The sequence below is a fragment of the Anguilla rostrata genome, chromosome 16 (assembly GCF_018555375.3).
Source record: "Anguilla rostrata isolate EN2019 chromosome 16, ASM1855537v3, whole genome shotgun sequence".
Lineage (NCBI taxonomy): Eukaryota > Metazoa > Chordata > Actinopteri > Anguilliformes > Anguillidae > Anguilla > Anguilla rostrata.
The window spans coordinates 8,169,684-8,233,926 of NC_057948.1; the positions used below are offsets into that span (position 1 = coordinate 8,169,684).

At 44.4% G+C, this 64,243-nt stretch overlaps 1 long non-coding RNA gene across 1 annotated transcript; it reads left to right on the forward strand.

The window, feature by feature from the left end:
- Positions 1 to 21,153: 21,153 nt before the first annotated feature.
- LOC135242023 (uncharacterized) lies at positions 21,154 to 53,659 on the forward strand. The gene is made up of 3 exons (XR_010326202.1): positions 21,154 to 21,326; positions 21,855 to 21,980; positions 52,170 to 53,659. It is a non-coding gene; the product is annotated as an uncharacterized LOC135242023 (long non-coding RNA).
- The last annotated feature ends 10,584 nt before the right edge of the window (positions 53,660 to 64,243 follow it).

Genomic DNA, 64,243 nt, shown 5'->3' on the forward strand with positions numbered 1-64,243 from the left:
CAGAACATATTCTGTATATGGAATAGGCCATGTAAATAGGGGACAAAAATAATAATTAGGGAGTGTGGTAAAATGACTTGTTACGTGCATTATCACAGCAAGGTAGCCTAAATACTTGTTTATACCGTGTTGTTGTGTATCCTTGTACATAAGTACAATGCACGCTATACAATCTGTTCATAAAAGTATTCTTCTTTTGACAGTTTACTTGAAGATCATATATAGTTAATGTATGAGCACTATATACTAGGACTGTGGGACTGGTGGTTAGAAACTGGAACTATGACGAATGCATGGCAAAAATCAATAATTATTTTCAAAAATTGTGACTCTGCCCATTGAAACTAGTCAAACATGCTTTGATGTGTACAGACGTAGGAGAATAACATATCACTTGAGAGATTTTGGCTTGGGTGTGCCTCTTTTTCCATGGGTACAGACAGATCACAGATTTTGTGAGCTGTTACATGCCAGCTTATTGATGGTGACCCCTTGCCAGCCTGTTGACACCAGTCAAACATGCTTTGCTGTGTCCAAGCATACGATGATGACATCTCACCTCAGAGATTTCTTATGCCTAGATAATTGTGTTCATAATGGAGATAAGATGCTCTTAAGTGATATTCCTAAACAACAATTTCTGCCTCATTTGTGCTTGAGGGAAGCTGAGAAGGAGAAGATTATGAAGGCCATGAACTTGGGAACACTATGGCTGGAAGTGGACAGCAAATCTCGACCAAATGCAAAGGTCAGTCTATCAGAATTTATGTTTCACTGCACATTTCACAGTGTGGAAGAGGCATCATGCACTGAATAACCAACATACAGCCTTATTCAAATAAATTCTTCTCTGTTGTTCAGGTTTCTTTGTGGTCATTTTAGCCAAAATCCATGGCAGAAGTCTTTGACGAGATCCTCCGGGACCATGCTGGAACTCGTTTCAAAAATCAAGATCTTTGTAAGGAGCCTAAAATGCATTCCGGAAGATACTGATACAATCAGACAGGGAGTTTGGAGTGTGAAGTTTGCGTGTTCATCCCTGTGTCAGCGTGGGTTTCCCCCGGGTACTCTGGTTTTCTTCTGTGGTGCACAGACATGCAGGTCTGGCTAATTGGAGACTCTAAATTGCCCATAGGCATGAGTGTGTGAGTGAATGGTGTGCGTGCCCTGCTATAGATTGGCGACCCGTCCAGAGTAATTCTCTGCCAATGCATGCTCCAGCTCCCCCGTGATCCTGACCAGGAGTAAGTGGGTTAGATAATGGATGGATGGATAGTGAAGGTCATTTCTAGTTAGATTAAGTGAAGTCTTTGGAGAGTTTCTTTTAAAACATCGCTCAGAAATTTCAGACTGGATTTCTATTGTGGTCCATAGAGGATTCAATTTATTCATTTTTTTTACATAATCCCTGTAAGGTACAAATCACGGTTGTGTTTGATCACGTGATTTGGTCCATGGTGCGTGGTGTGTGTGCATTTTTGCCCACACTCAAAGAAAATCAGTAATCATTAGGAATTCTGTACCCTCCTCCTTCATACAAAGCACAATGAAGGGCTCACAGTAGGAAAATTACTGTAATCACAAATGCTTGATCATATTGCCTGCATAATACTAGATTCTTCTTGTCTGTCTACTTAATTACTTCCAGGGCTCCATTTTAACAATCTTAGTGCATGGCACATGTGCATTTAGGCTGTGTCCAAATCTAATTTTGCTTGTTTAACAGGATAGTTTGAGCACAAAGTAAGGTTCAAGGTTGAAATGGGCAGAATTAGTCACTTAATAATAGGTGTGTCTTAGGCATAATGTGCAATAAACCAATCAGCGTGTGATCTCTCATTCCCTTTAAAGCCACCTACGTTTGCACCTTGGTGAATTGCTTATATAACAGCGGATTTAGCCAGAGTTCGAAAAGACCGATTTACCTCTGACAAAACAGACCTACTTGTGTGCACGGTTAAAGCGCGCTAGCTGAGAATGTACGGCAACAGCAGCGTTCCCCCGAAGCTCCTGGAGGTGAATCGCGCGTGGGAGGAGGCAGCGGCGAGCATATCCATTGGGCCTCAATCACAAAACATATGTACGGTCACATTTGATCGTAAACTGTGTGTAAGAACGTTTCCAAGAACATGTTGGCATTCATCATTTTTTTCTTGTCTGTATTTCTTCATGGCCATTTCATTATGCATATCACATAAACAGGATTGCACATAACATTTACAAATAGGCAGCATTCATCACCTTATACACCTGGGATACGCGCAAAAACAAAGGTCTGCACAGTCATGTGTCATGAATCCCATATTTTTTTTTTTTTTTGTAGGAACCCTTTTAAAAACGAAAGTAAGAATAATTTAAGAAAAGTTTTGTGAATGAGGCCCATTGTGTGCATACATTCATTGATGTCATTGCATTTCCTTGGACGCCCACTTCTAGCCCCCTCAAATCCCTCAATGTTTTTTAGCACTGAAGGTAGAGCCCCATGGCCAGCCCCATTGTGGTGCCACCCACCTGTGAACCTGAGGAGGGAGAAGACCAGTCCATTAAAATTCTCAGAATTGTGTAATGTGGTGCAAATTTTGTTTTCATTTCTAGTTTTTGAAAAGGTAATTAAAAAAAAAAAATTAGACTTTTAATTCTCTTTAAAGTCATTTTGTTCATTTATGTAATAGCAGGTGGACTCAGTGGGGCTTTTATTTCTCAAAGTATTGAAAACTAGTCAGTGTGATTTAACATGTGAAGAATGAAGAACGGGGATAAAATGATATCTAAAATTGGTGAAATCTGAATTAATCTTTGTTTCTTAAAATTATATCGAGATATTAAAAAAAAACGGACAATCCTGGAACCGTATGTGAAAAACATTTGTTAAAATGCATTGACGTGATTTAAAATTTCCAAATAAAATCAATGTTTGCTGGAGAAACTTTCGGACTTTCAGTCGAATAAACCATTCCATTTGGTTACCAGGCTGCAGAAGTAGCCCTTCAGCCAGCGGGTCCCTGTTCACCCATGCTGCCGCTGGTGCGTTCAGTGGCATCAGCACATGCATCCCAGCACCAGGCCTTCTAAAGTCCCTTCACATGTCCTCATTTACAGCGAGCTCTATAATGTTTGGGACAAGAATATATCTTTGCCCCAAATGTCATGGAGCTTGTATGGGAAATAATGAAAGCTGTTTTATTATTGCACTGCATTATACTATTTTTAATGTCTTGATGTTCTGGACACACTTTATTACTCACAGAACCATGAGACATTGACAGTATACAACTGATGAGTAAGCTTTCTATTTATCTGTCAAACTCAGAAATGGCAAAAATTGAGATACAATGAATTTTTTTATGATCTAACATTCTTGGCAGTTTTTATTAAGTGTGCCTTCTAAAGTAATATATTATTGTTTGTGAACTTAATACATCATATTTTACCTCCCGTATTTATTATATAACATACAATTATCTGTAATGTTTCATTCAAACTAGGAGGGGCTATTACAGTAGATCTCTACACACTTTAGAATCATGAAACATAATGCAATATTAATTGCTGGTACAGTATGTGAACAGTAGTGCTACATGACTAGCCTTTCTTTGACATTTATTTCATTTTTTTTTCTGTTTACCATTGGCCATTTTGATAAACAAATTGCTACAAAATACAGTTAAATCAAGTTGTGTCACATTGCTGTGTTCTCATAAATAAATAAAACAAAAATGTAACGTTACAGTGAATGAAATAACATTGCATTGCTGTGTTCTCATAAATTACTAAAACAGAAAAAACAGTTAAATGAAGTAACGTCATATTGCTGAGTTCTCTCCTTTATATTTCATAAAGCTCCATTTATTGCTTTTAGATATTTCTCTTTTCTTTTTAGTATTTCTTTTTCCATATGTATTTTCAGTTTCATGAACTTCCATAACCTCTGTAAAAACCAAGCTTTTACTAACCTCAGTAAAGGCTTACCATTCCTATATCTTTTAATCTAAGTGGTTGCAGTCGTTGCAACTCATGATTAGCTAAGCAATGTGTCTTGTCTCTTCACAGATGCTTGCATGGAAAATATGGTCTACCCTTTGTTTAAAAATCCTGATGAAGGATCTGGTGCTGGTCAAATTGTTGATTACATTAGTGTAAAGAGTAGTGAACCTCAGAGCTCAACTATTGGGTGGCTTATCCTGTTAAGGCACTACTTTGAAGTATAGATGGGGGCAATGGACTGGTATTGAAACCAGACTGTGCCAGTGCTGGCAACGCATAACTGGCTCTCGAGTTATCCAGGAAGGGAGGGTATCAGTCATCCAGGATCAGAGATCTTTTGACCCCCACCGGTCAGTCAGGTGGCTTTTGTCCCACCTGTTGAGCTGCAGGTGAAGTGCCTTCCTCAGACTCCCGGCCTGGCTTGTAGGCTGCGGTGTGGCTAGAAGCAGTGACGGACATTTTGTGCTTTGGAGGAGAGTATATGCTTGTCTGTGTAGGTTGATGGTGTAGGTTGCACCTATGGGAGCTGAAGAAAAAAAAAAAACAATTGAGCATTCCGAAGTGAGGAGAAAAAAGTATATTAAAAAGAGCTTTTAATTATGGGTGTTTTAAATCACATCTGCATATTCTGCATCCCTCTCTGCTTTCTTCTTCTTCTTCTTCTATGTTTTATTTTGGCCAGCACCTGTGGTTACATGCAGTAGGCTATCTTTCGCCTCACTTCAACCCTGCATCACACAATCGTAGTAATCGCAGGTTATTTCTGGTCGTTTGTCCAACAGTCAGTATTTTTCTGCAGCTTATCTCTTCGGTTCTATTTCTGACTGTGTAAACCAGGGCCCATCACCTTAAGATATCCCTCACTCACATGTTCAGCGCATTATTATACTATTAGAAGCCGACTTTGCAGCTAACAAAGCTAACCGCGCTCAAATTTTTTGCTGCTTACACAACAGTTTTGTTCCTCCCCGCTGCCAGGGACCACGAACGTGGTCTGATTCTTTAAAAAGTGACTCTTCTTCCCCGCAAATGTGGTCAGTTTAAGGACAGACCACGAAGAGGGTTGATTTGAGGATCCCGCTCGCGGTGAGAGCAACTTGATAATGTGCTGTGAAGTCTGTGATCATCCTCTCCGCAAACCAAGAAATGAAAGTCGAAAGGAGCAATACTGTGCGGAAAAAGACCTGAAGGAACGTAACGCGAGGAGAATGAACAGAAGAGACACGGAGGACGCGCAGCGGCGATGTTTTAGCACAGCCTTGCCTCTTCCTGCTACGCAGAGTCCCTCGTCTATTAGAAATTCCAAGTAGGGCCCCTGTCCCTGGGGAACGGCTATATTAAGCCGCAGAGCTGTGGCAGTCATCTACTTCTGGTTCTGAGCCGTCTGGTCCATACATCAAGCACCGCGGGCTAATTGAATATGCGACGCTTCCTCCGTACGCGCGTCCGTACGGGGTGATGAATGACCGTGGGAACCCGCCGAGAGCAATCCCCTAATATTTTACTCCCTCCACGTGTTTATGAATTCATAATTCGACACACATTGTTCATTAATTCCTTCGGTTATCAGTGCATCCGATTCCGAAAGTTAATTATGCAGATCTCGCGTCCTGATCTCGCGAAGGAGAGATGTGTTTTTCGATTCTCGTTGTCAGGGGTGTCACAGAGGGGGGAGAATGGTGGAGCTGACTACACAGGGATGTGGGTTTAGGAGGAGTGGGGGGGTGGGGTTGGGGGGTGGGGGGGGGGTGGAGGTGCGCGCTGGGAGTGCTCAAAAGGCCTGGTCTAAAAAGTTTGCTTTGGTCTACAATTTTAAGGGGGCCCACAGAGACTGCATAGGAACAGCGCCCCGCTCAGATCCGTATCTCGGATGCGCTGTAATGCCACACGCCTCCATTAAGCCTAGAGAGGCTTGCTCTCCCCAGGCATTTCTGCTCCGGAACCTCTGGCGATGTGAAAAGGCCCAATTTCGGAGCTTCCAGAATCTCACACCCCCGAGAAATTAAGCTTGTTCTCAGAGAATTTGTCAGCCATGACCTGGGTGTTGGCTCACTGTGTGCTCTCAGTTGCAAGGCGTCTGGGACGTCTCAATTAACCAGGCCGTGAGTCGCATTAGCATAAATATAGCGTGTGTCATCTAGCACCACGCACTGTGCAATTTCAGATCAAAAAGAGGCCCTTCCAAAAAGACTGGCATATCCCTACAAGCCTCCCGGCTGCAGAGTCAGTCTTTCAGCTCATTGAAGTGGTTTTCGGTTAGTTTTTAAATACTTGAATTTCTGATGTGTAGCTACTCTCTAATAACGTATGTCTGTGGTAAAGCCATAGATTTAGGTATGTAAGACATCACCACAAAATGTGGTTTCACTTATGAAGGTAATATGCCAAAGCATTTCAACATTTCACCCTCATCTCAACTAAAAACTTTGATCTTTCCTGAACATAATTGGTGTAGTTTAACCATAGACCAGTCACAACCTGTTATGTTACAGCTTGTGTTTTCATCTTATTGCTGAACAGTATCTAAAGGGTGACTAAGGAACATGTTTGCATGCCAAAGGTCAGATACTGTGCATGGAGAGAGTTTAGGGGTCTTTCCTGATGTATGGGAATAATAGCATGAGACAGGGGGGCACAGTTCTGTTTTTGGGAGATCGGGGTGTGTTTTTATTTCCACCTGTTACCTCAGCAAAGGTCGCTAAATAGCTGAATAAATCACAGCTGTTTGTAGATTGGACCGCAATCAACCAGTTCACACAGGGACACAGGAGCTTTCAGCTGTCATTTTATCGAGAAATATTAGGTCAGCTTATCAAGGGACTTAGCAAAAATGTCAATGAATAATTTATCGGGCCGGTTAAATAATTAAGAGCGGAAGCTGGAATGAGATCCAATCCCCCGCCGTAAGATCTGGCGTCTGGGAACGTGATTCAGAAACGACCACGTTTCATTTTAACATCGAACTGTCCGTGTCAGCGTCGCCAGGTTTGCCCTCAAGCGTGGTTTACAGGAAGCGCTGATACATATCGATCATTTGGGTCCGCGTTTAGCGTGGCGATAAAACCGCACGAGTCCCGCGTGAGGTTTGTGTCAGGTGGGGCGGGGTCACTTCTGCCACGATGTTGTTGTATTGCTTCTCTTCAAGTGTTTATTTACAGCCACCAACGCCTCTGTCGGCAGTAATACGCTCCCAAATAACTGCTTCAGGTTTATGCAGATTTGTTTTCCGTTTTGTCATTGAGTTTCCTGTAGATTAAAAAAAATTGTTCACATCAGATTGAGAGCAACACTAAACTAAACTGTGTGATTATTTAACTATACAGGTAAATGAGACGCCCAAAATAGTGGTCCAACCACTTAATGGTGACGCAAAACAGGGAAGAGCCTTTATCAAAGCACTCTTTAATATATTGCATTTTCAATTTTCCACCGTCCTTTCAGTTTCATCATTTTCGATGACGCGACAAGATTATGAAGATGGAAACTCATTTCCTTTGGGAAAAATTGTCCTCCTGGAGATGAATATGTATTTCGGGAGCTGAACCCCCCCCCCCCCACACACACACACACACACACACATCTTATGAAACACGATTACAGAACTCATTTGGGAAAACTCTTTGTGTCAGTTTTACTATCTTGCCAAAATGTCAAAGGGAAGACCTTTGATGGCTCTGCAAATAAAATGCCGGGCTGCGCATTTATAATCAGCTATGGGGGAGGGAAAAAAGATATAAACGGCATCGGCTCTAAAATGGCCGACCCTGAATCTCTGCCTCGTATTTTCTGCCTTGTGAAGTGCAGGTACTGTGAGAGAGCCGGGTTTACAATACGTGACGGACAATATCTCAGGCCTGCGGAAGAGGCAGAGACGGTCCTCGCTTGTAAAACGGGTGCAAAAATATTTATGGGTAAATAGTTAAATGGAAGCAAAGGAGTGTAGTTGTTAGAGTTACGAAAATAAAGTTGATTTAAATTATGAATAAGGCAATGTTGGAGGAGCTCATGAAGGGTTGGTTTAAGTGAAACTTTTTTGAACCCGAGGAACTGACAAAAAACGTATACTTAAAGCTGTACGGCTAATTTAAAAGCCTCAGGGTTGTGTGGATTTTTGCTGACCCAGCATAGTGCCAAAAGCACATAGCTTACTCGCTATTTAGTACAAACGTGTAATGCTTAAGTGCGAATTCTCCTTTCCCGCATGAACACATGCCATTTGCGCATGTCTTTTGCTGCTTGCCCTCATTCTAAGTGTGCTGGACAGTATTCCCCTCAAGCCATATGGATATGTTTCTTGCTGATTAAAAGTCCCTAATACGTGTTTTCAGTCTCTTCAACCAAGGGAGTCATTCCAAGCTCCCCGCTGATTCTGGCTGACCCTGGCTTTCCCACCTCCACTGGGACTGGAACAGCGCCCTCTACCACACTGGAGGACCATGACGACTCTTGCAGCTGATAACAAGAGGAGAAAGCAAAAAAAAAAAAAACAACAGTGAGTGCCAGTACACGGTATTTAAATAGATTATTGATTAGAGTCGTGCAGTATACAGCATCCAGCATTACAGTATGCCATGAACGCACTGAAAATACGTGTGAAATTGAGGCGGGACATTTCCTTTTGTTCCAGGTCAGAGGTCATCCACCTGCATGCAAGTCAGGAGCGGGATGTGCAATTAGCCCTGAGGTATAAAAAATAAAAAATAAAAAATAAAAAAATGGTGCTGGTGCCAAAGCTGGCTGTGACCGGTGCCAGCATCATCCACCATGCCGGTCCCCAACTGCAGCGCGAAAGCCTTACCAGATGCGTCCCCTTTATTGTGCCAGGCCAGCAGCTTCTAAATGCAAACTGTTTGCAAAAGCTGTTTACGGCGACTTATAACTGCAATCAATTCAAAAGGCTTCGGCGAGAGAATGCCAAATTGGGCGATGCCCTTTGCTCAATTTAGTGTCCGTGTTACATTTTTTCTTTTTAATGAGCGGAGTAATTTACTTAATTACGGCTAATGGACACATGGAGGGTGCAAAAGAATTCCAAAGCAAAGAATTTTATGCTGGGGTGTTGTCGTTATCGTTATCTTGTAGCTCGCCGTCACATCTCCTAGTTTGACTTACCGTGACTTTCTGACTTACCCTGTGCTTACTGTGTGAACTGTGTGACCTGACGTGTTCATGGCTGTGGATAACAGTTACAAAATGAGTACTGTACCTTATCGGACCTGCGTGCTGTAGTTGTTCCAGTTACCTTCGGTATGCGCTTACTGTACGTAGCTTCGGATAAAAAGCGTCTGCCAACTAAATGTAATGTAAATGGTAAATGGACTGCATTTATATAGCGCTTTTATCCAAAGTGCTTTAGAATTGATGCCTCTCATTCGCCAGGCAGTTAGGGTTAGGTGTCTTGCTCAGGACCTTCGACACGCCCAGGGCGAGGTTTGAACCGGCAACCCTCCGACTGCCAGACAATCGGTCTTACCTCCTGAGCTACGTCGCCCCATGTAATGTAGTGTAATGATGTCATTAAGAAGGAGAAAGGGGGTCAGAATGAATACGGGCAGGAATACGGATCGTGTTCTGGCTGCAGCAGGTCTGCGTTCCCACTGGAGGTGGTCTGCACCAGGCAGAGGGCAGTCAGAAGTGTACACATTATCAGGGCAGTCCTTTCTGCATTTCTCACAGATTGAACACAACCTCCATATCCAACGGCCTGGCAGCCGCTATAGCCGGCTGAAACGCCCGTCATCTCAGGGGTTCTCAGGCTGGGTTCTGGAGCCCCCCCCACCCCGGCTGTTTCTCGCCCCAGCTGCAGTTGCACTCTCTGAATTGCAATGAGCCGGTAATTGCCCTTAATTAGACACTTTCAGCGTTTCATTTATCATGACGTGTCTTTTTAAGGACACTTTCCGCCATAAATGGCTATGCATGCCACAAAGAATAAATGTCTCATGCATCGGAGTTTTCATCAATAAACAAAAGTGTTTTTTTTTGTGCTATATGACAAGTGTTTCCTTGAGGAAGAGGTTGATGTTTTTTAATTCATCGAATTGCAGACTGAGAGTTCAAATCAGCAGGGGTCTTAATTGCTGGAAATGTAGTCAATGCGGTAACATCTGGTCACTGAAATCGAACCGTTTATGGAAAATGATGAGTTTAGTGCAAAACCATAGCAGATGGCAAAGAGCCAAACCTGCACTGTATTAATGAAGCTTCTGGAAAAATATGGAAGACTAAGCATATGTTTCAGCAGACTTATTTGATCAAGAGATCTGAAAAAAAACAAAAAACTATATAGTAGTAAACTGCAGCTGAAAATAAAACTGTGATTGCGATGAGTTAACCTTCTGCACTGGCTCTTTAGTACTGTACACAGTAAAATGTCCAGCATTAATTTGACTCTAACAGATAACATTTGGGTCCCGAGCATCAACACAATTAACACTGGACATTTTACTGTGTAAGTAGCCTGTGCAAACTGCAAATTGCGAAATAAGAAGGAAAAACAAACGCACACACGCACACACACACCTGCTCCAATGCAAAAACCCATCCTGATACGGTCATATTGTCTTCAATTACTGGAACCCTTGACAATCCCTGAAATTGATATGGAACATTATTTTAATGCATTCTAAATCTTTTCGCTTAATGGACTGTTTAGCGTCCCGGTACCCCCTGAAACCGGTCTCGCGCGAGGGTGGGGTGGGGTGGGGTGGGGTGGGGTGAGGGCGCTCCGTATCCCCGTTCATTGCTGTGAAAACGCAAACGATCGGACGCTCGACCCCGACGCTCTTAATTAATACGTTTCCTGGTAGAGACGAGGAAGCCCCGTTCCTAACGAGGCCGTGGTTTGCATATCAAATGGAGCTATCATTAGCGGTAGCGTCCCGCGAGATAACACAAATGTCAGGGACTATACAAGACGGCGGAACGCGAAGACGGGCCGGGGGGGCAGGCAGACGTCTTTGTCGGAGGTACCCTAAAGCGCGTATGGAATTTCATGAATAGCTAATGCAAAACAAACACCCCGCCGTTTTAATTCACTGTTCTCCGGCTAAAAATATCTCCCGCGTGATTTTTTTCACATTTTTTTTTTTTTAAACCGATGCAATTTAGCGTCGCTGAAATGTGACGGCCGCGATGAACGACGGTTTATGAAGCTTAACAGCCCTAAAATATCTCGGGAACAGACGTGTGGTAGACTCGAAAGATGCATATCGCTTGTTTAACACTATTGATATAGACCGAGTTAGCTGCAGCGCTACTTACTGGGTTACTCTCAGACACCAGGGGCTGTATTTTTATAAAGCGTGTCCGGCTAGGAGTGCTGATCTAGGATCAGTCTTTCCCTGTCAATATCCCAAGTTTATCCATTATGAGCTAAAAGGCAAGACTTGAGAGCAGATCAGTGCTCCCCCTCCTCTGGGAAGGCCCGGAGAACAGCCGAGACTGAACGAAATGCGAGCGGAAGCTGGATCAGTGAACTCTCGACTACTGAAAAAACTTGCCCCGACTTGACGCTTATCCGGCGTTTTAATGAGGGGATGCTAAATATGGCCCGCGTAAACAGTGTGCAGAAGCAAACGGCGGCACATCTCCGGAGAGCCTGCAGCTGGGGGTGGCCTCAGGCCAGAACGCTTCGCAATCTCCGGGAGATGAACAGGAGGAAGACAGGAAATAAAAACCCGAGGAAATTACGAGGCGACCGACGTCTAATTTATCGGGCGGCGAGTTATTGTTTGCCCCGAGGTCTCCGGCGCACAAGCTCCTCATCAGCGGCTGATCCATCTGACTATACGCATTCTGCGTTCTTCAGGGATTCTGACCCCTGAAAAACACACACATGCACATATGCACACACACACACGCACACACACACGCGTACACACACACACGCACGCGCTGCTCGTCCACCTCCAGCTGCGTTTGTATTAAGCTAGTCTCCCACATTCAAATTCACACCCCCCCCACCCCCCACCCCCCCAGCTGTTCTTCTCTTCCCGGTAATTTGCCTGCAACCGCTGCGCGGCCAGATTGCGGCCGGTTTGAGCTCAGCTGCTCTTTATCTTTGCGAGATCCAACTCTGCTTTCAATCAGCGTGTTTATTCAAGCATCGGGGGAAACGTCTCCCCCCACCCCCCCGTGCAAGCGTGTGCGTGTGAGGCGGGGGGTAACGGGTGACTGAAGGCGGGCCTGCGGTCAGTTACCCGGGTAACCCATGTGCGCATGTGCGTGTGTGCGTGTGTTCGTGTGTGTGCGTGTGTGTGCGCATGTGTGTGTGTGTGTGTGTGTGTGTGCGCATGTGTGTGTGTGTGTGTGTGTCTGTGCAAGAATATGGGCAATTTGGTAATTTGAGAGTACGATACTGTACTGCAAGTCATTCCATTGTTAAGGACCATGTTGCAATGTCATGGGGCAGTCATTGACTTTTGGATTGAAGTGCTCAGACATACAAGATTATACAATAACAAATGATTTGAGAAAGCACATGACCGCCTATTTGACCTTTTCTCAATATTATTTTACAGCATACTTCACTAACTGTTAATCCTGAAACTGCCATTTTGTGCGGGGCGAGAACTGTTCATGGCATCCATAAATAGTTTCATTTTATGAAATAAATGTCATTTCGGGTAGTTATTCTCCATCTGCATCAGAGACCAATTTTAATTAGGTGTCAATTTGGTATTGTAATTATTGTTACACTGATTAAGATGGGCCACCAAGGAACCGGGGACTGGTCTGGTAGCGCTACTCTGTTACCTGATTTGCATATTCCGTTTATACAGAACCTCGTTAAATACATAAACTCTGAGTGTTACAGTAAAGTGCGTAGACTAATTAAGCAGGGCAGGTTATGTTTCAGTGAATTCACCGGTTATTAATATATATATATAACATTAATATAAACTCCCGCATGCGGTGTGCAGTGTGTGCTCTTTGCGGTGCTCCGTTTCGACCAGCGTTGGAAAAAGCGATACGAGCTGACCAATGGGGATTAGTCTCACGGGCGGGGGGGCGTGGTGGAGTTCCAAGCGGTCGTGGAACGGGAGCGTGGCCCGCTCGGTCGGCCGGGGTCAGCCCCCCCAACCCTCCCCCCCGCTGCGTTCTACGGGGGAGCGGCTGCGATTAGGGATTAGCAAACAGGAAGCTGGCCGATCTAGAGCATTCCGCACTGGCAACGGACGACTCTGCCCTGCCGCGGAGGCGGTCAGTTAGACGGAACGGCCGCCCGGGGACCTGACAGGCCTGGACCTGCCGGACCCGGTCTGACGCTACCACCAATTCCCCAATCCCCCCCCCCCCCCAGTCGAAACGGTTAATCTTTATTCCGAGTAATCATATCAAGTTACAAAGAAGAGGCTGCCTGCTATCCAGTTGAGTTTCAATTATTTTTATTTTTATTTAAACATTTATTTAACCAGGGAAGGTCCCATTGAGATTAAAAATCTGTTTTTCAAGGGAGGCCTGGTCAAGACAGGTAGCAGCACAAAAATAAAATTAAGACATGAGCGGTTATGGGGACGTGGAAGAATCTTCCAGAACGACGAGGCTCTGAAGCAGAGGATTGGGATGGGCGCCTGCTGCGTTGGTGAGAGTGTTGAGCTGCACCAGAGGAATGAAGGGAAAAATCTTTGGGTGCTCAAAGAACCTCAACACGAAGCCCTGAGTATCAGAAGCAGTCCAAGTTGAGATATCCAAGTTTCAATATTACTGCTTTGGACATACTTTACATACTTCTGCTTTCCAAATTGAATGGAGGCTTTATAATAAAATGTATATTTTGTTCTTTTCATGAATATCATGCAGATGTTCAGTATAAAGAGTCCATAAAAGTCAGACGGAATGTTAATTTATGTTTTATAATGGATTTCTCAGCCTTGTATTTGACTGTGTGACAACAGTGGCTGCACTGCTACAGACTGATCCTATATTGAAAAGATTTCTTTATGCAACAAATTAGCTCAATTTGTTCCCATATTTTCAGAGAATTGCATTCCTAGAAGATGACAACTCATTTAATAAAGTTCATTTCTTCAACGAGAAATAAAATCGAGTGTCTAAGATGTAGATATAATCATTCAAATGTTGGCTGCAATAGAGAATGGCCATAGAACAGGAATATCCATTTTCTTAAGAGACTTTAATGTGAATGGACAGAAAGCCTGTGCCAAAACAAAAGCTGGCCTATCTATGATGCATATATTTTGCAATCATAAACCTTCAGGGACTCCTAGATATCACCATGGCCAGAAAAGCTCCCATAAAATAAGCTATAAACTATACTAAACCCACTACCTTACACAGTATCACAGGAATATACAAATCTGGTCCTGCATGTTTTCATTCTTACCCTGTAACAAGGGATTGATCTGGAAAGCCAGGTGAGTGGGATCTGATCCCAGTTAGTGACAATAATCAATCAATTAACTGCCAGGTCGAAAAGAAAACCAACATTTTTACCAACTTCTGAGCATCTAGGCAGTATAATATCCATAAGCCAGTTAATGCATTGAAGCCCAGGTTCAATGTGTAGGAAATATAAGAACCAATGCTTTTCAGAGTATATTCTGTCTCAATAAATCTTTCAGTCATACTTTCAGGGCAGGCCCGTGGCATAAACGCTCCAAGTGGTTGTTTAGGGCCACAACCGCCGGAGGGGGGGCCACACGACTACGAGGGGGGGCCACACGATCCAATGTTTAGCTAAGGTAAATTGGTTGGTTGAATAAAGAGTTTGGTTGTCTTGTGGTTTTGTTTGTCTGAATTTCTTGTTCTTTTTTTCACTCTCTCTTTCTCTGCAATTCCTTTCAGAAATCTTGCTCCACGCAGTGCTGCGTGACTATGCAGTTGTGAAGATGTTCCACTGTTAGGGCCTTGGTCTTTCAGTAACCATGTTTTATAGCCTGTAATTTGGCTCGATGCATCCTCCTCATGAAGAGCCCAGTAGAACATTAATGATTGGGCATTGCACTACCTAAATTACTGGCTGTGCTAGATTCACCGTAATGTGCGAATACATTAATGTTTACTAGTAACAGAATGTTTATTGAGCTATTCTTTTTTGTATCTCGCCATTTTCAAGGAGCTCTGCTTGATTGCTTTTTAAGAGGTTGATGAATCATTTTTAGTTTTTTTTAGTCCCTCTATAAAATGTCCATTTGTCCGTTGTGAACTACTGTGTGGCAACTGCTATTTGTAAATAGCACGATACAAAAACAAAAAAATGGTTGATTGAATATAAATATGAATCAGAGATGATTCTCTTTGTCCTTATTATTGAGATTATTGTCCAATGTAGAGTTCTACTTGCCTACCTTTTACAGGATTTATAAATCTGGAGAGTGAATGACTCTAAATGAAATTAAGTTCAAAGTTGCTCTACATGTTGTTTTAATATTGCTATAACCATATGCTACTTATGGTTTCCTTGTAAACACTGCCACAGAATGTTATATGCAAGACTGCTGTTTTTAAAGTGTACATAAACCATATGTTGACGTAATGGGGATGTCTCAAATGAGGATGTAGTAATGTGTGGCAGAACAACACGGCCATTTTGCATAGCAAAGCTACTGAACACACACGGAAGCCTTGGCCAGAACAATGGTGAGTCTGAGTTTAGGACATAATTTGCTGCACTGTCGTTTCCTGGCTCCGGATCAATGGAGAACAAAGGGGTCAGAGACCAGCCATTGTTGTATTATTTAATAAACCTGTCGCTTCAGGACAATGCAAATGAGTTCATGATATTAGCTGGTGTTCCTCATCCACTCCAGCCTGACTACTGCTACGATCTGGGAACTCACTGAGGTAAAAAATAGACAAATAAAAACCTGTAGACACGCTATTACACTCTAATATTTATGACTGAGTCACTATTTCACTCACCTCTTTGTTTATTTTCTTTTTCACAACCTGACATGCATGTTCTCCCCGTGTCTGTGTGGGTTTCCTTCGGGTAGTCCAGTTTCCTCTCACAGTCCAAAGACATGCAGGTAGGCTAATTGGAGACTCTAAATTGCCCATAGGTATGAGTGTGTGAGTGAATGGTATGTGTGCCCTGCGATAGATTGGCTGACTGTCCAGGGTATATTCCTGCTTCTCCCCCAATGCATGCGGGGATAGGCTCCAGCACCCCCCCGTGACCCTGCCCAGGATAAGCGGGTGTAGATAATGGATGGATGGATGGATGGACAACCTGACGTTAGATACCCTTAATGTGAGTTGTAATGCTCCAAAATCTTTACTCTGGAAATAATTGCATTCTGTTTCCTGCCCTCATGTATTGAACTTGAATTCTCTTTAGGACACTCAGTACAGGACTCTGAAAATACATCCTCTTGTATAATGCAGGAATATTCTGGAATGTGGATTTATTGTGATCGGTTTTATGTGTAGACTTCAGGAAGCTGAACTGGGAGTTGAGGGAGACACAGCTGAGCCTCGGCGAGCATCTGTGAAATCATTTCTGCTCCGGTCTGAGAGGTGGAAATTCAGACCCCACTTGACTGTCGTACCTGATGTGGATGTAGCAGTACGAAGGTTGCTGGGCAGAGGGGATAGTTTACTCCACAGGGTTTTTTCTCTCTTTCTGTTATTTGCCATGTGTTCAAGTGGTTCTGTAATACACCAGAAGGTTTATTCTGGGAGTGAAAGGCTATTAGGAGGTTTTTTTTTATTGACATCTGCATGTTGTGGAGGGGTTTAATTAAGCAACTCAAGGGAATTAAATCAAAGATTCATTCCTGTTGCTAATTAACCCTACAGGCCCAGCGAGCCATTCTGTTCTCACCTAAATTACGCGTGGAAATATTATTTCTGCCTACATGTGAGCGTAATTGTGATGTGTTTGACTTTTATGCCCACTAATGATGATCTATGCTGAGCAAATCTTTCTTCTAGTGAGAACAAATGTCTTTTTACCCCAGCACTGTTGTGGTTTCTCTAATTGAAAGGCTAGCCGTGAGAACAGAATATCGTTCTTAATTACTCCAAACTGACCCGAATGTGCCACACAGAAGCCCTACCGAATCAAAAGGAAATTACCCTAATCTTTATTATACCTCGGCGAACATTAAATAATTCTTGATTTTGCACGAGGCCGTGCACTGCGGAAACCAAAAGATTTGTTATTATCAACTAAAACAGCAAAAAACAAAAAAAAACAACACATTAGAGCCAGGGCCTTGGCGAGAAAGAAGGTCAACAAAGAAGCCAAATCGGTTCAGCTAAGATGCGACTGGCCTTTATGCTTCCCTGAAATGCCTGCTTATCTACTGTGTGAGACACGTCGGGGCACCATGTTTCGACTGGGGCCTTTGGCTAAAGAAAAGGTGGCACAAAATGGGGTGCAAGGTTTGATTTCGGCTGCGCAACATGGTCAGGGTTCAGTGGAGTGTCCGGTGTCCGATGGCTGGCCCATTGTTGCGTTCTCATGACCATTAATACCTCTTTGAGCATAATAGGCGGCGTTTAGGGAATCGTGTACCCTTTTGTCACTCAAACCCTCTACCCTTTCAAAGAATTATGCTAATGATCTTAGCATAAAACGCTATCTGTTCAGCAGGTCAGGTGGATACAGAAGTGCAGTCCAGAATTACTACTGATCCAAGGGTATCCTTTACATGACTGGGAAGTCCTGCTCGTCCCCACGGACCCAGATCGGGGGCCTGCGCTGCTCTGGTTTTCGAATGCAAAGTCAGTGATCCCAGCTACGTTTTTTAGGGCATCACAATGATTTTTGTGAAGCTAAGACTTGTTCGCGTTTCTCATTTCCATATTCAATGGAAAGAGATGGTGATGCATGTGAATTTGCCCGGGTACCAACAGGAACATTACAGCTTTAGGCTCTCCACAACGTAGCCGCTGTATGTGCCTTTTAGAATGTTGAGACTGATGCCGTTTTTGGGACCTGGGGTGATATTAAACCGACACAAAATCAAACGATCCTGCTAAAAAATGTAATTAAAAAAAACAAAACAAAAAAAAAAAAACAAGATACTCAGCTTACAAAAATAGAACTACGCAGCTAACACAAAAACAAATTACTCAGCCAACAAAAAACAAAGCTGCTCAGCTAACATGAAATCAAACACACTGCTAACCTAAACTCAAAGTACTCAGATAAAAAAAGGAGCTACAAGGCTAATGCAAAGGCAAATTACTAACACAATACAAAGCTGCTCAGCTAACAAAAAATCAAACTGTGTACCAAACCCATAACCTCTACTGCATAATTGCAACATTCTTCTAAGGTTGTGATAACATTTTGACAACCACCCCAAACCATAACTTCTCACAGTCCCCATTTCCACACCAGCTCATGTGCTGCTGTTTGGGGAATGGTGGTGGATAATTGGAACACAGTATGCGTTGTTCTGTTATCCACCAAAACAGATTTGCCATCAAGGCTTCACCACTTCAGGCAACATCTGAGGGGCATCTGAGGAAGAGGACATCAGTAGTAGCTGCCTAACTGGAAAGCATTGCAGTCTCTCCTGACATCAAGCAGACTGTAAATTGATCATCTCACAGATCCTGGTCCTATTACTGTTGGTCAGAGGTGTCAAACTCCTGGAGGGTCACAGTGTCTGCTAGTTTTTTGTGATTTCCTTTCAATAAATTAAGGCCTTGAGAATAAGGTATGTGGATCATTTAGCCAATCAATGACTTAAACACTCTGATGCACTCTGAAATAACAGTTTTCTGACACACATGCTCTAGACAATGTATAGAGTCATTTATGTGAAATATTTTAGAGTGATTGATCGATTGACAGTACATCAGGGAGAATTTGAGTGGGTTGGACTGGCTCGATGAACCATGAAATAACTTTTTTGAGGGGAAAAAAATAGATTCTGTTATTTACATCTTATTAAACCTGCTAAATGGAGACTGCCTTGTCTTTTCACAATGCACAAACAGGCCCTTGGGATTTATGAACTAAAATAGTGTGTGTTTCACAGAAATGCTTCAGCTCATTTCACACTTCATAAAATTACAACAAAGAAGGAAGCTACAGTGACAGCCATGCTTACTGCCTATCTTTAGAACGTTCGGAGAGAAAATTTTTCAGGGGAAGTCAAGAAGGAATAACAAAACTTCACTCTCTTTACATTTAAAAAATGAAGCGGCCAACATATGAACGCTAAAGTAATATTAGAGAGCCATCGAGGCAGAGTTGACTGATACAATTTACAGTGGAAACATTTCCTATGCCCTTTGTGAATAATATGCTTTATGGAGGGGGTAAAACCCATTTAAAGCCGTAAGCCCTCGCGGTGCTGTGAGGTTTCATTTCGGAGTCCTGAGTAACGTTATACAGAACATTTGTGTAGAACTTTGTCTCATTTTGTATGGTTGGGAAGACTGTAATCAGTAGACTCTAGATAAACACGTATCAGCTACTGATATGTGACATAAATGCAGTACTGTAAATTACATTTAAGCATTTAGCGGATGCTCTTACCCAGAGCAATTCACAAAGATTGTATTTTTACATACAATTAGCATTATGAAACTGAATGGTTTTTCTGATGCAACTGCGGTTACGTACCTTGCTCAAAGGTACAACTACAGCACCCTAACTGGGATCTGAAGCCAAAATCCAGTTCCCTAACCATTGTAGTACACGGCCGTCTTGCTGTTGCAGGTAGAAGGTGGAAGTACTGTTTGCCATGAGCAAATAAAAGCTTTATGAGCCATACTGTATAATGCTTGACATGCTGTATATTTAAAGGAAAGTAAATATACTTATGAATAATTTGAAAAGTTTTATTAGTGGTGAAAATTGCTTTGGAGCCCACATTAGTCCACAGATTGCCAAACTGTGTGGAGATGAGCTAATGTGTCTCGAGACCACTCTTAAAAAAAAAAAAAGTAAAACCTCAAAATGAGAAAAGGGGCACTGCTGGGATTACGAAAATAAAATATCTGGAAAAATATTTGCAAGTTACTACAGTGACACATATAAGGTTCTGTGAAATGCTCTACTCATACCAAAGAACTCAGGTGGAATAAACAGAGCCAGAGCTGTGCTGACAACACATTAAGGAACATTTCCCCTGTAAAATTTGGAAATAAAAGCATATGCATATATCGTGGAATACTGAAGGTCGCTTCTATGATTTAAGTAAGATGTTTAGCATTAGTATTCAAGCACAGTTGCAGATTGTGTTGAAACCGGTATTACGCAGTTCCGCAGTCATTCAAACGGGAAAGACTAAGCTTCATGACCGCACATTTCCCAGTGCCATGGGATGATATGGGGAGAGCAACAGCTATGCATCAAAGAGGGCCACCTGCAGTGTTCGTACAGCTTCTAAAGGGTGGATCAGATCAAAAAGTACAAGTCAGAGAGACAGTTCTATAATGTTTTCAGACAAAATTTGTTCAGAACTACCAAGGGTTAGCTCTTTTGATGGCTGCTGTGCTCTACTGTATTCTACCTGGCAGACCTTTGTCTGCTCTGTAGCCTTTCTGTGGAATGAACTTTCAAAGAAACGAGAAGAAATCAGTGCTGCATGCAGCTTCAAGTCCTAATTAAAAATATGGCTCAGTACTTACATGTTTCACTGAATGCAATTGCTGATTTCTAAATGCTACTGCTGAATTGCTGTATAGTCTTTTAGTTTCTTACTGAGTTGTATTCTGTTTATCTATATTGAGTGTTGTGGCTGGCTCCACTGAGTTATGGCGATACATATTTTGAGATTGTAAATGATTGTAGGAATTGACATTATTGTTGAACTATGGATGCAGGACATTTTGCCATGTCCACCCCCCTGGCCCCCACTCCCACCAAATCCCCCTGTAAGGACCACAATGGATTAAGATTTTTAGCTTGCTTGCTATCCTTGATAGTTTTGAAGATTGGTACTTGATGTTCCTGCTTGAAATACCTCTTGTATTTTTCTGATGATTATCAAATAAATTTAATCAATCAATCAGTCTCTGAGATTCCCCAGACCACAGTTAAGCAAAAAGGATAGATCTATATTTAATCTTCTTAGTCTTTCTGTCTAGCCTACTTATAAAAAAAAATAAATCAATAAATATTGACAATTTCAAGCAAAGACAGATTTTTTATCCTTTTTTATTATTGTTTTTAGGAGAAGATACTTTTCTTTTGTCCTAATTTAAATACAGCCGTTACTAATTGCGAGCATGAACTATCGCCTTGATTGACATATGCAAAGTGCTAGCCCAAGTTGTAGGGCAGTGGTCACGATAAACGTTCCGCAACAGCGCTTAACATGTCATTAAAACTAGTTTAGTTTTTGTCATTATGTTATTTGCAAGCTAAACGTAACCATTGTGTAATATTTCCAAGTCATCTCAGCTGGGTGAGTTTTAAACGCGATTTTTACGACGAACGGTAGCTTTCTATCCACAGACACAGCTGGCAATTTGAGATGACGTTTTTTTTGTTGCAAACGACGGAGATGTACAGTTCAAATTAAATGTTCAGTGTTGGAAAATAAAACGAAAACTTATGCAATGTTAAGTGGAAAATGTAGAAAGGCAGGCAGGTACAGATGATTTCATATGAAGGAAATTGAAGTTAGCAGATTGAATTGCTATCGATATCTAATTTACTAGCAATGGCATAGCTCTAGGTTTTGTTAGGCCTACTTAATGCGGTAAATGAGTATGCTTTGCCGAAAGCAAATGATGTATTTAAAAAATAAGCCAAATTGGGGAAGTGTTCCACCTATTTCAACCTTTATTAAACAAAAAACGTCTAAGTTGGATAAGCGTTCCGAAGCAGAGAAATGATTTGTGTTATCCTTGTCGCTCATAAACTGGCACCATGCATACAAACTTGGCTGGGCTCAACTTTGGATATACGTTCGTCTTCTGCCTTCCTCTAGTGCTCCATCACTGTCAACTGATGTTTTGTGGAAATCTCGCGAGCAGGAGATGTACTGCTCTCATCAAGTTCTACATCCGCAACATTCAGAAGTGTTCACTGGGTCCGAAGGTCCTACGCCAAGAAGGTAACTTTTACTGGGATTGCATTAAAAGTGTAGTTTTACGATCAAAATATTTATTTGGTCTCGTGCAAAGTAGTCATTTGTTTTCAACGAAATGTAATGGTATAATGTAATGTAGCAACTTTCTGTGGAAACTAATGTAGCAATTGCCATTTTGTAAGAGTGAAAAGGAAATATTCACATCATACAAACTAGTCATAGGACATACTATAACCATACCATGTGCTGCAACATCTGTGACTGGATTCTTAAACAAATATGTTAATGTGAATACAAAGCAGCTTTTAAAAGGGGGACAATCATTTTATTCCACCAAAACACCCAATATTTCATGAAAAATAAGAAGTATGACCTTTTTAAAAATGTCTGGTTTATGTGGAATAGGCCAAATGTTGCAAAAATGAACATAAACGGGCTACCAAACAAAAAGGGACCCAGCTGGAACATTCCTGAATGTCTCCCCAAAGTTCTGACCTTACATCCAAACAGGGACCTTAATGAAATGTCCTCAAAATACCACCTGGATGTTGTGATTAAATGCCATTTTGTAACCAACCTTGGACCCAACTAGGACTTTATAAAGGTTAAAAGAATGTTTCAGGACCTTTAGGGGACAACATGTTGCCTAATGTCAAGAGGATGTCCCTAGTTTGCTGGGGTGGAATATAAATAACTTCCTCAAATGCTGGAAGGCAGGTATGAGAGTAGCACTACGGTAAACCAAGTGTGATAAGTTATGGTACAAGAACAGTTTCCTGTATATTCTGTTTAAACAATAAATTAGGTCTTTCATCCATTCAGCGATACACTGTTATGGATACATATAGGATACATCATCTACTGCGTTGATTTAGCCTACAGTTATGTGCAGTAATTGTTTTGTTTTTGCCAATAAAAGAAGAGGTAGGATTTCTTGCAAGCTGTGTGAATTATAGAAGTTTTTTTTTTTTTTTGAGTATTTTACATGTCCCTATCTTTCTCCCCGATGGGAGAAAGATGCAATATCACGTCTACCAGCTTAGTTACACTAATATGCCTTATGTGGATTTAATATTGTTTTATTGCTACAAAAAATCAAATCAGCAGGGATTAAGAAGTCTAAAGTCAGCAGTGTTTTGCTGTATATTTTTGTCTGTACTCTTGTTTAGAACCACCTGCTGTAACTTCAGAAGAAGCATAATTTGTGGGGGGGAACATGTGTGAGGAACCTAGTTGCCAGCTGGCTTAGCTAACTAGCAACAGCGCAATATTGTTTTCTGACACTTAGCAGTGGACTTAGAAGACAAAAGTTGAAGCTGATAGAGACTTGATAGCTCCCTGCTCCCACAGCACACGCGGTGTCTTTCCTAGAGCGCTGTATACTATGTAAGGAATTTGAATTTGAGATAAAAAGATGCATATGAGACAAAAGTAAAGACAGTCAGAGAGACAAAGGGAGGGAGAGGGGAGAGAAAGAGAGATGGGGAGGGGGAAGGAGAGAGTTATTATTATTATTATTTTTATAGTGTTGTGGGTCAGACTTGTTACATGTTGTTTATGTGGTTTCCATGTTTCTGTGTCTTGCATGTGATGCTTTGGCAATATGGCCGTAGTTATCCTGCCAATAAAGCAAATTGAAAAAAAATTGGGAGAGAGACAGCACACTCATAGGCTCTGTAGGCGGGACTACCATGTGCAGGCACGCTTGGCTTGTCAGTGTTGCCACCCACAAATCACAGCTTTGAAGGTACACGCCAGGATAAAGCTAAGGTAGACAAAAACCCATTGTTTCCTTCAATCAATGATGCCAGTGCTTGTATTATTTTACTCCTTGTCATTAAGAAATGTGTTCTATTGTTTTTAGTTGGAGGTCACAAGGGCTTGTTTGAAACAGAATCATAATCTTTGTCAAACTGGACTCGGACGGCTGAACTGCGAAGCCTTTTGTCTCAAAAACACAGTTTAGTGACAGTTATTATTTAAATGAGCATATCTCGCCAAGATTCTCCTCTTCACAGTCATGCATTAAACACAAAATGTCGAGTTGACAGCGCAGCACCCCGTACTCAAAACATGTTTCCGCGGCTATGGTAGGAGAGAGATGCGTCTCATCTGTTGCTTGACAAAGGGGTAAAGAGGCTATTGACAACGCGAGGTGTGACCCAACCATTCATAAATCAATAGAGTACTCCTGAGTAAATGAGGACTGCAGAGTCGATGGGAAACTCAGGCCTGAAATAAATGGAGTTCATCAGTAGAACATTAGAGTTAGCAAGGGGCAACAAAAATGCATCTCAGTGTTCTAACTGTCTGTAATACAGGGCTATAGATACAAATGCTATTTCAGGATGGCAAAAAACGGTGTGTGTGCGCATATATATATATATATATATATATATATATATATATATATAATATGAGTGAGACAAATGGCTTCACTGGCATTTCTGATTAGTCAGGTGTGTTCAGTTGCTCCGTTAGTACAGGTACAAGAGCATACAGCATCTGGTCTTGATTCTATGCTTTTTTGATTATAGTCTGTTAGAGGCGTTTTTCAACATGCGGAACAAAGTTTAAAGTCAAGGAAGCCATTATGGGGTTGAGAAATACATTTTTTAAAAACACAGAGACCTAGGCCAGACCTTAGACTTACCAAATCTGTTGTTTGGAACATCATTAAGAAGAAAGAGAGCGCTGTAATCACAAAGTAAAGTTACTGAAAGAGTCCTTAAAAGAGCCTGCAGAGTTCTGGAAAAAAGGTCTTGTTGACTGATGAGACCAAGATTCGCTTGTGCAGCAGAGTGATGGCAAACTGTGGAGGCCAAAAGGAACTGCTCAAGATCCAAGCCCCCCCCCCCCCAATATGTGAAACATGGTAGCAGGGGTGTTATGGTTTGAGTATGTATGGCTGCCACAGGTACTGGCTCACTTGTCTTCAGTGATGATGTAACTGCTGAGAGCAGCAGCAGAATTAATTCTGAAGCGTACAGAAACATCTTATCTGCTTAAGGTCAAGCAAGTGCCTCCAAACTCATTAGACAGCACTTCATTCCACGGCAAGACCCCGATCCCACACACACTGCTAAAGCAACAAAAGAGTTTTTTCAAAGACAACAACGGGCCAAGTCTTGCATATATAGCTTAGCAAGAGTATCGCTAAAACGTAATTAATAACAAGGCACCTGTCTGTCGTTTGTTGGAAGCCGAACACTGCAGTAATTGCCAAACCTCTCTGTTGAATCTTAAGATTACATCTCTGAGGCAGAGAGAGAGAGGTTAATGACAGGAACCAGAGCGCCCAGATGATGTGCTACGGTATTAATTATAAAATGACCTGTGCAGATGCACACAGCTGTAATTAAACCGAAAATACATCACCAGTAACCTGCCAAGAAGTGTCTTCAGCTGAGCTGAGGAAACTTTGTAGAAAAGACGGACCCGTATTAATGTCCACTGGGCCATGGGGCCATTGCAAGAGCTGGAGAAAGTGCAACTCTGAAGAAGGGTAGGCGTGGCTGTAGCCTCTCCGCTGCCCTTGGCGAGACTGCAGGCTGGTGTGGGACGTGGTGGGAGTGGGAGGGCGGAGGGGGGGCGGGGGCGGGTGCCGTCCGTCAAGGACTACAATTTTTCATTTTCTGTTTTTTCCTTTCCATCTTCATTTGGGTTTGGTGCATCCCCCCCCCCCCCCCATCCCCCGATGAATGGCGCCCTTGGATATTTGGATATTGCATTGCAACGGAATAATTGTTCAGAGATGCAAACAGTAGGTGAAGCTAAAATCATATTATCCTCCTAATACAGGGGCATGTGCAAATGTACATATCGTTTCGCATTAGAAATAAGGACTGGGTTTTCACCCTGTGTTGTCACTGATATTTTAAAATATAACAGACATTTAAAACAAAGGCCTTACATTCATACATATGAATGAACGAATGAATAACAGTTATGAAGTAGTAGTAAAGTGCATTAGTCCGTGCATAAATAACATTGCATAAACAAACAAAAGCACATGAAAGTACATTAGTGCAAGAGTAAATATCATGGCATATAACACACTGCCCACAAGAACGCACATTAATGTAGCCTATATATTAAAATGGTGTTGAGGGCCACTTAATGTAGGTGGACTTATGTGACAACATTGAAAATACGCAGGACAAAAGCACAGTAAATAAGCACACATCATTTTGAGATCATGCAGTGGCACACAGGCATCTGTCAGGGGACCCTCATTTAAACATTCATGCCTGTACTTTAGTATTCTAAGGGCTCATTATTGTACTACAGTGGTTCTGACAAGCAGTATAATGGAAAGCTGGCGAAGAACTAGCAAAGCAGTTGATTTTGTGGAATTACCAACATATAAAAAGGTAAAGGCCTGGGTGCTATCGATGTTGTCTCCAATCTGTGCGCCTGACACAGGTACGGCTTAGCAATCAAAAATTCTACCTGGGTTTGTGAAGAAAAAAGTGTAAATGCTTTTTTTCTAGATTCATTTGTAAGTCAAAGTTAAGGATGAATTGAATTTGAATTAGAATTCAGGACGCGGGTGTGTAAAAATTTTTTTTTTAACACAATCGTTATGTTGATCCGAATTCACAAAAGAAAAAAAAAAAACTTTAATGAACACCTGAAACATTAAGGCCGATCCCTTTTGGGTCTGTCCGTCAAAATGCAACCAGGATTTAAGTGCTTTACGGGCTTATGTTTCCAATTTTCCTCATGCTTCCTTCAGGCAGTCTTTGCATATTAAAGTGAACGAGGCAGAATTTTAGACATGGTGTCATGCATAGTTTAACGCATACAGCGGTCTAAAGATGTTCCAAAATGGCTGCCAGTTTGGGTTAACACTTTTATCTGATTGGTTTGTTTTTACGTGTTTTTTTTTCCAGAAATACTGACATCAGAAAATGATGCCTCAGTAAAAGGCAGCCATTTTGGATGATCATTGATCATCTATTTCTCGGTAGATATTTTGGTATCTGGAGCTCTTGCTTTAGTTTTAGTCTTTACAGACAGGTAAGCAGTATGTGCGTTAAAAATGAAGGAATTCTGAGGGCGGGGCTTGACAGCCTAGTCCATTTCCGTTGGAATGACACTTTCATTTCTTAGCTGTCTTCCCAGTTTCCCAGTTTTCTTCCCACTTTTCCCTCAACATATTGTGGACATGTTGTAACTGTTATGCAGTTGCCATTTTTCGATGATGTATGTCTTTGGTACACAGGTCTGAAAAACCCATTTATGCTCTCACAGCTTAAACAGTTGGAATACTAAGAATAGTTTGCATCTGCATTGCAAACATTGTACATGCTGTGCCATAAAGGAATTTGAAAAGATCACCATTGTGGTTGAATAATGTCCTTGGGTAGCATAATAAAGGATTTGTTTTCACTGTTTTGTGCTGTATTCAGCAGGCTGCTGTGTGCAGGGGGACTTCAGAGTAATATAAAAGTACAAAACGTTGTGAAAAGTAGGCCCGCATTCTGTTCGGTAAACAGCGAGGGCAGATACAGGTCTGCGGAGAGGCGATTAATTAAAAGCGTGTAACAGACTGTGTGGCACGGTCCATATGGCCACTGACTGGCAACCCGTTTACAAATCCCCCGGCCGGGGGTGAGATGCCCCACCACGGTGTTTTGTGTACGCTGATGCCTTCTCTAAGGAGGTCAGACTGTTTGCTCCCTGTCAACAAAAAAAAAAGAAATATTAAATAAGGAAAATGTAATATTATGGGCAGCATCCATAGATGGATATTAATTTCTCTCATTTCTTAGTCTCTTTCTTTGTATATTCGTGAATATATACGAATATGGTGAAGGATGACTCATCTTACCATATCACTTTTTTTCTGTATCACTGTTGACTGGTGCTTATGGTTTCTGTACCACTGAACATTTTTGTAATAAGGGGTTTATGCACTGAAACCCTACTATAATATAATTCTCTGTGTCGTTGTCTTGCTGACACAGTCTGATCACACCCTGCATTGACATTCTCAGTCACCTGAAGAAGAGTTGCTGTTCCATTTTTCCTTACATATCTCACTAGTGCAGAAGCCTCACAGTCATCACATGTGCGCATTTGACCACAATTTCCAACCCTATTTACTGATCTCTTTCCCATCAATCTGAATTCAGATGTTACTTTAGTCACTGTTCCTATTGAAACAAGAGCCAGTTGAGCAGTGACTGAAGCTCCTGCCGTCCATGCCCCAATAACGAAGTCACATAGATCTTTTCCTCTTGCCATCTTGATCCAAAATCGAGGTCAGCTTGGCCTGTTCAGCATTTTTATGCATGCCTCAGAGCATGATGGGATGTTAATTGCTTAATTGTTTCATGCAGCACAACTGCATGGAAACATCTGGATTCAAACGTTTATTCAGGTTTTTCCTTTAATTTGTCACCCGTCTGCTTATATAGGCAGAGAGAGAGAGAGAGTCCTTGGCTGGATAACAAGTTATTTTATTCATCCTCGGTCAGTGGTCACAGTGCATCAGAATGTGGATGGTGCAAAATCATATTAGAGGGGAGTACGGGAGGGGAAGGAGCATAGCAATTAAACATTACGGTGCAGCCGAATCTGGGTAAAAAAAAAAAAATTGTCTGAGGGGATGCAAAATCCGTCCGCCGCGAAGTGTAACCAAAATAGAAAGCGAGAGAGAGAGAGAGAGAGAGAGAGAGAGAGAGAGAGAGAGAGCGAGTGAGTCTGCGGCGAGTCCCGCGCAGGGCGGCTAATCAGAAAATGAAGTCATCATCGGCGTCCCCCGGCGGCGCTCTCGCTAGCTGACGGCCGTTGCGCGGGAGAGCCGAGGCGGAGCCGTCGTCTGTTACAGTGGCGTTACCGCTCATAGACGGGCCCAGCTCTGCCCGGGAAACGCGCAGCGGAGTGGCGGCGCGGTGCCATCGGCAAACGGACTCTGCACAGCCCCCCCCTACCCCCCCAGCCCCCGGGTCCCCTCCTCGCCACCCCCGTCCCCCCCCCCATCACCCCGGACTCCCGGCCCAAGGTTAGCCAAATGACAATATTGACAGACGTGCTGAAAGGCGCCCGGCGCTGGTATCGTTGTTTTCCTCGGCGATCCTCACCCGCCGATCTCCGGTTCGATCGGGAAAGCGCCACCGCGGGCCCTCGATGAGTCATCCAGCTGTCACCTTCCAGATTAAAAAAGAAAAAAAAAAGAGAAAACCCAAAATATTTCCTGCCTCGCATGGACAGACTTTGCGCTGACAGAAAATGTTTACGCGGAGCAAATCCAGCTTTAATTACCTCAGTCGAATTAATAAGAAGTCTCTAATTATCTCCCGGATTTCCCTTGGTGAAGTGCATTTGATCTTCGCCATATGTCTATTCACTTGGTGTTTTTCGCTCCAGCAATTTTTGATACACACACACACACACACCCCCCTCCTCCCACCACACACTTCCCCAGTTTCCTTGCCAGTCCTCAGGTGCACTTTGGGGACGCGGCTCCGTAAACGAAAACGATCTTTAACAGACGCCGCGCCGCGACTTCCGCTTAACCCGCCGGGCCTCCTTCCCGAGGCGCCTCGGCTGAAGTCGCGGGCCGACGTACGGCTTCGTCTCGTCCGGACGCCCGGCGACCCGCTAACGCTTCCCGCCCCGTTAGCCGCGGCGGCGCTGAGGCCTGCTCCGCGGGTGACGCGCCGCTTCTACGCTGAAAACGCCGTCGCGCCGTAGTAGAGCCAGTCGGGAGCGTGCCCCGGGCCCGAGTGCCATGTTGCGACGAGGAGGCGAAACAGCCGAGAGCGTTTTAGCCCTTGACCCCGTCTTTGCTTTTGCAACGTTGGAAGTAAACCGGGAGTAAGCTGCAACCGTAGGAACTATGGGACATTTCCACAGATGTGTTTTTTGTGTGTGTGGCAGGTGAGTGCAGTTATTACTAATGTTTGCCTGCCTTTTGGCCCAACCCTCGCCGATCTCCATTTTGTGGCGAGCAGCTTCTGTCATTGGTCTGTGAAAGATTTGCCTTTGGCTTAGACTTAGACTTATAAATACATGATCTTGCCCCTACAGTTTGGTGTGTTCAGCAATCGTCCAAATGAACTCGCTACACTGTGCTTATGAAAACACACGGTTTCATTTGCGAGTCGAAGATAAGGACAATCTCTGATTGAATCCGGGCTGTGGCTTGACTTTTCCCTGTGTTTCCCCGATTTGATTCGGCACAGACTGACATTTTGGCGGACATCCTCTCCGCATTTCTCGCTGTTGGAAAATGGATCTTGGCGGGAAGAGGTTCTCTCAGAATGCTGTGACCTTCCACATACCTCAGAGCTAATGTGCTCAGCATCGGTTTTGCCATTCATTACACAAATCATACATACACTGGAGCAACGATCATCTCGAAATTCGCCTCGCTGCCTATGTGACCCGGGTTAGCCTCTTAGCCTGCTTTGAGGCCGCAGAGAGCATTCCTTTCACGGTGAGCCCGGGTGCTTGTGTGGGGGGAAAATATGCGACTACCTGTTTATGATCACGCCAGCGCCTTTTTTTTTTTTTTAATGCATAGGATGATGTACCTCCTCCATGCTTGAGCCGTCTTGATCGATGTCCTCATGAAAGCACCATCCATTTCGCTGCCAGCTGCGTCGTGAGGGGAGCAGACAGTACATCAGGCAATACATAACGCGGCGGCGTCGTCAGGCCAACGGGGTTACCGTCACCTCAAACGAGCTCCGCTGTCTCAACGCGGCTGCGCTGCGTCGCTCCGAACGCGGCGGCGTACCGGATATGTCCTTCTGCCTGAGATGCGCCACGGTCTGCATCACGCCCCCCCACCCCCCTCAGCCCCCCTCCCCAAGCAAGGGCAATGCAGAGGAACCCCTCCCCCAGGTTCCTAATAATCCAGCCTGGACCTCTGGGTCACGCTTAACCTCAGCCGTTAAAAGCTTTCAGCGCATGAGTCCCGACTTTGCATTCCATGGCGAATTTGTTGAAGTCATTGCATCTTCCCCTTGGAGAGTCGAGCAGTGGTTGAAGTAAAAAGGCCACCAAGAGTCCCAACGATATCCTTCAGCATCTGTTTGTTCTTTTTGGAAAAAGTAGTTTCACTGCGCTGTATTCATTGATTCCCCGCGGCTTTTAGATTTGCATCATTCGCTCGGTGACCCAGAAGCACGCATTTACACCAAGGTCTCTGTAATCTTTCGATCACGTAATGAAAGGGCTTCGTTCTGCAACTTCATATTTCATCTCAGCTGAATGGAAACGCTGGGGCTGAGATCCTGTGGAGAGCCTTGGTGTCACTGCGGTCGGGACACGGGCCACAGAACTGAGATCGCGGCCCATAGTTACCGAGTGTATCCGAGTAGGAGGGCTAACCCGAGACCAGGTGAGTTACAGTAGAGAGTGGAGTCATGTGACCTGACTAGTGCTGAGATCAGCGCTTTGTGTCGTGTCGAGACGTGTGATCACTGTGGGCCCAGATCTCAAAACTGAAATATGGCCGTCAAGGGCAGTCATACCGCAGTTCCTCTGTTCTGCCTGGCAGCTCATTGATTGATCATTTATTACACCAGTGACTCCATTCACCTGGTGTCCTGTGTCTAAATCAGTCCTGATTAGAGGGGAATGGAAAAACCAGCAGCGGCACTGACCTCAAGGGCCAGATTTGAGTATCGCAGCCACATAACAATCTTCTCTCATGTTACCCTTCAAGATCACTTCACTTTCACTAAATGGGTAATGCATGATTATATAGCCTTTTGTGATTTAATTAGCCCACGACTTTGAAATGTCATAATTTACTTGTCAAGTTATTTCCACCGACTGCGTATGCCATTCTATTGGCCCTCTGCATAAGTATACACACCAATCAGCAGTTGTTATATCTGTAAATGTGGTGGGCCTGTGTAATCTTTGATACACGGTGTATTATAAAGCTGTAAACAAATGATTCACTTAAAAAAAATAAATGTGCTGTATCTTCTTAGTAAATCATTTGCTACGTTGCTACAAATTTCTATCTGATTTTATCTTGCTTAGATCTAAAGCACTATCTCAATGCTTCAGGTGCAGCCACGGGTAAATTTTCATGTTGAAATGAATGTTGCATTGTAGTAATTTAGACCATATGGCATTTTTTTTGCCTTTTCTGTGTGGCATTTTGAGTTTGAAAGAGAGAACGGGTAAAAACAAAGATGAACAAATCATGCATCGCCCTTCCGCGCCGTACGTACTCTCTTGAACCGATTCAGAAAAAATAATTGGACCTGGTGACAGCCTTTATCTGGCGAATGGAGATCGAAATGAGTGCAGTTCCACAAGAACCATCAGTCAGCCTCTGATGCTGAGCTCCCGTCCTTGTGCTTTTGTTTCTTACAAGTGGGCATTCGTGCAAGGAATGTGGGGGGGGGGGGGGGAGGGGAGGAATCTCAAATATGTGATTAGGATCCTCTTAACTGAACATTCTACTGCTGATGTAACAATCACTACTGGTAATTGAAAGCAGTGGAATTCTAGAACACTGACTTAGAATTTTGAGAGAAAAACAACGACATTCCAACAGAACCTACTTCAATATAAACCCAATGTGCTCACCTGCTCGGCCTATGCCTGTAATGACTCAGCAAACCGGCACGGGGAGCGGGGTCTCCGAGAATTTCACACATTAATCAGTCTGAAAGGCTCAGCAGCGGGCAGGCTCGCATGTAGCGCTGCCGCCCGGTCGTCCCCCCGCGGAGGCTCCCTGTGCCCCCCCAGTCCCCCCCCCCCCCGTAAATGAATTCAGCGACTAAACAGGGTGACGGGACAGGACTTGAGCGATGGCATCGTAAAGCCGTCACAAAGGCATTCCATTATCCTGAGGAACATGCACATTAAAGCGCGGTAATATAAAACATCACCGAGAAATAGCCCCTCTGAATGGCGGCGCGAAATGGCGGGTGATGAATGTCGGGCCGCGCGGGCCGGAGACGGGCGTCTTCGCTACGCCGCGCAGCGCCCCCGTTGTATTTCCCGCCGGTGCGAAAACCCCGGAACTCTCAGCGCGGACGGAAACCCGGCCTCCACAGCGGGAAGCATCGTTTCGCCCACCCCTGGGGTTTTTTTTTTTGTTTGTTCTTTTTTCTCAGATCGGCAACTTCTAGGGGAGCGCTTTCGAGTCCCGGGCACAAATGCGCCACTTGTTCTTCCTCTCTCTCTCTCTCTCTCTCTCTCTCTCTCTCTCCATCCTCCACACGAAGGAAATGGCGCACGCACGGCAAAACCAAAAAACCAATCGTCCAGATGCCATCTCTTCATTTGTCCCGTTATCTCTGATATGTCGTGCGCCCGTGCTGGAAAAATGGATCTCGAGGGCCTCGAAAAGACTGCGCGAGATTGAAGGTCGTTCTGGAAGAGGCTCTATGTTTGTATGTTTAGAACTGTAAAAGGCAGACAGATTCTTGCTCTGGCTCCTTTTCTCCTTGCCTTCTGGTTTCCTGGAAAAGGTAAGACACACCTATTGCCTAAAATGGGATGTAGTATTATGTTAACCTTTCAATGACCTTTGGTCTACTGTACACTGGGAAAACCCGACAAAACGATCCTTTGACAAAAGAAAAACACGCTGTTACAGTTTGACTTTGACTAATAAATAACCAAGAGCCTCGATTTGAATTCCTGCCTGAAGTTAAATGTGCTTTCACACGAAACCCTTGGACAGTGAGGCGTGCCGTGGAAGGAACAGACGCGGCTCTGTGGACCGGCGAATCAACGTGAGCGCGGGCTTGGTCATTCGCCGATTGCGCCTGCGCCTGGAGCGTTCCGTCGGGGAGTCCGGCCTCGCCGAAAACGCGTCGGGCCGACCTTTCACTAAAGCTCGCCGGGGCTCGGCCCGAATTTTAGCCAGAGCGCCACTTCCTCCTCCTCGTCCCTCGGCCTGGAGAACCCGCCGTGGGATCGTACGAATCGAGGTCTCCTGAACTGAGCTGAACTGAACTGTGTTCTTGGCTAGAAATAGCTGTACCAAATGAGTATCGTACCTTATCGAAGCTGTGTTTTGTAGTCGTCCGTGACCATGAAATGCACTTTTTGTATGTCGCTTTGGATAAAAGCGTCTGCTAAATAAATTTAATGTAATGTAATGTCTCCGATAGTGTCCCCCGCCCCATCTGTATTTTAGGACTGTTAGTCCCGTCCCAGCGAGTTTAACTCTCAGACGCAGCACCCCCCCCCCCCCCCATTGTCCTGACACTGGCTGCCATGTTGTCCTTGTTTCTTGCTCTGTTGGTTCTACACTGAGCTGGGCTCTCAAGCTGAGTCTGGTTTATTTGGGTCCCAAAGGGTGCTTACCAGAGGCACTGCTGTTTCCCTGCCCTTGGATTGGTTAACTCTTTAACACGGCATTCAACAAGGACCCTGAGATAAAACAGACTCCTAAAGCTCTGTTACTGACATTAGTTAGTAACAGAGCTTAGACATTAGGGGCGACATAGCTCAGGAGGTAAGACCGATTGTCTGGCAGTCAGAGGGTTGCCGGTTCAAACCCCGCCCTGGGCGGGTCGAAGTGTCCTTGAGCAAGACACCTAACCCCTAACCCCTAACTGCTCTGGCGAATGAGAGGCATCAATTGTAAAGCGCTTTGGATAAAAGCGCTATATAAATGCAGTCCATTTACCATTTAGTCACACTTCTCCTCCTCTTTATCTCGTATGTTCATATAATGCATACATACTGTTTATTTTCTCAACTTCTGAAGAACAATTTTTTAGAGCTCTTAATATAATAAAATTCACATTTAAGTAATTGTAATGAAGTAATCTTGTGTGTATAAAACAGGATTTTCATCATGCATTTCCAGCGCAAACGTGTGGGTGGGACTAACACACTGAACTGTCGTTCAAATTCAAGCGTTCAGTTTCGTCTGCAATCACATGGCTGAGAATCGCAAGTATAGAGGGAAGAAGCGACACCAGCTGAGGGCCGTGCCGCAGATCCCAAAGGCATTCTGGGAAGACGGCATGACGCGATGACAACCAAACACATTAAAATATAAAAACAGAATTAAGTGAGTGACATTTAGAGGCATAATTTTGAATAGTTCCACGCCAAGATCCTCTTAACTGTAAAAAATACATTTGTGGTGTGCTGTCAGTAGAACAAGGGGGCGTATGTGGAGATTAGTTAAGGTGAATTCCGCACTGATATCAGCATGAATTTTTCTCAATGAGAATTGTTAATGTACGGAACTGCCCGCCGGGTTGCACAGTAGAGACAAACCCTTGGGGTGGAACGGCTTCACACGGTGCCGAATACCCTTTGGGCTGTAGATTATATGATGAGCCCTGATTGGCTGAGCGGCCTGCTCGCTCCGCCGTTTACTGTGCTCTCCTTATCTGGAATCAGTCAGTCTACATCAGTCATCTGGCAGATTTATACACTGCCGGAAAATGGCCAACTTTGAATTTGACACGAGCAGACATATTCAAGTCGCTGGCGGCAATTGGGTTAAAGTCTAAAACCAAATGATGGAACCGTGAGAGGAATGCGCATTTTCTCAGGGGGTTTATTAGAAAACGATTAAAGCCGAAAATGATTTTCCCTTATATATAATTATACTTTAATTAACTGATATTTTATCATCCACTCTGCTGAGGTTTGAAGGCATTTTTAAGAATATCTTTTTTTTATTTTTTATGTGTCTTAACAATTCAAACTAGAGCCGGGGGGTGCTATTAAATCATTCGGCAAGTGTCCACATGTGACAAACATAATCCAGCAATTTTATCTGCCAGATCCTTCATTAGCTCACTGACCTCATGCACATTGTGGTTGGTGATAGACAAATTGAAATAAATGAATTGGAAAAAGGTTAAGTGAAAGAAACAGAGAGCTGGCGCTTCTGTCTAAATTGAATAAAATGACTCAGCTCAGTGAAAGCAACATTACCCAAATTTAATTGTATTAGTTTATTTATTAGGGGATTTGTACATGCATGTCTATTAGTGGTCCATTGACGAAAACACAATTTGTTCTTGGAAGATTGTCCAAGCCTCCTAGTCAAACATTTTAACTATGCACATCATGGTCCTTTATATGAATAATAATGACGTGTCTTCATGAAATCAAATATTACCTATGCAAACAGTGAAGCAAATGGAGAATGTTGGCATAATTCAAGGCCAATTTCCAATTTCCATTTGCATCGCATTCATATTCTGTAAATGATTAATTATTCTTCCCCCTAAAGTGCATTATGGGGGCTGCTTAGTAGTTTTGAAAAATTGGCTTTTTTCATGTTTGAAATATTGACAATAGTATGTTAGTCAAGTCTTAGGATTTAGTTTGAGATCTTACAATATGAAATTCAGGAATACTTTCTATGGATTGTCCTTCAAAGTAGGGTAGTAGTCCTTCAGTTAACTTGGGCAGTTACCTCACCTACAATTCAGTCATCCCTCAGCAAGAGGTCGATGGCGCCTTCTTGTCAGTCAGTTATCACATATCTCCCCTGTCATGTGCAAGAATAGCCAGTAATTAAGCAGAGAAGATGATTGACAGCAGTGTTCCCACATTGCCACACGCTGGTTTCTGTACACAGAACTGCGGACATTTTTGTTAGTTTTGCGTGGTAAGATTCTTTTTTTTTTCTTCCCCCTTAAAGAATAGGAAGTTGACATAAAAAATGCATTTATATTATGTGCACAGAAATTGTTAAATAAAACTAATCATAGCAGTGAAATATGCGCGAGTTTGCAGCTGTGGATGCCCATGAGAAATGAAAGGCGGAAACAGATGAACTCAAACAGAATAAAAACACAAGATTTAAACTCGGTGATTAAATTTGATCATGGCCGACTGTTCTCTCTCGTTCTTTAACAGTGCTTAGTGCAAATTTGTCCACAGCAGGAGACAAATGTTTTCTACATCAATGGGAGTTGGTTTGAACAAGCGAGTAATGTTTTGCCATCGGCACAATATTTGGGATAATTTTCTCGCCTCTGTCCTAGAACATTCCGAGTGTCAGTGTTTTGTAATCGACTAGTTTGGAGGTACACTGTAAAATCCTTAAATCCTGGAATCCAGTGGCAGTGTTGTGTAGTTTTATGGTCAGTTCTGAACCGTGCCTTATTGCACCTGTTAGAGCTTCTTGGCTGTACTGCAACTTTCTGCTTGGACAAAGCTTAAAAAAATCTTTTGGACCACTCCCACATATTTGTCGGCTTCTGGATCATTGCTTATCCCGAATTCCACCCGCGGGTGCCACAATGCGAGCACTGCAAGTTAAATGAACCGAATTTGGCATCAAGCCATCGAGGGCTTCATTGTATACTTTTAACATAAAACTTGCATTATCAATTGCAGTTACATTGCTGAAATGTACCTCAGTCGAATATGAGCTGTAACTCACGGCATCAAGGTACTTGGAATCGGCAAGAACGGCTTTTAAATCGGATGTAAGTGATTTTGCGAACGTCCTTTTTCGAGTGGAATGTCTGCACTTAATTCATTCAGTCTATTATTGTTGTTTTTGTACTTGTACCGATTCAGTGCAAACTGTGAGATAAATAGACTTGTATGGTGTTCACTGGACCAGGAGGGTACTGAAGCGTCCGGTCACAGCAACTCATTACTTTTAAAAGGGTCACATTGATCCGTACTTGTATAATTAGTCAGGTGTTTGCAACAATCCAGTGTCTACAGTTACCCCAGGGGAGTTTAGAAGGTTATGCAAGTTGTAATTATTTTGGGTCATGTGTCCTAGATATACTCTAAGTGTCCTTATTCATAAGAGTTGTGGAACTTCTTCCAATAGCAATATATTGTCCCTTCATAAGCATTATATAAAAATGCAGGAATGCTTATGTCAGTAATTGCAAAAAAAACATGCAACTTTAATTTCAGCACCAATGCAGTAAGTGACATTGCCTTGCCTACTTGTAATTAAAAATATAGTTTGTGAAACTTTTTTTGTGTTTTTCTTTTGAAGGTGTTATCAGAGGTGACGTTTAATGCAGTGTTCTTCATTCTTACAGAGAAAAAATGCAGAAAAATGCAGGAAATAAATATACTGCGTTCTATAAAAGCAGATATTCCAAGGTCCTTTTTAAGATTACAACCCAGACTTGAACCTCAACAACATAATTGCTCCTGTTTCTTTGAGCTAATTGCCTTAGGTGTCTGACATTTGTGCAGTTTATAGATCACGATAGTTACACAGCCGTTGCTGGCATTGTGAGACTCAAAGGACAAAGTGCTTCATTTGAATGAAAAGAAGAAACGATATGTCATGCTGTAGGTAGCTTTTTTAAGTTGATGCATTTCATTTGTTTTCCTGTGAGTGTCATCTTTGAATTGTAGTCAGTTAAAACTTTGGAACATCAAAAAAAAAAACAAAAGGTGCTGTGCATGGTAAAAGAGAGGGCTAGCAGCACTGATGTAAGGTTGTGCTCTGTATAGAGAAGTGCATTTAGTTTGTGATACGTTACCTCCTCCACAACAAGCTGCCGATGGTAAAGTAGAATTATACAGCTACAGAACACCGAAACATTAGCTTATTTCATACCGCTTCTATTACAAGTGCCACTGTTAAAGTTATGAGCGACATGCATTTATTGTGCCATCATTGCGAGTTGGCATACTACAGCAAAAATAGTCTTTTTTTTATTCAGAACACTAGTGAATTTGTGTTGCGTGGATGTCCTGCATTCCAGAGATGCAGCATTCCATGGGCTCGCACTGTGTCCAGCAGTAACACTGCGTTAGTGTAGCGTTATGAAGGAGTCGTGGAAATGACAGATCGGTAAAAACATTCAGCGGACCACAAGTACCTGTTTTATAGCGACACGACCGAGGTTCGCATGAGAAGTGTCTTTCCGCACGACCCTGAGCTTTGAAATCAAACAATGCTCTTTGTATTCTCCGATGTTCTCAAACAATGGCCAGCTGTCCTCCAGGCAGTAATCTATTAATATGAAACTCTTCTCGGGGAAATGTTCAGTTAAAAAAAAAAAATACAATTCGTCGGTACAGCTACACATCTCCTCCTGTAACAAAGCAGTCACAGGCGCCTATTCTTAGTTGCCAGTAGAACAGATTTAGCTATCGTATGCAGTACTTCACAGTTATGTAAGGACAATGGTACATCTCTCAGGGCAAGGGCTTTTTTTTTAAGAAGTAAGTGTTTTTTTCTTTTCTTTTCTCTTACACAATAGAAGGGGGCCAAAAGGTTTCTAGTTGGGTAGCTTCCTGACAGCATCCACAATCGTCCACCCTTTGGGTAAGATCTAGGGGCAGTGGTTCTCAACCTTTTTGCCCCTAAAGCCCCCTATGGAAACATTCCAGCCCCCCCCCCCACAGGAGATGTGATAACCTCTCCGCCTGTCATCATCGCAACTCCATCTGTACACACTCCAAGGCAGTTAGTCAAGCTTATTCCAATTAACCCCATAAAAATTTGCCATTTTTGTAATCCTCAAATATTTACAAAGCAAAACTCTCTTATTTTTCCTTTTCCCCATTCATAGCAAACAAATGAGTCTGACATCTACAGAAAGTAAAAAGGTCATATTTTATATACTATTAAATTCTTGCTTTGTATTATTTGTTTAGCTGAATAATTACTCATGTCTTGATGTTTTGTGATTGAAGCTTTCAATAATGTTCTATCATCTCAGGGCCTCCCTGGCAGCTCCCTGGGGCCCCCTTTTGGGCCCCGGCCCCCCTGTTGAGAGCCACTGATCTAGAGAAAGTATTTATTTATTTTTAATATGGTTTATCCTGTATTACGATCCATGTCCTGATTAGAAACAGATATTTTTTTTCCATCTCATTGTGCAGTTTGGTGGGAGACTGAAGAATCACAAACCCCTCTAGCTGTGACTGCTCCAACAGTGGCTAGGATTTTGGAAACACTTGTACTCCATGCCATGAAGCCTACATAATGCAGTCGTAGGCATTGGCATAACACCTGTCATAACTAGTCACGAATGCGTATTGCAGATTGTGACAGATGTCATATGCAGTTATAATGCAGGTACTTTGAGTCCTGTAAATTGTGCCGAATTTATTATTTTGATAGTGTTATGACACCCGTCACAAGCTGTAATGTGCTGCCGTTGCCCGCTATAACGGATTATAACATGCTTATTATTGTTTGCGTAGGTTTTCTGGCAGAGTTGCGTTACCAGTTTATTCCCCCAGCAGCTGAGAGCTCAAGAAAATGGTTTCTTGAAGAACAAAAACCTTTCTGCTTCCTTGCTGATGCTCTTTGGAGTCTGTGCGAGTATGCTTGCTTTCTTTCCACCTAGACGTGACACAGACGTTCAGATACCAACGCACGATACACGATTCACTTCTGTGCATTTATCTGCGAAACCCAGGTAAATCACCATAGCAACTATAAATTAAATCCACTAAAGTAACTAAAGCTTATTATTTATTATGTAATTTGACTTGCTGTATTTAGCCTCATACGAAAGCACTGTTGTTTTTTTAAATTCCATGGAGGTCTGAATGGCATCTATTTCAGGGTTTTGGTTCATTGGAAGGCAGCATTCATATGAATTGCTACTAAGACCTTGACTTTCTTCACACAATGCTGCCATTTTCACTGGCAGTAGAATGTCGCCTAGATCGTGACCACTCCAGAGGGATGAGCACAAGCGAACCTTTTTTAATATTTGGGGAGAAAATAGAAAAGGTTTGTTCAGTGAGTCAGTCAACTGTGGGTGGCATTTTCAATATGGTCAAAGGTAATGTGAACAGTGGCACTGTTTCAGTTTGTCTTTGGAACATATCAAAGTTTGCAGGTTTTAATTCCCTATTCCCCAATGTGGCATCTTTACTGCCCCTTAGGTCAAGACCATTTTGGAGTGCATTTGTCCATTCTCTTAGTCATACATGTCTTGCACACCTGCCCTGAAGTGCTCCTGTTTCAACATCTCTGACAAATACAGATGTACAGGTGTCATGCAGCAAAGATATGAATGACCATGTTAGCAACATTGATCACAAAGTAAGTCTGTACAAAGTGTACATACATACACAGGACATGCAGAAGGATGACATAGCGAAAACAAAATGGTGTTCGTGATACGCAGTGAGGCATGACGCGTGCCATGGCGTTTTGCTTAGACACAGAAATTGCCGACAGTGTTGTAAGTTCAGTGGTCACGCTAGCCCAGGGAGTGCTGCATCTTTGCAACGTGGGACAGTTCACAATCTTGGTTTTACTCTAACCCACTCGTGTTCTGATAAAAAAAAAAATGGACCATTCTTGCCATAATGTGCCAGCTCATAATAGGAACACCATAAATGGATGTCATTCATAATTTTATTATGACACTTGAGATGCGGGATGAAATGCTACAAATAACGTTTCACATTCTGATCAAAACACATTTTTGAAACACAAACTAATGATATGATAAACCCTAGGTGGGATTTCTGTTTTAATTGACTCATTCTGAGCAAGTTAGCTCGAGCGTGACATCTCATTTTTGACATTTCTTTCGGGAGTCGTGCGGCTCACCTGCGTTGCTGTCGCCCCTGTCTTTGCTCGAGAGACGAGGAGGAAAGGAGAGGATTGTGGGTAATTGCCTGAGATAAAACAGCAGTGCCAGACGGAAGCGTGGAATGTCCAGTACAAAGAACCAGTACAGCACTGCCAGATAAATAGTACATTAATTAATAAAACAGAAGCCGGGGCTGTTGAAATCCGGTCAGTAAATCAACATGCGTGGCTGGAATTAATATTGATTGAGAAGGGCGAATGATAATTTGAGCCAGCAGTCACATGCTTCTTCTCATTCTGAATGACCTTTCTTGGTAACTGCTGGCCATCGCATTAGTGAGAGAGGGCGAGGCACGTCTCCCACACGCGAGAATATATTGCTGTATGCTGAAAATGTATTGCAGTGCATTAAATTGTACATTTGAATATTTGTAGGCTTTCCAAATATATGAAAATTTATTTTGCTAATACATTGTGATTTTCGCTTTATTTTTGCTTCCATGTTTTTTGGTTATGTTCAGGTATATCCAAGTGAGACCAAACCAGAAGCAAATTAATTTTAATCAATTGTTGTATAAGTCTATAATTATATTCATGCCAGACTAATGTGTGAACAGCAGATCTACATGCCTCAAGTAGTGTCTTTGTCTTGTACATATGCATTCCCTAGGGGGGGGTCAGAGTCTTTATATGGTGGAGAACTTTGTACACACACACGTGTTTCTAAATTATGGTATCTGCATTTGAACTGAAGCCGTATGACAGGATGTGTTACACATACATGCTCTTATACATATGTACCCCTTTGAAATAGTTGGTTGCACTTTTGTTCATTTCTAACCCAAATATATATGTATATATATATGTCATGTTTTACCCACCTTCAGCAGCGTTAATGTCGCTTTCCCGTGTTCTGTAATCCAGGTGGTGGTCGGGCAGTTGAACCGCAGCTTGTGCTGACTGGACGTTGTTGTCCTGTTTATTTAAACGGCTACGTTCATGCCGAAATCGGGGGTCTGGCCGTATTCAGTAGTCTGGCCTGGAAAAAAACGTCGGAGGAAGCATTGCTACAGTACCAGTCGCATGGAGAATGACACGCTGTTTTTTTAAAATTTATTATAAATGAACAAAATATCCTTTCCTCAGCAGTTAAAAAAAAAAAATGTTCATGAATGTTAAGTGCATTCCAGCGGGGTCGCTGTGCGCTGCGCAAGACGTTCGCTGCGGAAAAGCTAACCGAAACGATCAACTTCAGTTCGCACGGGGGGTCATTGTGCCCGGCATTGTCCGACGCGGCGTGCCTTCTTCCAATTCGCCTGGCTTAGAGCCGCGACGTGCTATTAAACCACTGCCGCAACCGCGTCGGACTGCGATGGCGACTTCCCATAATTCTTTCACATTGTGACATTTATCCCCCCCCCCAGACTAAGATTTAGAACAAATCGTGTGGCTGAATTCGATTTTTTATTTATTTTATTTTTTTTAAAGCAAAACATATCGCGGAAAACGTGACGAAATTCGAAAATGTCAGCGTAGCAACGGTAGCGCTGTGGTTTCCGGAACTCGACGTCTCGCCGTTGATGTGTTTTTTTTTTTTTTTTTTTGCCTTTCCTTGCAGCCGAGTGCTTTTCGGTGGCGAGCGCGTTTCCGGATGAATGAGGGAAAAAAAAAAAGGTGTCGCGCTGTCAGAACTGACGCGCGGAATATAAAGCCAGGGCTCGCTGGGAGAGTTCGCGTCGGCTTCCCGCAATCTGACAGCGACACGAAACGGAGTGACGGAGCCCTTTGTGCGGAACAGCGAGGCCTGAACCCCAAACAATCCGAAAACGGCCTTTGCGGGAAATTGAAGAGAGGGTACGTCCGCTTGTTAACCCCCCCCCCGCCCCCCCCGCCCCCCGCCCCTCGGTGCACAGGGCCGCGTGGGGAAGCTCAGGCGTCGGCGACCTTCGGCGTGCGCCTATCGTACGTCCCTGCGGATAAAAGCGCCCGTGAAATAAACTGCGATGTCGTGCGTTTCCTCGTGTCGGTGTACCGCTCGCACAACCCCCGAGCGTTCAGGCGCCTGGCGACTCCGTCGAACAGAAACTCTCGTTTCGAAACAGGAGAGGGAAAAGGGGGAGGGAGATCGCCGAAGAGAGAGGACAGCTCGCTCGAACGCGTCGCTGCCGCCGCTGGTTTTCCAACCCTTTTTTCCCAGAGGGCCGTGCGGTGGAGCGCTCCAGCCCCGGCGGCGTGGCTGTCTGACTCAGAACCTCGGGAGCGGCGGGAGCGGGAGCGGGGGCGGGAGCGAGTGGGCGTCGCCAAGCCACGGAACAGCGTGAGAAAACCCGTTCCGTAGGCGGGGAAGGTCTCGGACGCGAATGTGGAGGACGTTCAACGATGACAAACCAAAGCGTGGCGAACGGCAAAGCTGCCGGAAGCACCAGAGCGGTCGTTTATAGCTTTAGAGACTTTTAAAAAAATGTTTTCAACTAGACGTGTAGGCTTGAACGCTTCTTCTAAATCTGGCCGCGGAGCTTGTCGAAGGTGGAACCACGCGCCTCGCTCCTCGCTCGCGGCAGATGGTGTTCGCAGCAGTATTGACGAGGGAAGCAAACTTGGCAAACTGACGGGGCTTTGCAAATTTAGGGTCGCATCCTGAATTGCGTAACGCTGTGACTCACGTGCCGAATTTGGGCGATGTTTCTACGTTTTCTCATGCTAATACCCGTTGACTAATAAATATTTACAGTTTTACGTACGTTTGTACGTGCTGCAAAAAAATCCTTACGGGCTTGATTTTTCTTGGATTGGTAATGTGGTGCCTTCTGAAGCAGCTCTCTTCTTCCAATTCCATAAATGCCCGTAGGCTTTGTGTCAGACAGTTGTTCCCATAAAAAAAACATATACTGTAGTAGGAAAAACAAACAGTGATATTCCTTTTAAAGGGGTAATGCCAGCTAAAAGGATGATGGTAATTACCAACGATCGCAATAAAGCACCCAACAATCTGAAGGAGTGAGATAGATAGTTTGAGAAGTTTAATGAGAGAGTGCATAGGCAGTGTCATGCACAAATCTTCAATAAAACAATCCATTTAGCAGTGTAGAATTATTGCTGAATACTGGAGGTGCACGTTTTTTTTTCTTCACGACGCGCCCTTTGTGTCGCTCGGTTACGATCCGGCGATGGCCCTTGTACGCTTCAATCCCGCCGTGACTGACAAGGAAGGCTGTCCGGCCGGCTTTAGCGAGGGGGGTGGGGGCTAGCAGAGATTCGAGGAGTGACCTTGTTGACGGGAGTCACGTCAAGTCGGACTCCTCTGGGTGGGGGGGGGGTAGAGATCAGTCCCCGGAATATCCGCCGTGACACGCCGTCTCTCGGCTGTCTCTGTCGTAGCGAGCGATCTCCCGGTACTCGCCGCCCCTCGCGCTTCGAGGGCTGTCGAGACGGAGCCTCGACGCGTCCCGTTCCTGTTTGTTTTTTTCTTTTTTGAGGGACGTCTCTGTCGTCGCTGACAACGGCGCGGATTTCCCCTTCGGCTCTGACACGCGGAGTACGTGATTATTTGTCTTTCTTTATTTATTTGGCTTGAAGCGCCACAAAAAAAACAACAACAAAAAAAAAAACATCAAAACCCCGGTCTCCAGAACTACAACTGTCACTCAAATCAGCCGTACATACCGATGAACAGCTGCCTTCAGAATTTTTTTGGGACTGCGCATACTGTGTATAAACTAGTCCTGATGCGTACTTTTTTATACTGAATGTAGACTTTTATGCCAAATCACTGTTACATGCAGTGTAGGGCCTGTCAATATTGATTTGGTTTGTGATGACTGTGGTTTGAACCGTACATGCCCTATGAAGAGATACATTTTTGGTGTGTTGATTTACTGAGGTTGACACGCAAATATTATGACTGAATTTGTAAACACAAAGGCTGTGTGACTAACATTTCCCCTTAGAGCTTGTGATGGGGTTTGCAAGAAAGCAATGCACGACTTTATTTAAAGATTAGCTGTAACAAAAGTCAACGCACTCACAATACTTGTAAACACACCACACACACAACATGCTCAGCTGTGCCTTACAGTGCACACACACACACAGACATACGCACCCACACTCTCTCACACACACAGACACACATACCCCCTACACCACAAACAAACAGAACGCACACACACCAGACACACACACGCGTGCAGACACACACACACACACACACAATCTCTCTCACACACAGACAAACAGAAAGCTCCTCCACCACATACAAGCAGAAAACACACACACAAGCACACGCACTCTCTCACACACACAGACACACACATACCCCCTACACCACAAACAAGCAGAAAGCACGCACACATGCAGACACACAGCACTCACACACACAAACACACACACAGGACCCCAGTATTGAGCTTGGCAACCTCTGCCACATGGAATAGTCATTTTCACAGTTGGTTTGTTTGTAGGGTTAATTTCCAAAGCCCAGTTGTGTTTGCCCTCTAGGTTTGCTAGATATGAGCCTTTTCCAAACCTGGAAGAGCACACCAAAACATGTGCTGGATTTTGTTTGTTCAATAAAATCAACAGTGGTTGGCTTTGCAGCTGGTGTGTGCACCTATCCACTCTAATTCCAGGAAGTAAAACAGTGGATAGCGGACAGGCACAATCTATGCAGATTGGTTTGTGATGTCAGCGGTCGAAAGCTGACTGCCACTGGCACCTCAGACGCAGAGCTGAGTTCACAGTGGCCATCCTGACTAGTATCATCCATGCTTGGAACCTCTGTAGGAAAGAGCATTGGGATTTACATGGGGGTGAATGGGGTGGAAGAAGCTTACTCCAGCAGTTCTGCAGATTGACAGTGACATTCTGTAAATGCTGTTGTTACCTCCTGGTGCTTGATATGGCTTTGCAAGCTGGGTTCTTTTTTTCCTTTCCGATTCAAATATGTGCATGTGTGTCTGTGCATTTGTTTGTGTGTCTGTGTAAGTGTGTACGTGTGTATGTGTATATGTGTATGTGTGCCTGTGTGTGTGTGTTGATTTACTCTAGACTCTCAGAAAAAAAGGTACAAAAAAGTGCCTAAAAAGGCACATAGGCTTGTCACTGGGATGGCACTCTCTAGGTACATAAAATTGTACCCCTAGCCAGCGATACATAATTCATCTGTACCTTTTTTTCTTGTAAAAGGTACTCATTGGTATCTGTTTGTATCTATGGAACGTTATTGTACTTTTAAGGACCTTCCTGCCCTGAGGCAATAGAGCCATCCTCTGCACCACCGCGCCCCCCCCCATAAAGGACAGTCTGATAAGCGCGTGAGGAATGGAGCCTAGCGGTCTGCAGCGAGCATGCACGCAGCAGGACGCAGCCACGTGAGCAGGGGGAGTCCTTTTAAACCCAGCGCCCCGTTATGTGAGTGGACGAGGATGCGATAGGTCGAACGTCATCGATCACCTGGGCCGCCAGCTGATTCTGCGTTCTGAGTTGGGCTTGACGCTCGTGGCTGGCCTAAACTGCACGATGCTCCACTGGTGAGAAAAGCACCTATTTTAATACGCTGCTAAAATAGTGAAGAACTCGCTTTTTAAATTGTCCTGGCTGAAAATCGATAAAGTTAAATGGCTGCGATTGTTGAAGGGGGCGAGGCATAACAAAACATTTTGACCACGTAAAGGACACGGTAGAACGTTCAGTGTTAAGTTCACTCTTACAGAGCACATTATGGTCCCTGTTGGACTCATATGTTAGAGTTGAATAATCACTGGGCATTTATACCGTGTAGCCTTGACGTGACAAGGAGAAAAGCTTGTTTGTTAGCTGGAAATGTGGGAAGTTGAACTAAGACTTCAAACCTGTTGCTCCCGGCCTGTGTTCTTTCTCAGATGCGTTCATTCTCAGGGACTGTGAGTGCTTTTCGATAGCATACACAGCATTGAAACGGCAGATCGCAGACGAAAAGTGCCCGTTATGTGAGTTTCCGTTAGCCATTGCTGAACTGGCCGTTCAAAGCTTTGAACGTTACCGGGGAGATTTGTCCCCGCGATTTAAAATCCGATCGCTTTGGTTGTTTAATTGTTTGATGTGAATACAGAGGGCGCCGCCGTGCGAGACCGAAGAGAATCTCCGACGGGTACCGCGTGTCTGAACGACGCGTTCTTCCGCCTCGCCGTTTAAAGTTCAGGGACTCGGCCGTCAGTAGCTCCCAAACTGTAAATCACGAACGACACGGTCTCTTTCTACGTCGGCGCGTTCTGCCGAGCGAATGTAAAATCTGAAGGACCGGCTAATTTTAAGATCATTTTTCACGGAACGCTTCAAGGCAGCGATAATAAGTTCAGGGTCAAGGCCGTTTTAACGTGCGAATGCACAATGGAAACACCTGGAAGGCCTTGCGAAGCGGAGCGATAATTCTGAAAGAATATGAATGCTAATATAGGCCTACCTGGGAGAGGAGGGAGAGAGAGAGAGAAAGAGAGAGGGAGGGAGGGAGAGAGAGAGAGGAGAGAGAGAGAGAGAGGAGAGGGATAGAGAGAGAGAGAGATAGAGAGAGAGGGAGGAAGGAGAGAGAGAGGCGAAAGAGAGATAGAGATAGGGAGGGGAGAGGGAGAGAGAGAGAGGCAGCCCTGAAAACAGCCCAACTTACCACCGCGGGAAAATTAAACAAGAAAAAAAGGAGGAAAAGACGTAAGGAGCTGGAACATTAAACGAAAACAGTGTACAAGGACGTTTTTTCGTTTTTTATTTAAAGTGGCAGCCTTGCAGATTTTGTGATAAAATTTAAATATAAAAAGCAAAACATCATTACTTAAAATTTCAAAATGTTTGTGCATAAATTGTTGTACTTGTGACTGCAGTGAAACGCTGATATATTTGGCCTCCAGGAAACGCCGGTGTGCGCGCACAGCGACCCACAGCGCTCCTCTTCCTGCTGCCTGTAGAGGCACTTCAAACTCGGATTACCTGGTGGCCAGTCATAATATTGTCTTCTTATAGCAGGGAAACAGCAAATATTACAAAAACGTGAAGCGCCGTGATTCTCATTGTTTTTGTACTTTGCTATTTTTAAAAAAAATAATTTTTGGCTATTTTTTTAATTCACTTCTGCTGAAAACGCTTTGTACACACTAATAATAATAATAATAATAATAATAATAATAATTAGTACCTCCGTCTACTATGTGGGAAATGCCAGTCCTCAGTGTGGGTTCAAGATGGGCATCACTAAGCCTGGGCCTGTATTGTGGTTGACTGATGTTTGCGGTGGGAAAAGGATTTTCATGAAGCTATGCGCTCCCCGAAAGACACAAGGTCCGCTTGAGCAGAGTTTTTTTTACGGATCTGGGAGGGCGGGAGGTAATTCTCTCAGAAACGGTCCAGTCATGTCTGTTTGTGCCTGTGCCTCTGAATTTGGCTTTGAGCTTAGCGTAGCACCTCGGGTGAGCGAGCTCCATTTGTAGAGAACCCGGGGGCACCGTCCCCGTCGATAGAGAAGCCGTCTGTAAAATGCCAGGAAAGTGGCGCGGCGGGTCTTGAAGTCATCGGGTTCCCGGTGTAACTTCTCGATCGCAGTGGCGTGCTCTTTACCGTCGAGTGCTGCCTCCTCCGCCCCCACAGGAGAGAGCTGCATGCTGGGAAATGGCAGAGGTTTTTTCTCTCGGAAAGCCTCGGCCGCATGGAGAACGTCTTTGTCCCCCGCCGCTTTAGGCTCAGGGCGTTCATCTCCTGCGTGGAGCGAACAAGGAGCGCCTGATCCATCGCCCCATTTAATATCAAGCTCCCGAGCCCCCATTTTGACTTCCGTTTGACGTCCTTTCAGACACTTCACCTCCGCTCTCACCTCGAAAACCCGCAACGTTTTGGGGCCGCTCGGTAAAAGCGCCACGCGTCTCCGCGTCTCGTCCCTTCCCGCCAGAATGACGCAGCGCTGCCGCCACCGCCAGCCCCCGGGGACGTCATGTGATCGATGCACTTCGGCTCGACGGACGCCACGTTTTCACATCTGAAGCGTTTGCTCCAAAGTGCCTTTCTGGTGAGTAATGTAACACGGGACAATTGTAGGATCCGGATTATGTGTGCTGCCTATTTTCTCCGAATCTGTGCTACCAGTCCGTCCTTTCTCCCCTTCATTGACGGGCGGGGGGGGGGGCGTCTGTGCGTTTCCCTCCCAGACCCGACCAGCGCTCGCGGTCGTTGTCACGCGGTAGCTGAAACGCGGGGCGGGCGCGTCGGAATTAAACTGCGCGACTCTTCCGTCGCCTTAAAATGGCCGTTAATGCCCCTGACGCCCGTGGCCATCTCAGCATCGTCGCTTCTGCTGGCGCTCCGTTCAGGTGCCGAAAACCGCGGGCGAGTTGCGCAGCCGATCCCAAGCGTCGCTATGCTAGCTCGTTAGCCGAGTCCGTCGCTGCACTCGCTGATATATATCGGTCTTCCCCTTGTTGTCACTCCCCAACAACAATCTCCAAAGGCAATTGCAAAGTCTAGAATCAAGTCTAGACATCAACAGCTCTCTTCTACATTCTACATTCACTAACGACACAAATTAATACACCTGCTTAAGGAAACACATCTGTGAAGCCAATTCAACAAATGCTTGTAGTACTTTAAAATGGGGGGACCTTGTACAAAAGGTGCTGTCATTTCTAAACGGTTCATCAGATATGGATGGAAATACCCTCAAATTAAAGCTGACAGGCTGCACTTCAACCTCACGGTAATGGTATCCTTTCGAACTCAAAGTGCTAGAGTACAGAACCAAAATAACAAAAAAAGTGTCACTGTCCAATGAATTATGGTTTTTCAGAAGCGCCCGTATCGATAAACGGTTTTTTTCCTGCTTTGGCTGTCATCTCGCTCACCACTTAGCTCAACAGCCACGTCCCGATTCCTCTCTTGTGCTCTGGAAGAGATTCTCCTGCATTGCTCGCCCCTTTCTTAAGCTCTGTGGCTCACCTCTCCCGCTCATCTCTCCAGTGCAGGTCAGACAGGTGCCATTTTCGAGTGAGTTCCGTAAAAAAAAAAAAAAAAAAATCCCAGCAGCCACTTCTGTTGAAACTGTCTGCGCTCCTGATCGAAATTCCTTTCGGGTTTGGGAAGATTACATTTTGGAAATCCACCGAACTCGTAACAAATTAAAATGACTCGCAGTTTTTATCTTCCCTCATAAAAATAATTGTCATTTTGATTTATTGTTATTCAAATTTCACGCCGAAGACATCTGCCGAGCGGTTGTTTGCGACGCGTGATTTGCGTATTGACTTTGATACCACTGGTAGTGGATATATGCTCATGTTATCGTGAGATTATTGGGCTGAAGTGATTGCTGTTGTCGTTGCTGTTGTTGGGTTAAGGAAGCTGTTCAAATACTAACTAAGGAAAACGGTAGGAAAAATTGGAAGGCAAAAAAAAACAAACAAAGAAAATTGGCAGGCAAAAACAATAGCGGTATTTAAACCACCAACCAAGAAAAGGCTTACACTAAAGGACACTTGTATAAATCGGCAGCGGCTAATTCGATGACATTTTGAAAAGGGGTTTCTGTTCTCGGGTCGCACTTGTTGCGCATGCTGTGATGAGTCACGTTCGGAAATATCAAAGTGATTAGCATCGCGATTTAAATTACACAAACAATTACACTGACAAAGTAATTAAGAAATCCTCATTAAAAACAAACGTATGGGCCGTATTAAATTGTATTTTTCACATAAATGTGGAACTTGCGGGGTTCGTGAGTGGGCTGGGAGTTTGATATTCCTGTTGTGAAGGGAGACCTGGAGAGACTCACCCCTGTGTTTCATTATGAGTGCAGACTTCACTCAAAATCCTCCTAGAAAGTTCGGCGACAGACCTGGGTCAAATACGTATGTGTTTTGCATTCAAGTACTTTTCTACGCTTTACTGGTCTTGTCTGGTGTATTGGAACCAATTAAATACTCTCAAAAAGTGCAAACCCTGCCTCTGGTCATATTGGCAGGCTCAATTACACCAGGCAAGATCAGTAGAGCACAGAAAAGTATTTGAATCCAAAACAAATACGTATTTGACCCCGATCTGCTCGGTGAACGAAGGACAAAGGCCGCCCCACACAAGGCAAAATCTGACTCTTCTAAAAAAATAAATAAATAAATAAAAAAGGCAAGAAGATTTTTGTACCTGGTTCTCATGCTCACTCTTACGGGCCCCGATGCATATTAACTCACATATATATATCGTCCCTGGCAACAGCCTCACATCAGCTATCTGCCTCCCCGCGGCCTCACACGCACTTATTTACAGCGGCTGTACGCTTCCCTTCTCTAAAAAATGCAATGGCTTTTATCACCATATTGCTTAAACCGGTGACATTTCTGTAATGGAAGCCGGCATACATTTTCACAGCGATCGCAGAGACGAGCGAAAGCATCTTTTGAGGTTTGCATGACGGCGTGCGGCGAATCTCATTTTTATGCCCCTACCTCGTCAGTGCAGCTAGCCAGCGTGAGAGCTGAAAGATCCACACCCCCCCTCCCAACCCCCCAAACCCCCCAAACCCCCCAACCCCCCCAACCCCATCAATGTTCTTATCTCCTGGAGAGGTGAACATCAAAGGAGCTCCCACATCAAAATGGAGGCTGCATCTGGCAATCAAGTGATCCGGAAGCAAATTTCAATGTTGCAGATGGCAACATGGTTATCAGAGAAAAGGGGGGGGGGGGGTTGTTATTCAGTGGGCGAATGGCAGGCGCAATACACAGAGATTTTGTTTATCTTTGCAGGTTCGACAGCCCCAAGCAGATGACCCGTGGAAGAGAAAAGCCTGTTTGAAAATGGAAATGAGCAAATTCCCCATCTTTACGATGTGAAGTCACATAATAAAACGGCAAGCCGACAGAGAGTTCGTTCAGAAAATAGACTCAACCGCGGAATAGCTTTTCCTCGATGGCGTTAGCTGAAGTTCACCAAGGGGATGAAAGGCGACACAGAGTTGCTGCCGCGTTCTCTATTAGTCCAGTCAGCAACGTTACCTCTAGCTGTCCATCTGGCTACAACTGGCTGCGCCCAAGAGTATTACTTGCCCTCATAGCATAGGTGAGTGGGCGGGGTTGAGGACGGAGGCAGAGACCTCTTCGATTGGAAACGAACGGACCGCAGCAAGGCTAAAAATCCTGCGTAGTACGCCTTTAAGATTCACTGACAGAAACCCGTTTTAATTTTTTCATTTTTTTTTTATTTCGGAAAATGCGAAACGAGCGAGGCCCCCAGCTGTCCCAGCACCTGCGCGTTTCAGACTCCGGGCCTTTGTTGCCGAGCCCGCTGCCCGGGACACATTTAGCGACGCGCGCTTCCTCCCGCCCCCCTCACCGACCGCCTCGCAGAGACGCCCCGGTCACGCCGCCATCGCTCCACTTCCTGGATTTCCTGTCAGGAAATCTGAATGGGGGGGACTCATTACTTGGGGGAGTCCTCATTGAAATCTGTGAATAGGCCATCAGACCGGAGCGGAGAGCTGTATTACGCACCCCACCCCCGTGCCTGTTCTGCTTCTTCTCGGCGTCGAAGCGAACGGAGCCCGGAGATGGATTATGTTGTATCTTGAGGGTGCTTGTGTTTCTCCGCTCCCCCTCGGCTCGGCGCGGCCGCCGTCTCTACGGCGACGGCGGCGCTCAGACGGGCGTTTCTGGCCGGTGCGGCCGACACGCTCGTGGCAGAAGCGGCTGCCTTGCTCCTCGCGATTCCGTCTTTCGCAGACGTGCATTTGCGCAGTTTAAACAATTCCACCGAATTGCTGTAGATGGCTAACATCAGAGATGTCTTTTTTTATCAAACTGCTGGGGTTAAAGAGGGTGATATTGCAGCTTGTTGCAGTATGAGATGCACTACGTTTGTGAAAACGTTTCAGACGGTGCATTTTTCACTTCACTTCACTTCCTGTTCCTCTATTCATTCCCTACTTCCTGTCTTAAAAAAAAATACAAGTATTTACTCCAAGTTAACTACTTTAGTTGCGTCACATCGCATTTAGTTGCACCATTTTCTTTTCTAACATAAAGAAACCTTTTTATATTTTTGTGACAGGCAGAAGCTGCCTCTGCACACTCAGTACAAAGTAATCTGAGAATAGGGGTGTTTTTCTTTCTCTCGTCCCCCATTACATAAATAGCGGCGGTTTCTCGCTTCCTGCACGGTAAATATCGATCGGCGTTTTTGATTGCGTCCACGCGAAGGAGAAGCCAGGCGCGGGAGCCGTCGCAAGAGGCCGCGGGGAGCCGGCGTTTTGGCGAGGGGAGCCGGATCAATGGCGTTTAGCTTCGCCGCCGTTTACTCTGGCTCCCCGAGCGATCCGATAAACCGGGGGGGGACGGGGACGCGTGCGCTATCAGCCGGCTTTCAGGGCTCATCCCCGCCCCTCCCCTCCCCACGGAACCGAGCCGCCGCTCGCTCGTTCCCCCCGGCGACGGCCGGCGAAAGGCAGCTCCTCGAGCCTTCGCCGCGGCGGTACGGACGGAGCGTTATTTAGCTACGCCCCTGGAGGACCTTCGAGGAAGCCGCCCCCAACCACCCCCAACCAGAGCCCCCCCCCAGTGATATAACCCCGCCTACTTTTCTGTGGCTAAGTATCTTGCGAACAAACTTGTGAAACTCGGTCGATGGGGCTCTGAGATGAAACTCGTGAGTGAAGTGAGCAGTTCGGGCGTGCGAACTGAGGTGCAAGCGAGGAGCTGGTGCATGCCAGATGCGTCACGTTCCATGGACCGCCCCCTAAGACACGCCCCCTAAGACACGCCCGGGCGGGTTCCCGAGCCGCCCCTCCGGTGCGCTGTCAGAACCGCGTGGCCTGAGCGGGGCGTTGTGCCCGAGCCTGGAGCCTGTGGGCTCGCTGTCGGTCAGTGGACTTCACACCTCTCCTTCTCCTCCACCTCGATCTCATCTTCCTCCTCCTCCTCAGGTAGACTAAAGAGGTCACCTCTTCTCCCAGTCCTCTCTTTGCGCCCCTGTCTTTTGGGTGCCAGTCTCTTCCTCAGTTTTTTCATCAGTTTCACAAGGCAGGTTTCAGACGTGCCCGGACATGACCCCGTGCTACATTCCGAGCGCAGGGGAATAACACCCCTTCATTTTTCATTTCCTGCGCTACTGCTTTCCCACAAAGGCCGGAAAAGCCCCTGAAAGGGCTCAAAACGGGGCCCGTGTGCGAAGCAGGGCAGTGTAAAGATGAAGCCTCTGTCAGTTTGGAGTTAGACACACACGTCGCTTAAGCTACGGTGACCCGTTGGTTCACGTAACCTGTCTGTCTTACTGGGGTCCGAACGCAGGGAATCGCTGCAGAATCTCTCCAGTATCGCATCACTGTTGATGTGCCCGAATGCGGTCTGAGCCGCCTCCAGAGCTCGTCTGGGCGGGGTTCTGCTCACGTCGGACGCGAATCTTAATGTCATGGCGCACCCCTGCTCCCGTCGCTGAAACTGTACCATAGAATGACTTCTCGTAATAGAGTCACGAGGCAGATGTGATGTGATGCAGATGAACTGGTCGCCAGGTTGGACAGTGCAGCGAGTCAATCTCCTGCGATGTCATCGACACAAAGGAAAAGCCTGTCATTCTGCCATCCCCCCGCACAAATTGAATAATAATCTTGTCTGAAATGAGAAACGTCAACATCTGATGACAAATGCACGCGGTGCCAGCAGAGCCATAAGGCACTGGTGCACGCAGTATGTCGTTCAGTGTTAAATCAACTCTGAGTTATTGAGTACATGTGGTCCCCATAGGAGTTGATTAACGCTGGATGTCTTACTGTGTACCAGCCGACCTGCACCGTGCTCAGTAGCAACCGGCTTGGGAACGAACTTATTGCATCTGAATACAAAGGTGGTATCTGAGTAGGCCCCAAATGAATTTGAAACTTGCCGAGTCACAAGAGGTTATATTTTTCAACTAAAAAAAAAAAGATCCATCTTCCCTAAAAAAATCTATCTATTCAAATGAGGTACAGAAGGTGAATACAGACCCAAACTCCACATTATCAATGAGATATTTGCTCGTTTTCTGCACCATTACGTGGCTTATTGTTTCATATCCATTGTTTTCCAATTTGGGGCGATATCAGTTCCCTGACAAAGGCCCATTTAAAATCATTTAGAGAAAATGGCTGTTTCATGTTTAGCCATGATACGGCTCTGCCGCTTCCATCCTTTCTCCTTACCTTTCGCGAGCACAATTACCGTTAAATGAGATTTAAAGTTCCCTTGGGGATAAACAGCCCTTTCAAAATCCTGTGATGCATTTTGGTCTCTTTTTTTTCTTCTTTCTCCCCCTAGAAGGAAACATTCGCAATTCATTTCCCGAGAACAGCTCTCAACTGTAAAAATTCACTTAACGCATTTTACGCAGTTACCTTGTTTATTTTTGAAGATGGATGAATAACCCAGCAAACAAATATGCTCCCCTTACTCCAGGTACAGTAACATAAAACAGCAAATTAATTATACCGGAAAAAGTAAGAGAGTTGCTTTGGGAGGGTCCCTGGAGCTTTCTCACTGGCTACAGTTTAATTGCACTCAAAGGGACATTTAGCAGTAAAGCTTGTACATTTGTCTGGGGGTGTCTTCTTTGCTAATAACTCGCAGGACAAATGATAAATCAGAGCAGAATAAATAGCTTAGTGGATACGCTGCTTTCCGTCTTTTAAAAAAAGGTGTGGTACTGTACGTGGAGAACAAATCCGTTTTCGGGTGAAGCTGTTTGTGCCTCGTCCTCCTGTTTCTTTTTTAGTTCGGGAGCTTGCGGTAGTCATAGCAATCCTCAGGAGTCCGCTTAGTGCCGGGTTCCAAAATGTGGGGCAGGTGTTGAACTAGATTGCCTTAATTCCTTAATCCGTCTGCAAACTCCGCTACCGTTCTTCTTCTTCTTCAAAAAAAAAAAAGATGTGAAACTCGCCGTGAAGACTAAGGTGGCTTTAAAGCGGCAGTTTATTGCGGGGAATGTTTTGGGATTAGAGTCTGCACGCCAGAACCTCCGATCGATTTTGGCAAGGGGGTGCGCGAGGCTGCCCTGGATTCGTTGCAGAAAAAAACTGCGGCGTAGTTCCCCTCATCTCCAGATCCGCTTCCGCTAATTTCATCTCATCCGTTTGTTTTGCCGGTGGTGCCTTGCGTCTGGTTTGTAGAATACGGCATAAGAGAGTGGGAAGACACGTAGGTCAGCTACTCCATGCAGTGTAATACTCGTACAAACAGGCCAAAGCCCGTTTCTTTTACCCTCCTCCCTGTTCCACAGTTAAAGTGAGAGGGTGATAATGTGTTTATCGCCCGTAGATAAATAATGGCTATCTGCATGACTCTGAGGCTTTAACACTGTCGTTGTACCCTTGAGCAAGGTACTTAACCTGCATCGCTTCAGTGCATATCCAGCTGTGTGAATGGATGCAGTGTAAAATGCTGTGTAAGTCGCTCTGGATAAGAGCGTCTGCTAAAGGCCTGCACTGTGATCTGAAGGTCACAAGTTTGATTCCTGGGTAGGGCACTGCCATTGAGCCAAGGCACTTCGCTCTGCATGCCTATAATGTAATATAATGCAATGGCTGTACCACACAGGTTCACCGTAGAAATTTGGGTTACTGTAGCCACCGTAGCAAGTTGAGCTTTTACCTTTCAGTAAAATGAGTAATCTGAAAACATCAACTTCTTTGGAACAGACATTTTCCAAGCTGTTTCAGATAAAAGTGGACGTCCGCATCCGTTGCTATTAAAAAAGCACCGCTTTTTGCCTGAGAGTGGATATCTCAGTACTCTGTAAATTTAATGTTTACTTTTTATAAACATCATTTAAATTGTTGGAGGCTGGAATACATTTAACATTTTTATTAGAAGTATCCTGCAACTGAGCATAATTACCTCCAAGCATATTTGTGTTTGTAATGAAGCTGATTCAGTAAGACTTTTGATGATGTTATCATAGAGATTAGCTCTGCTTTTGACGACTGAATTACTCTCATGAATAGTGATTTTTTTTCAGACCTTAGAACAGCCAATCACTGTCACAGATGAACCTGACCCCCTTCAGTGCCTGGGCATCAACCAATCAGGACTAATATCCGCAATCCATTCTGCCTGAATTATTTTTGGCTGCCTAGGAGAAAGTGTTGTTGATTAGTGTAAAACGGTGTATTTATTGCATCATAATTTTTCTACTTCTTTTTGTTTTTTGTTTTACTAAAGCTGGAAGTGGGTAATTCAATGGCAAGGCATGGTTTACTGGTCTCTCTCGCTTTCTCTTTCTCTCTGTCTGTCTCTCATTTAACTTCTTGTTAAATGTTAAATGTAAGTGAGACTACTTTGGCTAATGAGTGAATAATTTCTCATTTTAATTCCAGTTTCAAATGTCTTCATAATTTCCTGCTGAGAAAAAAAAAAACTAATGAAAAAAATACATTAAACATTTGCAAAAGATCTTTTTTTTTGTACCTCAGTAAGTGAACAAGGAGGGGAAAACTACAAATACCAGACCTCACCCAGACCACAAATAACATTTTTAAAAACGTTTCTTTACTCTTGATACTAATTTTGCTTCCCTTTCTCTCTCTTCTAATGCTTGATTGAAATTAGGTGTGGTCATCAAAGAAACCCCAACAAACCTGCTGAATCAGTTGATTCTACGCTTTGAATTTGAATGAGAAGGCCGTTGTCACTGCACATTCCGCGTGATTAATTCATGGCCCTGTCTGTCTGTGGCCAGCTGGAGTCATAGTCGGAATCGTCAAGCACGTTTGACGTTACAGTATGAGGAGGAAACTGAGACTTTAATATGCAAGTGGCAGTTTAACATCACAAATTTAACCCTCAATCCCTTAAATCAGCGAGAAGTGAGAGCAGAACGTGTATGACTCATTCTGAATTAAGAGGTGCATTCCTAATTAAAAGGTCGAATGCGGCCCAAGGACGGGACGATTAAGAGGTAAGCCAGTCGGGATTGGAGAATTTCGATTGGCGTGTGGGTAGAGCAATGAATCTTTCTCTGTCAAATGAGTTTCCTTTTCTGAACAGTATGTGTATGTGTGCTGTGCACTATTATGTCAAATGCACTGAGGATGAAGTATGTGATTTCCTATGCCCTGTGTGACTGACCTTCTGAAAGCAAGAGCTCAGAGACCGGAACGTTCTACAGCAGAACAGTTTTTCAAGGGACTTTGTACAAAATACGTAAAAAGTAACACTTTCTACTTAATTCAGGACTGACAAAACTAGAACATTCTTCATAAAAATGGCCTTTTAAAAGCTGCGCACAATTTGCTACATCAGACATGTTAGTTTATTGATGGAAATCGTTGGTCACTTTCTTAGGTACACCTATCTAGTACTGGACCCCCTTTTGCCTCCAGAACAGGCTATTTGCTTTAATGAGCAGGTGTATCTAATAAAGTTACCAATGGTGCATGGAGACTTTATTAATGGTGGCGTACTGAACAAACTGTGTGTGTGTGTGTGTGGATATATTCATATTTAAAACTCTCCAAAAGAGGAACACTGCATTAATCTTTTTTTGAAAGATGTGTAGAAGGTGCATTATCCGTAGATCAAAGAAGGCCACCTGTTTTTCTTCCCGTTTTTTTTTCTTTTTTCTTCTAGAAGCCCTTCCTTTTTGAAATGATATAATTATTGTTCCGGTTGCGCACCGTACCGAAATTTCCATTTTTTGCGAAGGGCCGTTAAACAAAGCTTTGTTCCGTGCCGCTACTCGCGGGTTCTGTGCCAAGCGGGGGGGGGGGGGGGAACTCATTCAATTTCTGCAGCCTGTGCTTCAAAACTTGAGCTCGAATCTTCTGCCGCTCTTATCAGCAGTAACAAAGGCGTGTCAAACAGCCGGTTCAGACCGGTTTTCAAACAGCAAATCAATCCTCGGTGACACGGTGAGTGTGCGCCAGCGGTACTCTCCGAACTTAATGTAGTGAAAATTACAGCCATATTTGTTTCATCGCCTCACCGGCGAAATGGTAATTTCATAAAAAATAATTCCGGACGACGGCCTTTCATCCTTATAGAAATATATATATATTTTTTTCTCTTCCTGACAACGGATTACTAAGATAAATTTGAAAAGCTCGATGGACTAATTCCTGCTGCCTTACTGTTGTGATCACAGCGCACTAATGAAAAAGCTGGGGGTGGGGGTGAAGACATTTGCAAATTCTAATTCGATTTGCTGAAATGCCACCCACAAGCAATGGAAATCAATGCATTTGCATTAGAGAATCTATGTAAGGAAAACACTGTAAAGTACACATTGGCTTATATCTAAAGTATTAGCTTTCAACCACTACTATAAATTCAGTACACATTTATTTCATTATTATATAACTATGATCATATATTTAACGGTGATTTTGCATTCTTAGCCATAAGTTATGTTTGTAGTAATATTCATATTTATGGATACTACATTTTGAAATCCTCTCCATGACCACACCTATGTTGTGCTGTGATATAAATGGCATCGAATACATTGGGCCTCATGCGTACGATCGCAAATGATCGTAAGCTGTGTGTGGGAACGTTTCCACGAACATTTCGGCATTCATTCTTTTCTTTTTTTTTAATCTGTATTTGTTCATGGCTGTTTTCTTATGCTAATCGCATGAACAGGATTGTGCATAAACTGCATAAAGTCAGCATTCATCATCTCATACACGTGGAATATGCACAAAAACAAAGGTCTGCACAAGTGTTTTGGATCCCATATTGTTTTTTTGTAGGAACATTTATAAGAACTGTGGTAAGAACAATTCAAGAAAAGTTTTGTGAATGAGGTGCATTGTGAGTGTTATCTTGTCCACTGGAAATTATCAGTTTTTAAGGAATTAATGAAACAAATTTAACAGCATATTATGATTCCCCTTTACAGTGTGTGGCCCAAATACATGTGTGATATCTCTATAAATACAGCAGGACTACTGTAAGTGCAATTGCTATTTGTGCATCTTGTTACATTGTGCTAATGAACATAAAACCTGCCTGTGTTTGTATTTGAAGTGCAGTTTGTACTGCAGTCAAAATGATCACAGTTATAGTCGTACGTGCTAGCCGGCTAATTCATTGGGGTGAGTTTGTTCATTCGTTCATCTAATTTCTAATTCACCTTGCCTACAACATTCCCAGCCCAAAGAGCAAACATGAAGTGTCGCTACAACACTATGCAAGTTAAACGAGAACAAAAACACTAATTCTAAATACATACAGACTATATCCGTAACTTGCCATATGAAGAGAAACATAAAACCATAAACCAAAAACCATAAAAAACCTCACAAGTGTTGGTAAGACTAATATTGGATTTCACCCAGAGCACCACAAAAAAAATGCAAACCACAGTCGCACATTTCAAGCACACAAATGTTTAAAAATCCGTCCATTCCTGATAAAGAGCCAGTTTTCTGTAAGAGGAGACAGGAACCAGTGGAGTGACTGTTCACTGACTGATCCAGCATCTGGTGGTATCAGCCCCAGCCTAATTCCATATTTTATTTTTGGCAAACTCTCTTTCTGAAACGACCGCAGCCCAGCCCAGCTGTCGCAGTGATTTAGCAAACAAGCGGGAGTGCAAACCTGCTCATCTTTCAGATAAAATAATCCGACTGAGAAAAATAAGGAACTTTCAACATACTAGACGAGCCAGTGTGTTCTCTCCAGGCAGTGTATACTGGCACAACAATATCACACCATTAAGCGTAGCCTGTGTCAGTAGTATAATACGTGTATAATATAATAACAGTAGCATAATACACACAGTTGACATAGGTACTGTCTATATCTATTTATGTTTATTGTCTATGTCTGTTTATGATGTTCACTGTGAGTACCAAAGAAAGGGTGACAGTAAAAATGAGTTGTGCCGGTTCTGTGGTCTTGCCAGACCGTGGTTTTCCACATCGATTTGTCCGCGCTCAATTTATTCGAATTCGGAAACGATCACTTTCCAGCGACTGGCAGCGGTCTACCTCGCGTGCGGGAAACTGCTGCCGCCAGAGACTTTAGCGTTTAACGAGGCCCGAGCTCCTCTGCTCAACCGCGCTTCGGAAAAACGAACGTCAGCTTTATGCAAACGGGTGTGTGAAACGCTCATGACTTATTCAGCCGGCTGAGCCGTGCCCACGGCCCCACAGCGATGCGTGCGGTCCGGGAGGCGGTGGCTCGTAACCTCGTGGCACTGTGAGACTTGACCAAGTACCGTGTGGCGTGAGGATAGGTCAGCCCAACTTCCAGGGATGTGCTGAGCCAATAAGCTCTCACGGCAGGCTACCAATGCAGTGGAAATGAGGCAACTCACAATGTTGACGCTAGAAAAGCTTCACAGCAATCAGGCTGGTTTCCTGCGATTTCAGAAAACGGGGCGACATAGCTCAGGAGGTAAGACCGATTGTCTGGCAGTCGGAGGGTTGCCGGTTCAAACCCCGCCCTGGGCATGTCGAAGTGTCCTTGAGCAAGACACCTAACCCCTAACCCCCAACTGCTCTGGTGAATGAGAGGCATCAATTGTAAAGCGCTTTGGATAAAAGCGCTATATAAATGCAGTCCATTTACCATTTACCAAAACAAAGTGGTGTGGGCAACCGATATGAATGAGGGTGCTGTGCTTTGGATTCAGTCACCATTTGGCCTTAACTATGGCTTCCAATTAAAAGCAGGTCTTGGCAGGGTCAGAGACGACCAAAGTCAAAGGGCAGGCCGTATTTGGCTGTTGGGCGGGTCGTCCTGCTCAAACGCTGTTTCATTCGCTCCTGATTCTGCCAGTGCTGCCTGTGGCTGATAGGCTCCATGTGACGTAATATGTTTATAAGCAACACCTGGCAGCATACAATTCTGAGAACGTGTCTGTACTTTCCTGAAACGTTACACAGTGAAAGTTTTGGTTAAACTTTGACAAAGTCGATTTTACACTGAACATTTTACCGTGTAGATGACATCGTTGCAGTGAGACGGGTCTACACGTGACTGATCACATGTGACTGAAGAGATTTTAAAAAACTGCATTGAGAAATGCTACACTTGCACGTACAGTGTGGTATAATGGCTCAGGAGTTGGTCTTGTAATTTAAAGGTCGCAGGCTCGATTCCCCGGTAGGACACTGCCGTTGTACCCTTGAGCAAAGGTACTTAACCTGCACTGCTCCAGTATATATATCCAGCTGTATAATTGGATGCAGTGTGTAAGTCGCTCTGGATAAGAGCGTCTGCTAAATGCCTGTAATGTAATGTAATGTAATGAAGGTCAAGGTGCAGACGCAGTCCGAGCGTATGTGAGAGGCGCACAGTAGGGCAGGTGAGGTGAGCGTCAGGAGGGAGAGCTGCTCTATTGTTCATTGTCCTCTCCGAGCGGGCCGGTGGAACTGAGCAGGCTGTGCCAGCCTTTGCTGTTCCGGTAGCTTTATCAGCACCCGGGGAAGCGTCAAGGGCACTGCTTTGTGCTGTAGCTACGTGGAGAGTGCCACCATTAAGAGTGCTCTCTGTCTGTACTGCTGAACTTTCCTTTGTGCTGTAATGTAGGTTCAGTTTTTCATTTCAGTCACTGCCTCCCCCCCCCCCCCCTCCTTTTACTTCCAAATTTGGAAGACGGCAGTGTTATGACGATCGGCGCTCATTGTTGCGACCCCTGCTATCGACAGGCTCTCTTCCGAAGCCCAAAGTGTAGCTTTAGGGTTTCTTTGAGGGGATGAAATTGATTTCTGGTAATTTACCCCATGACAGATTTTTTTTGGGGGCGGATGTAAATGGGATATATAAACGCAACCAGGTCTGGGATGCCTTCAATGCGCTGGCACATAAGGTACAGGTCTCTGCTGTTGTGCTGGTTCGTGCTAAAGCTTAAGAACCATGATAATACACTTATCGTGGTGTTTAGGAAGCCCTGCGGTTGTCACAGGTCAACTTCGTACGAATCCCTACAGGCAGCGTGCTTCAATGCGTTCCTTTAAAGCCTCACCTGAATACATACATTAACAATTAAGGCTGTCGTCTGCAAGGCCCAGACGGAGTCCGCTCACCCTCCTTCTGTTGTCACGGTGTGGCCCGGCAGGATTTGCTCCTCGGTGTTAACGGCCTGCCCGGACGTTTTAATCGCGCCGAGGATCGCTGACCGGGCTCGGAATGCTAATTGGCGGCTAAACGAGGATGCCGAGCGGCGGAGTCGGGGGTAAAAAGCCTTCCTCGTTTGTGAGTCTTTAGGAGCGTGTACACCTCCCCTCAAAGTGCTTTCTGTTTTGTTTTTTTGTTTTTTTCCAGAGCGAGCCCGCTGCCTGCGAATCAAAGAACAGAGCAGGTGCGGATGGCGCTGTTAAAAGTTCCTTGTTGCTAGCTCGTCTGTAAAAAAAACAGCCGTCGATCTTAAAAGCATCTGCCTCGGATCAAACAGACAGCTTTGTAAACTCCTGGTGGCCTTGTTATCTTGTTTCTTTCTCCGCTCTCTCAAAACTCTTTCTCCCCCCCGGCACCCGCTCGCACCATCGGCGAACTTCAATCCGTTTGCTGATCTGCCAATTGCGCTCGCGATCGTCCATCCTGCTCTTCGACGACTTGAAACGAGCAACCGCCATCGGCTCCGGCGGATCCATAATCCCGCGGAAGGCGCGCCGAAAAGTGGCGGGAGGAGCCGTTCGGAAATCTGCATTTAGCATCGACGCGTGATAAGGAAGCGATCTGAACTCACCTTTGGGCTTTGGGGCGAGAAAGTGAAGAGGAACCGCGCCACGCGTCAGGACGTGCGCGTTACAAACGGCTGGGCAGAGCCGCGAGCGGCGTCGGCGTCTGGCCTTCAATAACCGCGGCCGGTGAATCAGCCGGCGGGCGTAAAAAAGAGACGGCTC